Genomic DNA, 72089 nt, shown 5'->3' with positions numbered 1-72089 from the left:
TTCAAATTCGGCTCATTTATTAAATAAACAAACATGAATGAGTTTCAACTGAGTAGTTTATTGGTCGGCTCAATTCAGTTACACCCCTGACTACAAAGTGTTCCAATGGTAAAAAAATTAAAAAATTAAATTAGTTATAGCTTGTTTGCGCTATTCTCTTTTTCAATCAAGCATATAGCTTGTTTGCGTTATAGCACGCAGCTTGTAAGTTGCTCAATTATTTTTGTTCTCCGATGATAAGCATGTAGCTAGGCGTTTTATTTATAGTCCAAGTACGTGCTTACACATCATTGAAAATGCTACTCTTATTAGGCTGCAGGCCTCTAGCATATCATCTAGGGCAGTTTGCGTGGAATATTGACACAACAATTTAAAGGGAACAACATTCAAACCGGTTAAGTATTGGCGCATAGCTACTATTATTACATGGCATGCATGTAAATAGCAGCTATGAAGTATAAGACATATTAAAACGCGATGATATTTTTTTTCTTTCTAGTGGTACAAATATTGTAGAATTGTACCACTGTTACCTATTATAATGACAATGAATAGTACTATTAACACAACCTATACTCTAGTAGTATAAATTACATATATAATACTTCGTAGTATATAAAAAAATACCACTGTAAGTATAATGGTACATTAAAAGTACCACTGTAATGATAAAAATCAAAAAAATTATATGATGAATTTACCAATTAGCCCTCCTATATGCATTTCAAATAAATAGTAGCTATGCGCCTAGTTACACTCCATTCAAACCAATTTGATAGTTTCCATTATTATTGTATAACTTAATTAAATATTCATCGCATAAATAATGATAATTTCAAATTGCCGAAAAAACAATATATCAAACTAGTGTTACTCAACCTTAAACACATACTTTTTTCAATTCCTTTTGTATGCCCCCGGTTTACAATAAATTTATTGTAAATCAGGGGCGGCTCACGTGCGTGTTTTTTTTTCATAACAAAACACGCGAACTTTGATTCCTCAAAGTCACAAATCGCAGAACAACAATGGAGGAGAGAGAAAGTTAGAAAACGCAGATTGAAAACGCAGAGAGAATACCTTGAGGATTCGATCATCAATGGAGAATTCATTATCGAACTTCGATACCACAAATTGCAGCAATCTCATCCACGAATTGCTACAAAAACAGAGGCAAATTGAAACTCCATTGTTAGGTGATTTTGAGAACTCGAATTCTTATGTTGAAATGGATTTAAATCGATCGATTATAGAAGAAGAAGAAGAAAAAACTAAGAGTTTTGGAGATGAATTTGTACCAATTTTTGACGATAACAACAATACAGACAATGGAGAAAACGCAGAAGAAGCAATTGACAATGCAGAAGAAGCAATTGACAATGTAGAAAATCAGGTGGTTCATCGTAAATCAATTGATTCAAATTCAGATCGAACAAACAACCAAATCAAATACAACTGGAGGTGATTTCTATAAACTTTTGAAGAAATTTTGGAATTGTTATTTTTAATATGAACTATATGAATGCAACATTGATATGAATGTTACTTATATGAATGCAACATTGATATGAATGTAAATTATTCTAGAGAAAATTCAGATTGTATGCAGAAAATTCAGATTGTATGAAAAAAGTAACCCTTTAAGTGCATAAATGTTACCCTTTTCATGCATAAAAGTGATCCTATTTATGCACAAATGTTACCCTCAGATTGTATGCAGAAAATTCAGATTGTATGCAAAAAAGTAACCCTTTGAATGCATAAATGTTACCCTTTTCATGCATAAAAGTGACTCTATTTATGCACAAATAAAACATAGTATTACTCCCCTCCAATTTGAATGATATGTTGCCTCTAGTTATTATCTGATATGTCTGTATTAAATCACATATACAAATCCAATTGATGCTTCTGGTTTAGATCTTAGAGGATCATTTGTTGGTGTGGTAAGACAAACTTTTGGAGAAATCTTGGAATTGTATGAAAAGCATGCAGCTATACTCGGGTTTTCAATTAGAAAACATACAACTAGATACATCACAAAGACAAAGATAGTGAGTGAAAAATATTATGTGGATTCTGCTGAAGGAAAAAGAAATTCAGGTAACAAGAAAACAAAATTGGTTGAAATGATTGATGAAGAGAATGTAAATGTGAAAGTAAGAAAGCAAAGACAAGTAGCCATCACACGATCTGATTGTAAGGCTAGCATAAGAGCAAAACTTAATAAAGAAGGAGAGGTTGAGGTGGTGTCACATGTAATACAACATAGCCACGAACTAACAAGGTCACAGTGGCATTACTTGCATCGTTCTGAAAGAAAAATGACAAAAGAAAAAGCTGAAGCAATCAAAACAATGAAATCTTCAGGTTTGACTACAATGGACAGTTACAATTACATGGCTACTGAAGCTGGAGGAGAAAAAAATATAGGGCATAGTGTTGTGGATCACCTAAATTTTTGCTCAAGGTTAAGAATGGAGCAAATTGAAGTTGGAGATGCTCAAACTTTAGTGAACCTTTTAAATCAAGAACAATCAAAGGATCCAAACTTCTTTTCTAGAGTGAAGTTTGACAATGAAGGAAGAATTTCTTATATATTTTGGAGAGATTCGATGATGCTAGAAGACTATAGAATATATGGAGATGTTCTTGTCTTTGATACAACATACAGAACCAACCGGTATAATCTTATATGTGCTCCATTTGTTGGCATAAACAATCATTGGCATAATTGTATGTTTGCATGTGCTTTTATTGGAGATGAAAAAACAGAATCGTTTGTGTGGCTACTAGAAACCTTCTTGAAAGCTATGGAGGGTAAAACACCAACTTCCATATTCACTGACCAAGACCAAGCAATGGCAAATGCAATTGAGCAGGTAATAAGTTTATATTTACTGCATAAAGTGATAGTAATAAGTTACACATTTTAGTTTGAAAAGTGACCCTTTTTACTGCATAAAGTGACCCTTTTTAATGCATAAAGTAACCCTCTAATTTTGAATGCAGGTGCTTCCCAATACAAGTGCAGGTGCTTCCCAATATAAAGTATCTGGCATTTGGAACAAAATGCAATAACCAGATATTGGGCTCTAAAAAAGACAAAGAGTTCAAGTATGCATTCAACCAGTGCTTAAAGTGGTGTGTGACAGAACAGGAATTTGAAGAAAAGTGGCAGGCAACGATGCAGAAATATAACTTGACGGCACACTCTTGGTACAAAAGAGTGTACGAATTGAAAGAGAAATGGTGTCCTGCCCTTAGTAGAGATTTCTTTTCAGCAGGAATCTTGTCATCACAAAGGAGTGAAAGCACTAATCATGCTATAGGATTCAAAGCAAGTAAAGCAACTACCTTGACAAAATTTTATACCATATTCAAGAAGACAACCAATCGTTGGAGAAGCACAGAGAAATATGATGAGTTTACCTGTAGTAAGTCAATAGCATTCACTTCATTGCCACTGTCTGGAATGCTAAAGCATGCTGCACAGGTAAAAAGTTCACTCAAAAGTTCGTAAATAACACATAATATATGACAGATTAAATCTAGCTCATGATTTTGGTGGAAAGGTATTCACTTTGTCACTCTTCCGAGACTTTGAAGAGTAGTTTGGATACTCTATGGCAACAACTGTTCAAATGATAGGGACAACTGAAGAATTCTTAGTTTATCAAGTAACCCTAGAAGACAAGCCATGGTCTGCACATCAAGTAAACTATATACAAGAGAGCCAAAGTGTATGGTGTACTTGCAAAAATTTTGAAGCATCTGGATGGTTATGTTATCATTGCATCAGAATTCTACACCTACATTCAGTAACAAGAATACCAGACATGGAAAAGGTTGATGAGTCAGGATCCTACACAGCCATATATACCATGGAGGCAAACAATGATGAGGAAATACTACAATCTAATCTTAAAGAGTCAAGAAAATGAAGAGACAAGAGCATTTATAGAAGAAAGCTTCAGAAATAGTCTAAAAATGGTGGAAGACTTACTTGCTACTGCTGCTCAGAGAGAAGAAGGTACATAAGCTGCTTCTGACATTCCTGATGTGGCAGACAGCACTCCAAGCAATAATGATGTTTCTTCGGCATCGAGTACAAGCACAAGTGTACCAACAATACTTGATCCTAAAAGGGCTGTAACAAAAGGAAGAAGCAAGAGAGCAAAAGGAGGTCTTGAAAAAGCAAGAGAAAAAGAAAACCAGCACTGCCACCTCCACATTCAGAATTTGGATCAAAGACACCTAACTTACGACTCTTTTAGGAACATTTTTTTTTTTCAAAATTAATATAGGGTGTTATACTATTTTTTCTTTTTTTACTCTATGACTAGTTTAATTAAAATTTGATTGATACTATTATTAGCACATGTTTAATTAGTGGAATCATGAACTTATGTTACCCTTTTTATCAATAAAAGTTAACCTTTTTATGGACAAAAGTTACTCTTTCCATGCATAAAAGTTGCCTTTCTACCCACTAAATCTACTCTTTTCCTGCGTAAAAGTTACCCTTTTTATTAATAAAAATTACCCTTTTCATGCATAAAAGTTACCTTATCTACCCACAAAAGTTTCCCTTTTCATGTATAAACTTATTCTTTATACCCACAAAAGTAACCCTTTTTATGCTACAAAGTTCACCATTTTATGCACAAAAGTGACCCCATAAAAAGAACCTTTCAAATTACTTAATGTATGCACATACATAAGTATTCCAAAAAAAAACAACCAAAAACTATACAATAAGTTTAATTACATCATTGGACTTGATGTATATGCACATACATTAAGTTTTTTCATTGTTCAAAAAATACTCCTAGATCTAATCACCTAATAACAACAGTCATTTCACTCTTTAGAAGGAGTGTACTTTTGTGTCTTCCTTTTTGCCCTTTTTTCTTTGGGCTTTTCTTCTTCTGCCTTTGCCTTTGCTACTGCTTCTGCTGCCTTTCTTCTTTCTTCATTTTCTTTCTTCTTCTTCTCAGCAATTGCAGCCTTTCTTCTTAATTCAATTCCCTGGACATAAGCAGGATCTTTCTTCTTCTCGTTGAACTTGGCTAATTCTGACAACACATCATTCCTAGATTCATTCAAATCACAAAGTACAAGTGTGGTACAGATCTCTCCTCGCAGAAATTTTCTTCCAACAACCTCACAACAAAAAAAAATTATCAATATGTAATTAATAAAAACATTAGAAAGGAAAAAACTACAGACAAAATAGATGAATAATTACTGTTTTGAGTTCATTTAAACTGAACAATTCGCCAACAAAATGGAGCATGTGATACATGGCAAACACCCCATAGTCCAAGTTGTCAACTTTATCCTTTCTCCATTCCAACTCAACAATTTGAAACTCATAAGAAGGTAGCTGAGAACTCTTTGGATGATTTCTTTTGCCAAGAAAAGCACCCAAATGACCACACTGACATAAAATATAAAAGTTTAGAATACATTAAAAACAAAAAAAAAGTTTAAATTGAAACAATAAATCAACATAAACATACCATTTGTGAAGACAAATCTTTAAAATATTCAAGACTAGATTCACGCCAGATAATGTTGTCAAGATAATGTACAACCTCTTTTGAATGATCAACAACAAACAAAATTTAGTGATTCTCAACAAGAATAGGGATATAAATCTGAAACAGCAAAATTAAAAGCAATTTAGACAGAGCATATCACACACAAAACTCTTTTACAGGTATGATATTAATGTAGCATGAAATATACCATTTCAGCATCCAGTATATCACATTCAGGATTCTCATAGCTCACCCAACCTTCCCATAGATTGTGCAAATCCTTAACAGCACTAGAAGTGTCACCTTGGCCAGTGTTTTCATAAACATACAACAACGAAAACTATTAAACTATAAAATCTTGTTTAAATATAAATATAAAGTCAATGTGTTTAAATATAAAAAAATTAAGTAACTTACACTTTGCCTCACACCAAAAAAGAATCTTCGAGGACCAGAAGACTCAAAACATGCTTTCTCCTTCAAATACAGAGAATAGCAATCAATAATGCACCATCGAATCCTAAGTGGAGCAGCAAGGGACACCATATATTCTCTTGGAACTAGAAAATTCATTCCAAAAGTAACAAGGTTCTCACTGAAACAATTAAAAATAAGATCATAATTTAAAAAAATAAAGGAAAAAAACAGCTAAAAAAATAATTATTATTAAAAATGACACTTAACTTCCTATGCATTGAATCATCCTTCAGCAAACAATAATCGAGAACTTCCATATGTAACTGAGGCAAACTCCTGAAAATCCGAGCATTACCCCTCAAAAACAGAGTCACAAAAGGCACATCCTGACCTACTGGACCACAGTCCAATGAGCATAGAAATTTATTGGCTCTGATGATACGTCCAGGAACATTTTCTTCAGTAGGACCATGAATAATTGCAGAAGGTCCAGCACCATTAGCACCTTCATCCACAACACTTTTTTCATGACCATTGTCATCATCCTTAGGAATATCTTCATTGACACCTTGTCCAGGATCATCTTCTGGAACATCTTTATTACCTTGTTCAGGTTCATAAAAACCACGAAAGATCTCATGTACAAACTTCATCTTATTACACTCATCAACTAAACCATCTAAAAGCTTAAGATAATTAGGGTCAGAGAGTAGCTGTTGAGTTTGAGAAACTGCAACAACATCATCAGAAGATAATGAAACAGTTCTCCCAGAAGAAACCATCTCACTCAAGGTTTGAAAACCCTTTGACTGAACCAATAATAAAACATCCATATTTCTTTTAACCAAAAGAAATGTTTCATGAACAACCTACAAACATATGAACAAAAAAGAAACTAAACAAATGTGATAAATAAAAATAATAAAAAGTGAAAATTCAGGATATATGCAAAAGTGACCCTTTTAAATGCATAAAGTGACCCTTTTTAATAAATATAGTGACCCTTTTAAATGCATAAAGTAAACTTTTTAACTGAATATTTAGGGTAACTTTAGTGCACATAAGGGTAACTTTAGTGAACATATAGGCTAACTTTTGTGCACATAAAGGGAAAATAACTAAACATATAAAAAAAACAGAACACTTACATCAGTTGAAATTTCTTTAATTTCATCATCAGTCATCACACCTTCTGAAAGCTCAAATTGAACAATGCGGCCAGTTGTACCACTTGTAGAAGCACCCTGATCATATCCCAAAGTACGAGGTTGCTTAACAACAGTTTTCCTAATATCAGGCTGTGACACAGGATATGTAGAAGTATCCAATGGTACCTTTTCATAACCACCAGCTTTGACCTCTAAATTAATCTGCTTCTTAATCTTAGCATCTGTCCAATGTTGAATCAAAGGAAGGGTACTACTTTCCTTTTCTCCTTGAAAATTTAAACGATGAAAATACAGAATTTGCAAAGCCAGCAAACAACCAGTAACATTTTGAACAGTTTCATCATTCTTATACTTATCAACAGCCTTCTTTAACTTTTTCAAAACATATGAACACCAATCAAAAGTTTTGATTTCATCAACTTCTTCAACAGCCTTTAGCAACTTCAATGAAACAGTCATGTTAGTAGTAGGAGCTAAAAAGCTAGACATAGCATGAAGAACAAAGCACCTCTTAAATTCTTCCCCTCCATCAACCAAATCAACCATTCGAGACTCCAATTTTGACAAATGAAGAGCTTGCTTATCAGAAAGACCATAATCAAATCTCCATGCCTGAATGATACATTTATCTACACTTCCATCTTCAACATTTTTCATAAGTTCAGGAACAGGAATATCACTCATAGGCAAGCAAAACACATCGCATATATCATACCTAGTAACTACAAATTCTTTACCAGTAGCAATGGTAAACATGCAGCTACCACCATTGAAGTTTTCAACAAGCCAAGGTAGCATTTGACGATTAAGAGTTTTCAATTTCAAATATAACAAACCACCAAAACCAATTTCTTCAACAGCTTGTTTTTGGTTAGAACTAAACTTCTGCAACAAAAATTGCAACGTATGTGGTCTACACCTTGCAATCAAGGGTCTTTGGTCCCTAAATAATAATAAAAAAAATAAAAATTAACTTAAACAATATAACTACAAACAAAATATAATTTAAAAATGCAAATCAAAAAAACATGTATGCTTACACACAAGTCTCAGAATCAGAATCAGAAACCAATTCCAATTGAGAATCAGGCACTGTTTTGGCCTTCTTAGGAATTGTTTTGGCCTTCTTAGGAACTGTTTTCGCCTTCTCAGACTCTGGTTTGCCTTCTTAGGAACTATTATGGCCTTCTTAGGAACTGTCTTGGTCTTTTTAGGAACTGCTTTGCCCTTAGCAGGCTCTTTAGGCATTGCTTTTCCCTTTAAAGGCGATTTATAACGATATCCACCTATGGAACCACCTATATCAAATAAATACAGAGAAATAACCATAAATTACAAATTCACAAATTACTCATGGGAAAATTCATAATACATGCATAATGACCCTTTTAAATGCATAAATGACCCTTTCAAATGCATAAAGTGACCCTTTTAACTGCATAAGGTGACCCTTTTAACTGCATATAAAGTGACCCTTTTAACTGCAACAAGTAACCCTTTTAACTGAAAAAGTGACCCTTGTAACTACATAAAGTGACCCTTTTCACAGCAAAAAATATGCATAAACTGACCAAATATCTAAGCGTTGATAAATAAAAAAGAAGCAAATTCTGAAAATAACATGTACTAGTTAATGCACAAAAATCTCCGTTTAAAAATAAGCAAAAAATCAAAGAGCAAATTCACAAAAATAAAATGCAAAAGTTGTTTAACACATTACAACACATGAATAAACAATTTTTAGCCAATTAAATACAATAAACAAAAATTAAAACAAAAATAAACACATTAGCTTCAAAATTAAAATCCAATTATCATAATTTGCATACAAAATAAGCAAAATAGCAAGTGCAAACTCTGAAAATAAAATGCACTAGTAATTTGACATACAAGAACAGATTTAAAGTGAAAATTCAGTTGAAAATTTTGAAAAAATTATAAAAAAATTAAGAAAACACACCTTCAGCATCATCTGACGACTTCTTCGTAGTATTCTTCTTCACCATTGCAATAAAACACTACAAAAAAAACGAAATCAAAAACCTAAAATTGAAGAATCAAAACAACTTAAACTAACAAAAATCTGAAAAAATTAAGTAATCGAACCTTAAATAACAACTTCGCAACTGAAAAACAAGAAAATAATCGCCGTTTGAAGAGAGGTTGAACACAGCGAAGAACTCGAACGATTGAACAAAATCGCCACTTGAGGAAGAAAGAAGAGAGAGAAAGAAGAGAGAGAAGCTTCTGAAATAAATGAAGAGGAGAGAGAAAATAATTGGTTTTGTATTTTTAAAAAACTGCAAAGCACGTACAAACAAAAATAAGGAAACAAAAACAGTTTCCTTATGAGGTGCGATTTACACTAAATTAGTGTAAATCCGCCTTTAATGAATATTTGTGTACTTTTTTTTAGGTCACCTTAAACACATACTAATTTATTATATTATTTTTGAGAGAATATGTAAAATTATATTATTTCAACTTATATTAATTGAATTTATTTGTAGTGTATCTGTGTATGGAACATGTCAATTTTTTTTCAACTTATTATATCTCAATTAATATATATATTTCTCTAAAAATTTCTCATCAAAACCTTATATGTGACTTTACTTTTTTTATTTAAATTTTTTTTTACAAGAGTTTGTCATTGTCTAAATTTATTTGAATTGGTTTTGTTTGATAGATTTACCCTTTAAAAAGAGAAGTGATGTTATATATTGCAGACTTGCAGTTAATAATGAGTAGTGAAATGGCATTGTTAGTTTCTCACCCCTCTACTGATGGGTGAAATAATCTTAATTTACGATTTAGAATTTATCCAAATCCAATCAATTACAATTTGATATGAAATTATAATTTTTGAATATAAAATCCGATCAAATCCTTATATTCACCGAGTCCAATATGATCCAGTCCAGGACACTAATGATAAGTGAGATTGTCTAGGACACTAATGTATAAAATCCACTAGGACTCTAATAACATGGCGTTGGTATTTTTTGTCAAAAAAAAAAGAAAAAAAAACATAGTGTTGGTATTAAATTGTATTTAGATGATATCATCTAAATACCAGCAAGGAATTATATTGATACAAACATGATATTTTTGCATTCGTTGGTACTATTGAATAAGTGTTTTGGTATTTATATGATACCATTTAGACTCAATTTAATACCAACTGCGTGTTATTAGAGTCCAAGTGGACTCTATACATTAGTGGCATATACTTTCCCCTGGCCCATTCGAAGTAAGGACTAGCTAGTTAGTTTGGATTCAGACAAAAATCAAAATTATAAAGGAACTCCCTTTTTTTTTTTAGTATAATGGCCAATAATGAACCCTAGTTTCAATTCCTCTAAAAAAATTGAAGTATTAAAATAAACTTTACTCCATCACAAAAATAAAAAATAAAAATAAAAAAAAAACTTTTTGCCCTCTATTGCACCAAAAAAATAACCTTAGCAAACCCAAACATTGGCCCGCTAATCCTATTCCCTCCGTTTTTATTGCTCCATTTCTCCATGTGCGGAATTTAAGGAGAAATTGGAGAAAGTACTCCCTCCGTTTTTAAATACTTGCTCCACTTTCCTTTTTCGGCCGTATTTAAATACTTGCTCCATTTCCTTATTTGGAAAGTTTTTAAAATATTTAATTAATTTCTCTCACCTAGTGTACCCAACAATATTAATTCCATATTCTCTCTCCTTCAATGCTCTCCACTACTTTTGTTTATTTACACTTTTTTTATTCTTCCACTAACCTAGAGGTGTTCAAAAATCAAGTCGGACCGGGCCTTAACACAATTTCTTGTGCCCAAACCCGCAAAAAGTAGCGGGCCAAAACGAGATTTTGGGTTTTTCGGGCCGGATTCGGGCTTTTAAACTAAAAATGTGTTTTTATGCTTGCCCTAACCCGCCCTATTTTCGGGGCGGATTGGGCCGGGCGCTAGCAGGCCGGGCCAATGTTGATCACCTCTACACTAACCCCACTACCTCCATATTTTATTACTTTCTCCAATCTATACTATATATTAAAAGGCGTTCCTTTTAAAGGAACGGTGCCACGTGACACTCTTCAAAGTATGTGTGCCTATGTCACAATGTCATGTCATCATCCAACGTATATGCGCAACGTTAGCTAGCCACTTCATTTAACAAAATAAAATATGCTTACAACAAGATTCGAACCCATAACCTCCAATATATATAAGTAATACGTTTACCATCTCAACCAACTATTATTAATGTTTCAAGTTTTACATAATATTATAATATTTCTTTCATTAATTAAGTAAATTAGAGGTGATATAATTCATTTATTTTTCACAAGATTAAAATATAAATACATATGATGTTAAAAAAAAAAGTGACATCCAAGGCAATGCCTGAACCACTACACGCACTAACTACACAAATAGTCCAACATAATTGTTAAATTAAAGCAAGAAGTACACAAATTAGCAACCCGGAGGATCGCCCGAGATACACACTAGTTTCTCCTAAAACTCCGCGCATTGAGAAATGAAGCAAGGATTTAAAAACGGAGGGAGTAATAGAATATGGAATTAGTAGAGTGGGTTGAAGAATAAATAATTGTATAAAGTAAAAGTAGTAGAGAATTGGAGGAGAGAGAATATGAAATTAGTAAAATATGTTTTGTTGGGTCCACTAGGTGAGAGAAATTAATTAAATATTGTAAAAGATTTCTAAATAAAGAAATGGAGCAAGTATTTAAAAACGATCGAAAAAGGAAAAAAAATAATATGTGGATTGCAATAATTTTTTCCTAATTTAATTTTTGAGTTAATAAATCATAAATCATTTTACTTTGTATTACTAATTGCGTGTACGATACATCCCATCCTCCGACGATAAGTCTTATTATTGATTAACTAAATATGTTTGTGTAAAAAAAGAGATTATCTAAGGGTCTATTCATATTTACTGAACTAAGAAGAACTGAACTGATTGAAGCTGAATTGAACTAAATAGAGCTAAAATGAATATTTATGAGAGGAGGAAATTAGGAGCTGAACTGAACTGAACTGGGCTGATTGGAGCTGAACTGAACTGATTGAACCTGAACTGAGCTGAAATCAAGCTGAAGTGAACAGGCCCTAAGAGACCTGTCATTTGGAACAACATGTCTCATCGATTGAAAATACTAATATGTTGTTGGAAAATTTTAAAATATCACCTAAGAGGCTAAGACACCTGTTTTTTTAAGTAGGCGGTCTCTTTAAAGTTAACACAACAAGGTGGGCTGATTTGTCGCTTTGGCTAAGTACAAAACAGAACCTTAGAGAACACCTATTTGATACAGGCAGTCTCTTTTCTTACCAGATTTTTTTTTATTTTGCAGAATTGGGATACAACTGTACCTCTGTGTACCCCCTAGATCCGCCACTGCTCCATAATATCAACACTGACAGAGTACTCTAATATTTTTTACTCGGTAGTTGATAGGATTTGACTTTTAACACCAGTCACCAATTATACTTTAGCTATCATTCTTTATTTATAATTATGATAAAACATATGTATGCAAAATCTTATTAAAATGGTCTTATTTAAAATATTTTGTGTTTGGTGTTCCACCCGTTTTTTGGGCTATTTCGGATTCGAAGATCAGTTCTGGGTGGTTAGGTTCTAATCCCCTCCAAATTGTTGTTGCGGGGGATCGAACACGGCTTCTCCCTACTAAGTGTAGTCTCAATCACCACTACACTAACAACCAGTTGGTTCTTATTTAATACTTCGTATTTACATACTATTAAATTATCTGGTTTTTACTCATTGTCACCATAATATCATTTTGTGTTTAGAATATATCTTTAAAAACTACCAATTGGTTGTTAGTGTAGTGGTGATTGAGACTACTCTTGGTAGGGAGGTTCCGTGTTCGATCCCCCACAACAACAATTGGGAGGGGATTGGAACCTAACCACCCAAAACTGACCCCCGAATCCGAATTAGCCCAAAGGGTGAACCGGGTAAAAACACCAAAAAAAAATTAACTTTAAAAACTCATAAACCAATTCATAAACCATGTTTGGTATGGATGATAACTTCCAACCTTCACTCTAAAAATGTTTGACCCTTAAATATCAAATCAAAAAAATCGTAAAAGTTGAGATACGATCGAGGTCTCTCTTGTTAAATAAAATTGAATCATAAATCCGATATTTGATGGACTATACGTCTATACGTGGTATAATATTTGAGTCAAAGCCAATCCGAATAACTTTCACCCCACGAGGCCACGACCTTCTTGGCTTCTTCTATAGCTCTATATCTACGTGCTTTCCCAGTTATGCCCTTGCAAATGGCAGCTGACCAGCTGTTTAGGAAGAGTGCCACTACTTCTTTTCTTTTTCTCCACTGTTAATTTTGTCAACCATAGCAGTTGATTCCTCGCGGCAAACCCAATATGAGCAGGAACACCATGTTTGTGTTTAATTCATGAGGAAAATGGGTCGGATTATCGGGTTTGGTAGTGGTATCGGGTAAGCCCATTCATCTTCCATCTATTGTAACTTTACAATTGATTCTAAATTTATAGCTTTTCTTGCAATTTTTGATGCGCTTGTTCTGAGTTTGATTAATTCATTCTACTATTTTGGGCTTTTCGATTACTATTTCCTTATCTATTTGAAAATCTCATAGTATTTTGAAGTTGTTAGGGTAAAATTGAATCACTCGAATATAATTGAGTGCAAACATTTAATATCGTAATGATGCGTGGTTTTGTCATAAATTCTCTGAAATTATGCCATTTTGAGATATGAATTTGTTTTGCAATTGTCCTGATTAATTTATTTTTGTGGGAATGACCAGCTATATTATGTTTTATGATTTTATTGTTTGGTGGGAAAATTAACATGGTTGCTCATTGCTCCTTTATTTTGAATCAAATTCTAGCAATGTTTTAATTGCAAATAGATGTTTTAATTACAAATTGTTTAATAAGATGTTGGATGCTATAAGGCTTAAGGTTTTGTTGGTCTTATATAATTCAATAGCTTGAAGAGAGTTCGCTTGTAATTTAATGTCACCAAATTTGTATACTGTATATGTTTAGGTGAATATAATATTATTGTGTCAGCATGTGGATTTGGGAGGTTATCTATAAAAACCCTAGTGATTTGTCATCTGAATGATGATTACAATTCCCATGCTCCAATGTTCTGAAAATTAGATGGATTTTAGTTTTCCCGCATGTTATATTGATGATAAGAAATTAAATAAGTTTTACAGTTTCTTTTGTGATTGGATATCAAATTATTTAAGTGTAGGATTTAGGTTTATTGATTGTAAACTTAATGGTCAGTTGTTATGTTTAGGTCTTTTGTGGTAAATAGTTATCGAATAATATCTTTGTTAAGGAGAGTATGAAGGTTTTAAGTTGAAAATACTACAGGTACAGGGAGACTTGGTAGTTAGGGACTTAGGGATTATACTATTATAGTCTAGCTAGGGAAATTTATTGCTGAATTGTTCAAAGATGAAACTATCTGGGCTGAGGTCTTACAGTTAGTAGACTAGTCGTCCAGGTTAGCTGCTTTTCATGCTAGATGGTGGTGACTGCATATATATCGGTTAAATTAATGCATCTTCCTACAAAATTGACTCATATTCTGCAAGTCTTGATTACTTTGCATTTTAGAAAATTTATCATACCTATATTCTTCTAATGCCATGCATGGATAGGAAGCAAAGAGTGGGAGATTATGTACAACATGCTTATGTAGTTCTATTTCAAGCTGCTGATGGATTGTCTATAGTTTAAAAGGCTTGTATTGTTGTTCCTAATCAAGGATCAAGGATCAAGGCTTGTATTGTTGTTCCTAATCAAGAATCAACACTATCACCAGTGTTATCAAGATTTTCTGTGGCTTACTCTATCAAACATATAAAGAGATGCAACATCGGTCCATGTTATTAAGTATTAGGGTTTGAAAGGGACAAATCAATCAATCAATCAAAGCCTTAATCCTGTAAGCCTTGAAAGGGACAAAGATAGTTGATTATTATGGAATATATAAAGAAAATTATCTATCAATACTTTTTTTCCAAACTTTAGGCCACTAGAAATTGGTACGAAAGTATGGTGCACACTATCGTTAAGGATTTGAAGTAACGTTATCACTTTCGTTTCGTACTTCTTAAATTCGTTGATCCCTTTGGAAAACAAAGTGGTTTTGGTTTGAGAGAGAGAGAGACTGATAGCTAAAAATTGCACTTTGGTTCTCATATATTATTCTATTAGCAAGGATAAGCTTTTTCATGTATGGAGTTTATATTATTGATAACAGGATCAGATTTGCAAATTGCAGCTCTTTAAAGCTAGTATTTTGCAAATTGCAGCCATTAAAAAAAATTGCAAATTGCAGCATAAAAGTTCTTATAAATTGTAAATTGCAGTCCGGTTTATCTTTTTTCATCGGTTTACATGTCGAAAAATATTCGGTTAAGGTTTTAGGCTTTTAGGAGCTAATTTAGCCTTTAAGGTCTCGAATTGTGCTCGAAATTAGCAAAAAAATAAACATAAAAGAAGTTTACATTCAGTTTTTTTAATCGCATTACATTGGATTGCAATATTTTTGAAAGGAAAATTTGCGAGGAAGGTCCTTTTATGAGGTCGACCTTGTGTGGAAGGTCCTTTATGAAAAAGGTGGCACGAAAGGTCTTTATATGAACATTGGGTTGCGAGGAGGGTCCAAAATGTTCATATAAGGACATTTCGTGCCACCTTTTTCATAAAAGAACCTTCCACACAATGTCAACCTCATAAAAGGACCTTCCTCGTAAATTTTCCTTTTTGAAATATCAAAATTTAGATTGGATAAAAGGAGTTTGGATCCAAAATAAATGGTAACACACTAAAAAATTTCTATATGTTTTGGTTGAAGTAGCTTTTTCCGATTTGTTTCCGGCCAAATTCCGTGTACTTGAAAATTGACCAATGAACCCATGAAATTTTTATTCACTTTTACATCTTCTTTGGTCAAACAATTCACTAGAATAATAAGCAACCATCGATTTAAGTAATCATAATATTTCATCCAAATTCCACAACAAATATATTGTTATTCATTTGAGTTTGATTGCTTAAAATAATTTTTTTTTTTTTTTTTGAAACCGCATAAAATCATTTCTTATATATTCCCTATATAGAATTAAAACTTCTCTATAATGAACACTAATTTAATTTTATATAATTGATTTTTACATGCTCATTGCATACATTATCAAAAATATTAGTGTGAAAATTATGTAACTTACTTAAATTCCATTTACATTAGTTTTTTTGTTTGAAATAATTTACATGAGATTAATTAGTGATTATAAGTATGGCTAGAAAAATTACAAATAGATTTTAAGCTTGTGCATTTGGGCATCACTTGCTTGGGCTTGAGGTGAATGCTGGTCAACATCCTGTTAACAAGTATTCTTGATGACGACGATGATCTTGAAACTCGAGCGAACGAGTGATGATCATCTTCAACGAGTAATTGCGCCAAATTCTTGAAAATGTACAGGTGAAAATTAGAGAAAAGCTTCTCTTAGCGATATTAGAGGAAAAACAGAGATAGACAATCAGGAGAAATTGATATTATGGCAATCAATTGAGTGTGCTGTGCTTACCAGTAGAATTCTTGTTGACGACGATGATCTTGAAACTCGAGCAAACGAGTAATGAGCAGCTTCAGCGAATAATTGCGCCAAATTCTTGAAAATGTGCAGGTGAAAATTAGAGAGAAGTTTCTCTTAGCGGTATTAAAAAGAGAAAAAACAGAGAGACAATTACAGAGAATTTGATAATGGTAATGGCAAGCAATTGAGATCATGAGATGTACTGTGCTTACCGGTAAAATTCGTGATGACGACGATGATCCTGAAACTCGAGCGAACGAGTGACGTTTAGCTTAATTTGGTGGCAATGATGCTAATTAATGTTTATTATTGCATGTACAAAGGGTTTCTTTCGCGGTTGTAGTTTGTATATCGAAGACACTCATGTTGTTTATCCTATGTGTTCAGGTATATATATGTACATGTATGTGACGTGTGTTTAGTCCACATGTCCTTTTTCGACCGTGCACGTATATGATGAAATCTAAGACCAAGTATAGGCTAGCTACATAGTCGTGTACTCATCAGTTAGTTCTTAGTCTATCGGGATTCGACCCTTACTTGCTCAGCTACATAGTAGAGTTATTTTGGTTATTTTTGTTAGGTACGCGACACGCCTACCACAATTCATCTAAAAAAAATTAAGTAATAAAAAAACTTTATTCCATCACAAAATAGAAAAAAATGATTTTGCCCTTAATTGCACCAAAAAAATAACCTTTGCAAACCCAAACATTGGCCCGCTATTCTAACATAAGTACTACGGACTTTGTACGGAGTAATATAAAATATACTAGTAATATAAACACTTACGGAGTACTCTAACATTTGCTACCAGCGAAAACACCCCGTGTCACATTTGCTACGCGTTTAAAAAAAATTATTTTGCTATTGGTGTGGCTGGTGGTCAGGGCAGGGGAGGGGAGGTGTTTGAGAATTTTTTTTTTTTAAAGTTTTTTTTTTATATAATTTAAATTATTATTTAATGATATATGGGGCCCACTTAACGAAACCTTAACGGATTCTGTTAAGTGGCAGCAATATATACAGTTAGGGAATTTGTGTGGTAGTAATTTAAATTTTTTTTAAACAAGTAGTAAATGTGACACGGGGTGTTTTCGCTGGTAGCAAATGTCAATTTTTCCTATTTTTTACTCAGTAGTTAATAGGATTTGACTTTTAAGTTTTAACACTACGTATCAGTTATACTTTAGCTATCATTTTTTATTTATAATTATGATAAAACATACATAATAATTATGCAGAATCTTATTAAAATTGTCTTATTTAATAGGAAAATTTGCAAATTGCAACAATTTAAAGTTAGCATTTTGCAAATTGCAGCCATTTAAGAACAAAATTGCAAATTGCAGTCAAAAGTTGTTATAAATGTAAAATTGGCAAAAAATTAGTTTTTTTATCGGTTTGCGTGTCGAAAAATGTTTAGTTAAGGTTTTAGCGGCCAGTTTAGCCCTTTAGGGTCCAAATTGAGCTCGAAATTGGCAAAAAATTAACGTAACTACCGCTTTTTACAAGGAAAAAATAGTTCTATACATTTTTATTACGCAAAACAAGGCACTTATTTTATTTTTTGGTCAATTCCGAGCTCAATTCGGTTCCTTTAGAACTAAAATGGTCCCTAAAACCTTAAACGAACATTTTTCGACACGTAAACCGATGAAAAAATTGATTTGGGCTGCAATTTACAATAACTTATAGGCTGCAATTTGCAATTTTTTTTAAATGACTGCAATATACAAAATACTAACTTTAAATGGCTGTAATTTGCAATTTTTTCTAAATAAAATCCAATCCATAAATCCGATATTTAGTCAAATCCGATCCGAATAACTTTCACCCCACGACTTCTTCTATATCTACGTGCTTTTCCAGTTATGCCCTTGCAAATGGCAGCTGTTTAGGAAGAGTGCCACTACTGCTTTCATTCTCCTTTCTCCATGCTTTTCTTTTTCTCCACTGCTTTCTTCAGTTAATTTTGTCAACAATAGCAGTTGATTCCTCGCGGCAAACCCAATATGAGCAGGAGCACCTTGTTTGTGTTTAATTCATGAGGAAAATGGGTCGGATTATCGGGTTTATCTTCTCTCTTTTGCAATTTTATAATTGATTCTAAATTTAAGTTCATCTTTAGCTTTTCTTGCAATTTTTGATGCATTTGTTCTGAGTTTGATTCATTCATTCTGGTAATTTGTGCTTTACGATCTATCAATTTGAAAATCTCATAGTATTTTGAAGTTGTTGGGGTAAAATTGAATCACTCGGATATAATTGAGTGAAAAAACGCGGATATATTGAACATTTAATATGGTAATAAATGATACGTGGTTTTGTCATGAATTCCCGACATCATGCCATTTTGAGGATAAGAATTTGTTTAGCAATTGTCCTGATTAATTTATATTTGTGGGAATAATCAACTCTATTATGTGGATTCATGTTTTATGATTTTGTTTGGTGGGAAAATTAACATGGCTGTTCATTGCTCCTTTATTTTGAATCAAATGCTAGCAGTGTTTTAATTGCAAATAGATTTTATTTTCATTAACTCGGATTACAAATTGTTTGATTAAGTTTATGTTCGGATACTTTTTAGGGATGTATAACTAGATAGAATGACCTTGTTTGTTGAATTGTATGTCCTTGCTCATCAATTTTGGTTAGGTTTGGGTAAAAGTGGTTTAGTCATACCGGTGGGAGTCAAAAGGTTGGGTCTCATAGGCAGCAAGGGATGGCTAGGCTACGGTGGCCGGTGGGTACTCCCTTAACTTGATTTGAAACTAAAATTGAGCAATAGAATTCCCGGGAATGTTTTTGGTGATATTTCTCTCTTATAATTCCTATTTCTCCTTATGTGAAAATGACCATTCTATTAATAGTACAATTTGAATGCATGAGGCTGGTGTTGAGGATAGAGCTGTCAATTCAGGTAAATGGGTCGGGTTTGGGTCGGATAAGAGTGGCTCGGATCAACTCGGATCTGGTATATTTAGGTTAATGTCGTATTTTATGCGGGTCGGGTTCGGGTTGGGTCATGCTTGAGTCGGGTCATACATCTTATCAGGTTTGGGTCGGGTTTAAGCTGGGTTTATAACAGGTCGGGTTACATTTGGGTCGGGTGAACAATAGGTCGGGTTTAATTCGGGTTTTCACGGGTTAAAACGGGTTAGGGTAACTCTCGGATTCGAGTTGGGTTCGGTTCAAGTCAATAATTTGCGGTTAGAATCAGGTCGGGTCATTCTCGGGTTTGAATCGGGTTCGGTTCAAGTCAATAATTTGCGGGTTATAATAAGGTCGGATCATTTTCAAGTCGGGTCATTCTCGGGTTCAAGTCGGGTTCGGTTCAAATCAATAATTAATTTGCGTGTTATAATCAGGTTAATTGGGTCATTTCCAAGTCGGGTCATTCTAAGATTCAAGTCGGGTTATGTTCAAGTCAATAATTTGCGGGTTACAATCAGGTCGGGTCATTTCCAAGTCGGGTCATATTCGGGTTCAACTAGCTATAAATAGATAATTATCATTTTTATCAAGATAATTATTTCCTTTGACTATAATATACTTCGTATATGGCAACATACTAGGGAACTATAGTCTATAACTTAGGAAGATAATTATCTCCTTAGACCATACAACAAATATATACTATATTTAACTCTTAAATTTGGGGATGATACTTTTTTGTTTTGCTGGCCTGGACCGACTTGGTCTCCCTAGACAAAATGCTTTGATCAACAATAATAAAGTGGTCTTAATTGAATTTAAGGTGATTTGAAATCGGGTCAGGAACAATTTGGGTTGAATTGAGGTCGAGTCAATAACAAGTCACCTTGATTTCGGGTCGGGTTAGTAACAGATCGGATTGAATTTTTGGGTCGGGTTAGTAATAGGTCGGGTAAAATTCGGCGGGTAAATAACAAGTCGGGTTGAATTTGGGTCGGGTTAATAACAAGTCGGTTTGATTTCGGGTCGGGTTAGGAACGGGTCGGGTTAGTAACAAGTCGGGTTAAATTCGGGTTAAAACAGGTTTGGGTCAATTTCGGTTTAAGTCGGGTTCGGTTCAGGTCAATAATTTACGGGTTACATTCGGGTCGGGTCACCTCCAGGTCGGTTCATGTTCGGGGTCGGGTCTCAAATACTCGGGTCAACTCGGGTTTAGTTGGTTTTAGGTCGGGTCAGGTCGGGTTTAGGTCACCATTTTTTCGGGTTCAGATGGGTCGATTAATAATCGGGTTCGGGTCGGTATTTCGGGTCGGGTCAGTATTTCGGGTCGGGTCAGCTTTTAACAGCTTTAGTTGAGGATATCCAGCAATTTTACTGATACAACAGTGCTGATTAATGACTCCTGTTTTTATAATGTGATAAAAAATTGACTTGAAAAGCAATGAGAAACTTGTGACTTTTGTAATTTGGTTTCATGCTCTAAAATTCGTCTGTGTAATTTGAGTATGGGATCGAAGATGTTAAGGCCAAATAGATAGGTATTGTTGTATGATATTTGATTAAAATTTGTTTGTTGTATGTGGTTAATTTTAATCAGAATTCATAATGTTAACATAGCAACTTATCGTTATAATTTCTTAGAGATGTGCAACAATAAGATATACGAAGTATCATTTAAATTCTAAATTTGTTACACTCCCCAAGTTGCTTGCCACTTTATCGAATATAATTTGGGTAGTTTTTTTTTTTTGGTGTTTAGAGAGCCACAAGAGCAGGTGATAAGAATCGATCCCAAGATATCTTGGAACCGGGAGGGGAGCTCTAACCACTTGAGCTATCCCTCACTCTCTTATAATTTGGGTAGTTCATTGTTATGTTTTAATCTCAGCAAATTACTTTATCTTTTTCTGGCTTTTGATTAGCTTATATAGATTTAATATTTATAGCTCCCTATATTATCACTAACCACAATTTGGATTATATGAAGAATTCAATATTGTAAAACAAACATTGGTATTTTAGTTTAGAATTTCAAATCTACATGGGCTTTTATTTAGATTTGTATATACAACTCCAACCACTCTCCGAGCAGTTGTATCTCAACCGCAATCCTATGTTTTCATACAATGGCGTTCATTTTTTCCTTAACCATCTTTTCTTGAACTTAGGTTTCAGCAATTTGAGGGAGCTTTTTAAGAATAGGGGTTTTCTTCAAATTAGATAATGTAAGGCTGTTGATTGGGGTTCATTATAGCTGAATATTGGAGTTATGGGAGAAAATTGTATATTATAGCTTAATGTAGCAAATTAAGCACAAGTTCTTGGCTCTATTTTGTTGTTTTATTCATAAATTGATGATTTTATGAAATGAAAACTTTATTGAAGCTCAATTTCCTCTTTTGATATTTTGCAAGTTCTTAGGTACTCACTCTTTCTAACTTGCATAGTTCAATTTTATTGATTATGTTAAAAGATTTATTTAAGTACCATAATTCAAATTTAAGTGTTATTTTCGTAATAGTTGCAGTTTTCCATTTTATGTGATGGACTCAAGTCAACCGTGGATGGTGTATTCGAGGCGTAAGAAAGGGCAGCAGCAACCAGAGCACAGGGAAGGCATTTCTTTGCAAAGGGCCAAAAACAATTAAGAAGAATGAAGGAAAGAAGGGCAACCATCATTAGCTATGTTCATTTATGGTTTTTCCTTATTAGTTAAGTAGTCACATGTACTCTCCCTGAGGTCAGCCTTGACCATTAGTTTAAGTATGTTAGTTCAATCTTGTAGGAGTTTTATCCAAAAATTTGTAAGGTAAACACAAGAGAGTGGCTACCTAAAGTGGCTTAGAGACTTGTAGCCTCAAGCTACTAAACTATCCCTTGTTATCCTTGATTATTCAAAAATCTGCCCTTCTTCCATTAATTGAATTCATTTAGTACAACAATATTACAGTCAAATCTAGTCTATTACAACTTGGTATCAGAGCGGTCGATCATGGCGGAGGGTCCCTCACTGACTCAGCGTGCCGACGCGGTGAACGAGAAGCTGGAAGAGGTCGACTCACAGTTGAAATCGATAGAAGAGAAAATCACGAATCAGGATACCTCCATAGGGCGTGCCGTGGCAGAGGCTGTGAGCAAGGCCATGGCAGAAACCCAGAAGGCCATCACCGATAACTTTGCAGCCCTGTTCGAGACAGAGAAGAAACGACGGGAAGATGATAGGGTGCTTCTCGAGGGAAGGATTGATCGATTCCGGAGAGACCAAGAGATGCAGTCAACTCTAGCGGCGAGGGAGCAAGACAAACTTCGAGAGGAGATGCGCGTTGCCATAGCCGCAACCACACAACCCAAACCACCGCCACCACCACCACTCCAACCTCGAATTCCAGTAGCTGAGGCCAATAGCGAAAATCATGGTGAAAACGAAGTGCGAACCCCTAGAGAAGGACCTTTTGGAATGCCGGAGTGGTGAAGGAGGGAACCAAGAGGGTGGAACGGCGGAATATTCGACGGTGGCGGAGATAATCGATGGAGGCATAAAAAACTTGACATGCCTATTTTTGAAGGGAAAGACCCCGATAATTGGGTTATGAGGGCGAAAATGTACTTCAACTTCTATAAGTTGTCGGAAGAGGATCAAGTGACGGCGACCGTGGTGGCCATGGACGGCGCCGCACTCCAGTGGTACCACTAAGAGCACCGGAGGAGGCCGTTCGCCAGTTGGGCAGATCTGAGGCAGCGCAACCTTAAGGAGTTTCGGCCGACTAACTTCGGCACCTTGCACGAGCAATGGTTGGCAGTCATGCATACTACCACCTTCAAAGAGTATCGAAGGAGGTTTATATAACTCGCGTTTCCCTTAGAAGACGTGCCGGAGAGCCTCATGAAGGGGCAATTTGTGAACGGACTCAAGGAGGAGGTGAAGGCGGAACTCCGAATGCAAAATCGGGCAACTCTCGAAGAGGCTATGGAGTTAGATGGGAGAATAGAGGAACGAAACAGAGTAAATGGGGGAAAAAGGAGCAACGTGGGACCATAGCGGGTCGGGTCCAGTGGGTCAGGGCCCGCCCCATTACCGTCCACCAGTAGAAGTGGGGGAGGCTTGATTCAATCCTATGGGCTACCTACAGCTCCAACTAATTCAATGTGGGCAAGGGCCCCAGAATCTCAAGGCTCCATCAACATGGACCGGCCCACGACTTCTCAAAACTCTCAGAGAGTGTGAAATGGACCTCGAAGGCTTACATAAAGTGAATTGCAGGAGAAAAGAGCTAAGGGGCTCTGTTTTCGATGCGACGAACGCTGGGGAATTGGACATCGTTATAAGAGGAAGGAGATGAGTGTGTTGATTGCCGAAATTGGGGGTGAAGAAGAAGAAATGAACTCAAGATACTTGGAAGAAAAGGAGGAGTGGGAGAACCCGACACCAACGTGGAAGTCTCACTTTGTTCGGTGGTGGGAATTTCGAACCCAAAAACCATGAGGTTGAAGAGGTTTATCAAGGGAAGACAAGTGGTAGTTATAATCGGCCCCGGGGGCGACTCATAATTTCATATCGACATCGGTAGTTGAAGAAGTCAAAATACCACTCACGGAGGGTGGGGAGTTCGGAGTGTCCTTAGGGAATGGTGACACCGTGCGTGGTAAGGGTGTATGCCAAGGGGTGCGAGTCAAGTTGAATGGTGGTGTCATGGTGGTGGAGGATTTCCTTGCCCTCGGATTAGGCAACACCGATCTTATCCTTGGGGTTAAATGGTTCGAAAAATTAAGGGCGGTTACCACTAATTGGAAGACGCACGAGATGAGGTTTACGGTGCCCGGAGTGCCGGTGACACTCACCAGAATCCGTCATTAGAAGCAACACTAATCTCACTCAAGGCTATGTTTAGAACTATAAGCAAGCAAGGAAGTGGGCTATGGGTTGAGATTAATCAAGTTGAGCAGACCCAAAATAAGAGGAGTGAAGGTATTGGGCCTCAAGGAGCAACTGGGCCGCCAGACTTCTTAAAAGGGCTTCTGGAACAATTTGAAGGGGTGTTCCACTTACCAAGTGGACTGCCACCATCTAGAGGCAGAGAGCACGCGATCACATTGAAGGAAGGACGAGACCCGGTTAGCGTGAGACCGTATCGGTACCCCCAAGTGCAAAAAGATGAAATTGAGAAGATGATACGAGAGATGCTCGAAGCCGGAATCATTAAGCCTTCAACAAGCCCATTTTCGAGTCCAGTTTTGCTAGTCAAGAAAAAAGGCGGGTCATGGAGATTTTTTGTGGATTCTCGGGCTCTTAATCGAGAGACCGTACCGGATAAGTATCCAATTGCGGTGATTGATGAGTAATTGGATGAACTACATGGAGCGGCGATTTTCTCATAATTGAACTTGAAGTCCGGTTATCATCAAATACGAGTCAAGGCCGAAGACACTCACAAAACGGCCTTTAGGACTCACGAGGGGCATTATGAGTTCCTTGTCATGCCATTTGGCTTGAATACTGCCCCGACCACTTTTCAATCACTCATGAATGATATTTTCCGACCATTCTTGAGGAAGTTTGTATTGGTTTTCTTTGATGATATTCTTGTATATAGCAAGGATGAAAGGGAACATATGGATCACTTGCAACAAGTTCTCACCAAGTTGGCCCACCATGAGTTGTATGCCAACTACAAGAAATGTGAATTTGGAAGTCAACGGGTGGCATATTTGGGTCATATCATATCCAAACAAGGAGTTGCAATGGATAATGACAAAATCAAGGCCATCCTTGATTGGGGCAGCCACGCAACCTTAAGGAGCTAAGGGGATTTCTCGGCCTAACGGGCTACTATCGCAAACTCATAGCCCATTACGCCCAAATCGTCGGTCCATTAACCGCACAACTAAAGAAGGATGCGTACGGGTGGTCGGAGGAAGCTACTCGAGCTTTTGAGAAACTTAAGAAGGCCATGACTACCGCTCCGGTATTAGCCATGCCCGATTTTATGAAAGAGTTTGTGCTTGAAACCGATGCCTCCGGTTATGGGTTAGGAGCGGTGTTGATGCAAGAGGGACGACCCATCGCTTAATATAGCAAGTTGTTAGAAGTAAGGGCTCAAGCTAAATCCGTGTATAAAAAGGAGATGATGGCTATTTGCTTGGCAATAGTTAAGTGGAGACATTATTTGTTGGGTTGACATTTCATAGTTCGGACCGACCAACAAAGTCTTTGCTATATAACCCAAAAACATGAGATTGATAATGAGTATCAACAATGGATGCGGAAGATAGTTGGGTTTGATTTCGAGGTTCAATACAAGCCTGGAGCCTCCAATCGAGTGGCGGATACACTTTCAAGGAAGCAGTATGAGTTGAGTGCCTTAGTCTGTACTCAAAATATTAATTGGGAGGAGTTGGAAAAAGAATTAGAGGCTGATAAGTGGATCGCTGAAATGAAGGAGAACCTCAGGCCCAATGAGACTGGGCCCAATGGTTTCACTTTGAGAAATGGACGGGTCCAGTACAAGGGGAGAATTGTGCTCCCTAAGTCTGCAAAGATAATTCCCAAACTCTTACATGAGTACCACGACTCCCCCACGGGTGGCCATGATGGTGAGGTGAAAACCTACCTCCGGGTGGCAGCGGAGTGGTTCTGGCCGGGAATGCGGAAGGTGGTGGCGGATTACGTGGGGTCTTGTGAAGTCTGTCAGCGCAACAAAGTGTCTCAGAGAAGTCCGGCGGGACTCCTACAGCCCTTGCCGGTGCCTACCGCCGTATGGGAAGGTATATTGATGGATTTCATCGAAGGACTTCCTTTATCTAATGGGGTGGATGTGATTCTGGTGGTCGTTGACCGGTTCTCCAAGTATGGGCACTTCTTGGGGCTCAAACACTCGTTCACCGCCTTGAAGGTGGCGAAACTGTTCGTGAGGAAATTGTAAGGTTACATGGGTTTCCTTCATCTATCTTCTCCGATCGTGACAGAGTATTTGTCAGTCGGTTTTGGGGTGAACTATTCAGGTTGCAGGGTACCCAATTGAATTGAAGTACGGCGTATCACCCGCAATCCGACAGTCAAACGGAAATTGTAAACAAGAGTTTGGAAGGGTATCTGAGATGTTTTGCTTCGGAACAACCCAAGGGATGGGCCCAGTGGTTGCCTTGGGCGGAGTTCACATACAACACCTCTCCGCACACTTCTACCAAAATGACACCATTCAAGGTGGTGTACGGAAGGGATCCGCCGAAACTGATGAGGGTCGGGTCGGGTCAAACTCTAGTGGGATCCTTGGAGGAGCAACTCAGGGAGCGTGACTTTATGCTGGATGAATTACGAGTGAATTTATTTCGGGCACAACAAGTAATGAAGTCATATGCGGATCAAAACCGCCGAGAGGAGCAATTTGAATTCATATTCGCCCTTATCGGCTGCGTTCCTTGGCTAATCGGCCGTTTGAGAAATTTGCGGCGCGTTTCTACGGTCCCTTTAAGATCCTCCAACACGTGGGTAAGGTGGCTTACAAATTGAATCTGCCCAGTTCGTGTAAACTCCACCCCACCTTCCACGTGTCACAATTGAAGCGTGCTAAGGGCAGCAACATCACCAGTCAAACAATTCCGGCTCAACTGTCAGCAGAGATGGAACTCATAGTCGAACCCGAGAAGCTACTGGACATTCGTAAGCGCAAGGGAGGTAACAAGGTAATCCTAGAAGTCCTCATTCAATGGTCCAGGTTGCCCCAGTTCGAAGCTACGTGGGAAGAGTACCAAGCCATGATCGATCGCTTCCCGTCATTCCACCTTGAGGACAAGGTGAAGCTTTGGGGGGGAAGTATACAATATATTTTTATTTCCTTCTCACTTTTTCTCTACTCCTCACTCTTCTTCACAAAATCATATCAGCCAAAACTTTAAAGATATTAGCCAACTACCACAAAATGGAAAAATCATATCAGCCAAGATATTAAAGATTCTCATTCTCATTAATTATTCTCCCCATTTTCCTCATTCATCAATGGCTTCTCTTGCCATCTCCTTCTCATCTCTCTCTCCTCCACCACACCCTCCACACCACCAACCACAGAACACTAGCCTCCGTTTACCGAACCATCGAACCCACCAAAGCAGCCCCAACCACCCTCACCCAGCCACCAGCAACGAAACACAACATCTTACTCCCCGAAAACAACCACAACTCCCACCAAGCCACCTCAATTCAGTCACCACCATCAAACCACCACCACTGATCCTTAACTGTCGCCTAACCCAAGACTATCAGCGTTCATAAAGGGCCTTTCACTTCAGCTTAATTTCAATTCAGTTCAGTTCAATTCAATTCAGTTCAACTCCTAATTTCCTTTATTTCATAAATTATTCATTTCAACTTAGTTTAGTTCAGTTCAGTTCAGCTCTAATCAGTTCAATTCAGTTCAGCTCGATTCAGTAAATGTGAACATGCCTAAAATCACACCACCTCTAGGTGTCAGTGGTCGTCGCGGCGATGACCGTAAGAAGGTCGTCCGTCAAAGTCGACCTTCAATTTCCCGTTAGTCGAATCAATCGTTTCCTCAAAAAAGGTCGACCTTCAATAGAATTTATTTGGTTTTTATTTTTTTTTTTTTTTTGGGGTTGTTGAATGAGAAATGGAGGTTGAAATTTTTAGTTTCAAGTGTTGGAGTTAGCAGGGAATGGAGGTAAAAGGTTGAATTTGAAATGGAGGATCAATTCCTCTATTCCGCTACCTTTTGGCCGCACAAACACTTGGAGGCGAGTGCCCGCACCTAATAGTTTGTACGTACAAGTATTACTAATTTACTACTAGTATTTTGTTTGATTTAGATTATCTAAATTTTTTTTAATATTGAAACTATAAGCACCATTGAATAAAATTAGATGATTAGTATAAACGTTTAACATGTTTCAGTTTAATTTTATAACGTCAATTTCTATATACTTAGCACTTTAATATTATTAGCATTTCACTTAGGGGTGTAAATGAGCCGATACATTCGTGAACTATTCGCGAACAAGCTCGGTCAAATCTTGGTCAAAACTCGTGTGTTAAGCTAATAAACAAGCTTGAACAAAAATCTTAAGCTCGTCAAATAAATGAACAAAGCTCAAACAACATCATGTTCGACTCGGTAATGTCCATGAACAGCTCGTATAAGTTAATTTATAAGTTTTTTCACGCTCAATTAAAGTTCAAAAAATTTATATATCTTTTATTAATACATATTATTTGTAAAAAGTACTAATTATTTCATCATGTAAAAGCATGAAAACTCCATCATTACCTTTTTCTATTGAAAGAATTGAAACATATTATATAAATTAAATCGATGTGTTAAAATTTGAAAGAAACCATTTTTTTAATGATAAATTAAGACTCATTTATTTAATCAAGCCCAATTTAGACCCGTTCAAGCTCGAACTTAAATTCCAAATGCAAAACAGTATGTTCGTGAACAAAGCTCGGACAAGCCAAATTCTTAACGAGCCCAGCTCGTACAAGATTTTTAAAAGCTCGTTCAAGCTCGAGATAGTCGAACACGAATAGTTCTTATCAAGCTTAGCTCGAATAGACTAAAACTAGGCTCGGTCTGAATCGTTTGCAACCCTAATTTCACTATAATGCTAATCTAGTTGTTTTTTTACGCAAAAATTAATCAAACCATAATCGGCTAACATACATAAACATATATAAACATTCCATAAAATTGAATGCAATCAGCCAATTAATTGTATAATTAATCATCTAAATGTTCACAAGATACGGAGTAATGCTAAACATTCTTTAACATCAAGCAATCAAACACTCAAATTAACATCCTAAATAAATAAATTAAATAAATAAATACTGAGAAGAGATTAGAGCTACGGTACGAGTAACAGGACGAAGGGGACCAAAATTATTTCGATTTCGACCGATAGCAGGTTGAGTGGCGACTAGAGCTAACTCATCAAGCTCTAACTAAAAATTCTACAATGTCATTTTTTAAAAATGATACCATAATTTGGTGAATGGCGAAATTTGATTGGCCCATATTTAGTATTTTTTATTTTTATTTTGAATTATTTTAAATGTTCATAATGTATTAAAAATTTATTTTTTTATGTATTCTTTTTAATACATGTATTTTAAAAAAAAAAAAAGAAATACATAATTATAAATTAATATTCAAAATTATAATTATAATTAAAAACACCAAAATTTAAATTGTTCATCTTGTTCATCAATGTTCTTCATTCATGTCATACATTAGTCACCCATTCCCAAAATCATTGTTAATTTTGTTGATAAATTCTCAAATTCGGCCTTAATTCGAGATTTAAATTCATATATCAATAGGGTTTTTGCGATTCGTTTTTTGCAGTTTTTGATTTTAGGTTTTTGTTCCTTAAAAAATCTCATTTACAATCTCATTTTTAAGCATTTGTTAAGGAAGAAACACATAGATGATTTAGGCTTAATGATGGACGTTCTTCCTACTATATAATTAGAGAAGACAACCTTTCAGTTTTTTTTTGTCGAGCCCCTTCTGTTTGATCCGTAAAAATGCAATGCTTTTTTCGCAAACTTGTTTGTGGCTTAGGTAATGACCTAAACTTTATTTGGTCATTACATAAGGAAAATAGTGTTTTATATAATCTAATTGAAATTAAAACTAAAAAATTTAGGCAATGATCTAACTAAATACATGTAATTACCTAACCATAAACAGATTACAAAAATCGCACATCTCGATTCTGGATCAAACAGGTTTGCGAAAAAAAATTCGAACTCTAAAGCGCAGAGCACACCCTCGTTATCCATTGATCGTTAAAAAATTGAAAGATCTATTTTTAGATCATCATAATTAGGGATGTCAATGGGGAAGGGCGAGCGGGACGGATGTTGGCTTTCCCATCCCCATCCCCCCCCTAACATTCTCATCCCCATCCTCAGCCCCATCCCCGCGACGAGTCCAAAATGTAGGAGTTTATAGGTACTAATTGCGGAATAAACATGAATCATTTTCATAAAGCACCTAATCCCAAGGAACATTGCATAACACATAAAGAACATATAATTGTACCTTTGAAGTGTGATTCCACGTGCGATCGAGAAAGAACAATGGGAGATAAAGAACCTCAAGCGTGATTCCTCTACTTGGTCCACGGGCACAAATTAAACCTCCACTAATGCTAGTTAGTCGTGATTGAACCTTTCAATCAACCATCTACGGAGAGGAGAGGAGACAAACAAGCCACGAACCACCACCACCACCGTGCGTCCCCCGTGCGCCGGTGTCCGTACCGTACGGACAAAGGGGAGGAAGAGAGAGGCGTGTGAGAGAGAAAGTTGGGGTGTTTGGTTGCTTGCTTCTTAATTTACTGTATGGTTGAATTGTGACTTAATGCAACCCTAGGCATGGCCTCTATTTATATATCACATATATAATTAGAGTTCATGTGAAGCCCAAACACTTAGCCCACTTCTAACTACACTAGCTCTACTCCTTACATGGCTAGTCATATCCTCATGAGGCCCAATAATGTGCCTCTAACTTGTTTAACCCAATACCCTTGTTGTGTGACCTCATAGGATCCATTCTAGCGGGCTTTGGACTATTAGACTAGTCCAAAGATCATTGCTCATAGTCTAGCAACAGATAATGACGACCCAAAAGAACTCCATAATATTGATCCTTAATATATTTAGTAATTGCACTTATCGAAGACACAATTCCTTCAATCTCCCACTTGTCTGAGACAAGTTCGCAATATTCAAATTCCTTAAGTCAATGTGTGTCGATTTGATAATATGATTGCATTTCATGTCGTGATCATATTAATCTACAAATCTTTTCTTGAAATCTGAGTTAGAATTACAAAACAAATGATTACTACGTTATCCATTTGAGCACGGCCATGCATTTTCTGAATTCTCCCTCTTCAAGGGGCCAAGACACATTCCTAATTAAATAGGTAGACTCAATCCAGTCTTGTGGCAACCAAGGCTCCCACTCAACTTCTGAAATAACCAGGAAACACCCTTTATAATCTCCAGTTATGAGTAGACGTTTGAGTGCACCACAGCCATAACATCCATTGAATGAAATCAATGTTCCACTCATGTCAAAGGAATCCACTAATATATCCGGAAGCTCTATACTTGAACTTCAAAGTAGGTCTATAGTTCGATCATGCATCATTCATGCATATCCATGTGATTTACCGAGCATCACTACGCTCCTAAATCAATCTTAACATGCTAGTCCATTAATTGTAATCATTTATGTCCAGTTTATTGATTCCGAACTAGGAACTTAAATAATGTATGAATTTAGTTCACCTGTGGGGTTTCATTCATCAGGTCATCAACCTGATGAGCCCATCAATTCATAATTATTTTGGACATTTTATTTAATTTCAAAAACCATAATTAATAAGATTGAAACTTTGTTTCAATTGATAAACATAATTCTGCAAGTTAATGTATTACTTATGTGACATGTTTTCTCAAAACATATACAACTTAAATTACATAAGTTGCTTCAATCCAAGAATTTTAGTATGACTCTCATACCTTGGTCATGGAAGGGGTTTAGTAAGTAGAGTTCATGAGACATTCTCATAAACATGAATTTTGCTATTTCTAAATTTTATAATAATATTCACCTGCATACACTAAGAATTTTCCTTCGCCCTTTTCGCAAGGAACTTAGGAATGTCTAATTTGTATTCCAACATCATATTGGATTTCGATTGAAATCTATCATCACTTGTCCTTAAAACATGTGAATCAAATAGACGAGTATAGTCCATGACATGCATGATGCATCCTTTGCAAAATGCATAAGGAGCATCACTCAAAACCTTAATTTCATCAACCTTTCTTAAAGCATTGAATCATTAAGCAATGTGCCATGTTACATGGGATTGAAACTCCTTTCAATATAATGTTGAACCTTATAAGAATCTTATCAATATAAGTTTCTTAACCAAACTCAAACATCCTTCGAGACCTATCTATATAGATCTTTAATCCCAAATGTATTCATCATCCTCTTCAAGGTTTTTCATACAAAATGAATTAACCATCACTTGACCCTTCAAGCAATGAATAATTTTCTCTTTATAATAGACCAAGAAGACTTTATAGCTCCCACTAAACATCTTGTACACACAAGACCTTTTCTTCATTTTACGAGAACATCAAACGATTTGATTAACTCACAAAATTAAGAACATTAACTCCGTGATGCTAACTTCAATCCATTAAGGATCTTTTATGCATCCATAGGATTATTGTTTATCAAAACCATTCTGATTGTATCGCATACTAATCTTCTTTCATGAACAATTTCAATAAAGTGTTTTGAAATCCATCTACCAAATCTCATAAGGTAGTAATCACTAAAATATCTTTAATAGATCTTTGCAACATGACTAATGTAAAGGTATCATCGTAATCATAGTCATACTATGAATTAGTTGAATCCTTTAACAAGTCTTTGCTTTAGTTAGAAAACATTTTTCTTTCTTGCCTGTTTTGCTCATAATGGGTCTCACCCAATTAGTCAAATTATTCAAGTGTCATACACTTGCTTACAGCCTTAGAATCTATTTCAGATTTCTTGGTTTTAAACCACTTGGAGTCATAACTTGTCAAATCATCTTTATTACTTGCATAGTCATCCTGTTCCAAAATAAATATTTTAGAACTCTTAGTCAAAATGAAATCATATTTATTTGGCTAAGTTTTACATATGCTAGTCATCATTGTGGGTTTGATACAACAATTGAAACTCATACAACAACTTTGTTTAGTTTTCAATGAGAAACGACAATAGAGGATGTGCACTTGGAATGTACTACCTTCGACACATGGTTATTATTCCCATTACGCTAAATGAGATCACGCGTTGTCATTTGTAACATGAGGTGAATCATGCTCATATTGTTGCTTTTATTCGATTACTTATCGAATTTCTTCAAGATTTTCGAATTAACTTTTCTTGAACTCTTTCAAGGCTCTCGAACTTTTTGAGATTCTTATACTCCCACTTGCCTTTTGAAGAGGCGCATTTAGCATAGGGTGAACCAACCATGGTTTGAACCATGTTTGTTTGTTGCTTTTCTCGAACTCTTTCGAGATTTATACTACTCCCACTTGACCTTTTGGAACAATTTCCATAAGGGCACATACTTGAGCAACAAACATTCTGTGCTAAGTGTGACTTGTGTAGTAGTACCCCGTGCTCTATATAGGAATTGAATGTGCATTAAACGATTTAATACATCTTTTATTCCTTGTTTTGTAGAAAGACTTTATAAGAACTTTTCTTATCCATATCACATATGAAACCTTTGCTACATATTGATTTGACCTATGTATCTTTGTTTAGTTTTGTAGCTTATCTTAAAAGTATATCCCTTGAACAATGGTTGGAAGATAGGTATTTTCATCCATTATCAAAATATATCCCATATAGATTGATAGCTCCTTCCATAGAAACTTCATAAGGTTTTCTTTCGGAGTTTGTTGTAAAACGATTTCACAACTCTTGGATGTTTATTAAGGTCTTGGCTTAAATTCTCATTATTACGATCATATCGCAAATTTTGAATGTGTTGCCAAGTACATGTCTTGTCTTAAATTTTCGCAATTACAATCATATTGTAATGGATGTAATCATTAACTTGTCAAGTTGATACTGAACTTCATACTGAACATTTTGAACTTTTCAAAATTTTCACATTTTAGCTTCAACTAAGCACAAGTGATCACATCACAAATGAAGTTTCATTGTCCGTCTCTAGCTTTTGAACCTTTGGTTTTCTTACATCTATATGTATTCGACCTTAAGTTCACATCATCATTTCTCTAAATGGTGAGTATGTCAATACTTTCAAATTAGAATGATATTTACATATGTCAATGGATTCATAATCTAATGATATTGAAAGTTCATCCCTTTGGATCTTCCGCATGCAATGTTTATTTTTCATTCGAAATGATTGACATATTAGAGACAATTTATATATATAGAAATGGTTTATTATTTCTATCATATAGAATTTTAAACCTATTTAGAAATTCAAAACACATTATGACTCAATATATGTACATGCAAGAGGCTAACTGATACCACTGTAGGAGTTTATAGGTACTAATTGCGGAATAAACATGAATCATATTCATAAAGCACCTAATCCCAAGGAACAATTCTTAATACATAAAGAACATATAATTGTACCTTTGAAGCGTGATTCCACGTGCGATCGAGCAAGAACAATGGGAGATAAAGAACCTCAAGCGTGATTCCTCTACTTGGTCCACGGACACAAATTAAACCTCCACTAATGCTAGTTAGTCGTGATTGAACCTTTCAATCAACCTTCTACGGAGAGGAGAGGAGACAAACGAGCCACGAACCACCACCACCACCGTGCGTCCCCCGTGCGCCGGTGTCCGTACCGTACGGACAAAGGGGAGGAAGAGAGAGGCGTGTGAGAGAGAGAGGTTGGGGTGTTTGGTTGCTTGCTTCTCAATTTACTGTATGGTTGAATTGTGACTTAATTCAACCCTAGGCATGACCTCTATTTATATATCACATATATAATTAGAGTCCATGTGAAGCCCAAACACTTAGCCCACTTCTAACTACACTAGCTCTACTCCTTACATGGCTTGTCATATCCTCATGAGGCCTAATAATGTGCCTCTAACTTGTTTAACGCAATACCCTTGTTGTGTGACCTCATAGGATCCATTCTAGCGGGCTTTGGACTATTTGACTAGTCCAAAGATCATTGCTCATAGTCTAGCAACAGATAGTGACGACCCAAAAGAACGAACTTATTATCTACATAATAGTGATCCTTGATATATCTAGTAATTGCACTTATCGAAGACACAATTCCTTCACAAAATTCATCCCAATCCCCGCCCGGCGGGTACAATCCCAAAACCATTCTCGCCTCAACCCCCACTTGGATATCCTCATCCACCTAATTCCCACCTAATACCTGCTTAATCCCCACCTTCCAAATACCACTATATAACATCATAATGATTAAAAAAATCATTGTTAAAGTAATACACATTTTTTTTATAATTTAAGTCTATTACAAAGTATTATACTTTTACTATAATATTTTATTTAATTTATATTTAAAATAGTACAAAAAATAGTATATATTTATATGTAATAATATATATGGATATGGGTATGGGACGGGTATAAAGTTGGGTGAGGTGGATATGAAGTAAGGATGGGATGGGTACGAAGTGGAGTGGATCGGGTGGGGTGGGGCGGGTATGAAGTGGGGATGGGGCGGGTACAACCTAAAATCCACCCCCGCCCCATCACCCATGGGGGGTATGTTTTTTTATCCCCATCCCCGCCCCACCACCCACCAAACCAGGACCATCCCCGCCCCACTGGGGCGGGGATGCTTGACCTGCCCCACTGACATCCCTAATCATAATACTCACTCCAAAGGCTATTTTCATCCTCAAAACTATCAAACAACTTTGTTTTTACATAAATCAAAATTGTCAATTGAATCCTATAACGAAATTAGTATACGAATCATGGAAACATATTCAAAACCCCTAAAAAACCAATCTTTGGACGGAATTTTGGTCTAAGTCCCGAATAGATTATAAAAGATTTTGGGAGTGGTCAATTAAGATCGTGAATAAAGAATAATGATGAATTTTTTATTTTCTAAATTATAACTATAATTTAATTTTCGAAAATGATTTTAAAAATAAAAATAGACTTTAAAATACTATAATTATGTATTCTTTAAAAAATACATCTATACCATTATACACACATGTATAGTATAATTAGGCTTTTAAAAATAAATCAAAAATTGACCAATTATAACATGACACATCATCATGTTATAGTGCCTTTTATTCTGAAAAATGTCACAATAGACCTCCCAAGATGTATTACCCTCTCAGTATCTACTAAAGTTCTTCCCATTTATGCATTTAACTTATAAGGAGTCCAGATTATCTTTTACGGTGAGTTTAGAAAACTATTTATAATGTGCAAAACATGTACCATTTTATCAGCTTCATTCAAATGACATTTGTTGGTATGACACCAATAAAAAATTATTCGACCAAGTGCATTTTGAATCTATATTATTGAAAAAATGTTGGAGCAAGAAGGTATGAGTAAACTCTCAAGGGGCGTTTTCCACTATTTGAAAAAAAAAAACAAATTAAATTCAATCCAACCCATTCCAATTGAAATCCTAACCGAATAGTGATTTGCATTCAGTTTTTTTTTTTTTTTTTTTTTTTTTTTTTTTTTTTTTTTTTTGTATATTTTTTTATTTGGATCACATTGGACTGCAATTTTTTGAAAAATTAAACTTTAGATTGGATAAAGGAGTTTCTAAAATTACTTTTAACAAACTTGGGTTTAGTAACATAGAAGCCCAAAAAGCTAATCACAAACTAGGCCTGGTTGTACCTATCTATTGTGGATTTGTGGCCCATCTGTTATGACTAAGGTTATTAGTCAAGTAAAATCAATATTGAATTTGCTAATTAATTAGATTCTGAAGAATTCCAATGTTCTGGAACCAAGGGTTGATTTGGTAAAATAAATTCAAGTCAAATCAATAATTTCAACCATAATGAAACATAAGCTCTTTTTCACTAATGTAATTAGGCAAGATATTTAGCTTAATCTTTGTGTTAGGCAACCATTACTCTACATAAACTAATGTGATCACTCCACTAATATTACCACTTTGTTTACAAATATCTTTCTTAATCTCTCATAAAATTTAAAAAATAAAATGACTCAAAAGGGTCAGAAACGTCCAAAAAACGACATTGAAATGATCATAAGAGTGGCATGTGACATGAGTTTGCTAGCATTATTTTTCTAGTTATAATTACTCAAAAGAATATAAAGTCACTTCATTAGAGTGAAAAGTCAAATATTTGATCTAAGAAAAGGACCTTGTTTCGAGTTAGCCTAACTATAGTATACTTAGTACATAATCTAATAAAATAAATGTAATTATAGAATATGATTATCAAGTTGGCAAGAACCTTTTAGTTTATTTAACAAAAATAGTGGGGTAATTAATATATTAATATAAGTTGTATAGACCGTCAAAAATGTAGCATATGATTGGAAGATGATAGATGGAGTAGTATGATATCTAGTGACCACTTTGACAAATTAGATTAAAGTAATTGGTTGGGATTTATGGGGTCATCATCCACTTGGGTATGTCTGTCATGGATTATAGTGAGTGGTGAATCGTCCATATGCTGTCTGTCAAAATATTTGATTCTACCTAAGTACTCTCCTTAAACAATTCCGTATAAACTAATACTACTCCATCTAGGTGGAATTATGAATAAAGATTAAAGATGTCATTAGATCAGGCTAGTTTGAGGTACGATATGACCCATCATGAAAAAAGCACGACACGATCCGGAAAAAGCATAACATAATACGGGTATATAGTAGGCACATTAAGATATGTTATTGCATGTGTTGGACCGTAGACTAGGCTAAATTGTAAAAAGAAAAATAAGGCACGACACTACAAAGCACGATAAATTCAGCGAAATTTGACTTAGACTGTAAGTCCAACATAACCTAACACGGTGGCATGTAGACTTGGGCCAGTCTTTTGAAATTTGGGCACAACATGTAGCTCATGGGTCAAGGTATGCACTGAGCCCAGCTAACCCAAAGCATGTGTGTTCTGCACAACCCATTGTCATGTTTTAAGTTGATTAAGTTAGATTCGAGTTTTTTTTTTTTTTTTTTTTTTTTTACACAAATTACACTAAAGTAAGTTATTTCGTTAGTTAATAATAGGTTTACATTCTTAAGTTAGGTTTTATTTAATCTTATTGTGATCAAATTAATTGCATTATAATTTCGAGGGCATTTTGTATCCATATTTATATCTTAGTAGTTTGCTTAATTTGAGAAAGATCCAAATTAAAGGAGGAGATGAATATTAGTGTAACTTGTGCATGATACAACATCAAATTAAGTTAGAATCAACCGATCAAGTAACATTATTCCAGTGGAGCTCAAGTCTGAGTCAAGTAATTCAAATCGTACAACAAGATAAGAATACTGATTAACTTACTGTCTTAGAAAATTGTGGGAATATAGTGTACAATAGAAGTTTCAATTCCTAAGAACGTTGAAATATGTGTTGGCAAAACATATATCCTTATTGTAGTTGTTGTTGGTTTCAAAATTCTTTTTAAATACTTGAAGCCAATGGAATCCAATTCGGTTCAAAAGTGGCCACCTTATACATGATATTGTGGTACAAGAATGTGCGAATGGAACTAGGTGTCGCAGGATCAATAACATTATTTTAAGTTGTACAACAACATGATTAATATTTAATTAAGGTATTGAATTATAAATTATGATAAGAAATTGTTGGAGATTGTTTACTAAAGAAAATCACAGCCGATAAGGATTACAAATCTCTTTTTGTTTGTTTTATTTTTGGGAGGATTACGTATCTTTATCAAGTGAAATAATTGTGCAATCCATAAATATAAAATTAGAGAACCATTTAAAATTTGACAATGAAATATGAATTGCACACTTTGAAAGGGAAGGGATCATATTCTTGATTAAGGCGGATTTTCATTAACTATTGTAAAACAGGTTAAAGTTACCCTTATATATACTACAAAAGTTATCATTTTTCTAACATTAAATTAACCAATAAAATACACTTATAATGTATTAGATTAATCCTATTCAAAAAAAAATATCATATTACTGTTCATAGCATGTATCCGTTAGAAATAATTACACATTAAAATATAATCAAACTCATCACAAATTAAAAGTTACCTTTAAAGGGTTAAAATTACCATAAAATTGTTAAAGCTTCCTTATAATAGTATAATTGACCGTCTTTCAATAATATTAACGTAAATCCAAAACCTTATTACACAAGACTTATTGTGTTCCTTATTAGCGGAAATAAAAACACAGTTAATTTTCTGTTTATAGTAAATTAAAATCTAAATGGGTTATATCACTCATGCTAAGTGTCTAATTAGAGATTTATTGATGAATTAACAATGATGTGTATGTATTTAAATAATATGGAGTAAAATCCAAGGGTTCTAATGTAATAAAAACTTTCTCCGGTTTTTAGTTGAAACATCTTGTTTCATGTTTGCCAATTCCAAATTTTGACAAATAACATTTTTAATTATAAGGAAATATTGTTTCTAATAATCCCACACACCTTCGGCCGTTTCGCTGTTAATAATCCCATCTTTACCGGGCATTTTCTTTTATTGGTGGGATTAAACCGTAAATCAGCTAAAGGTAGGATTAATAGGAGTAGTTTTATTAATTATAAATAGGTAAAAATTGTACAAAACATAACAACATTACCCTTTCAAAATTTGTTGCAAGATCCCTCAAATTTGCCATGTCTGAAAGTTCATATTTTTATTATCTATTACTTAAACAAAGAAATCACGACTGTACGTACGGATAAATGTACTAACTGCTGAAACGAAATTCAAGTAAGGCCCCGTTCAGTTAACCTTATTTTTGCTCGACTGACATTAATTTTACTGAACTGAAATGATTTTTGTTGAACTTAAATTATTTTTACTGAACCGAAATTACTTTTACTGAACTGATATTAGTTTTGCTAAACTGAAATTACTTTTACTGATTCTCTATTATATTTCTTCTTTAGAGTTACTGATTTTTACTGAACTAAAATTATATTTACTGAACTGAAATTATTTTTACTACACTGAAATTAATTTTACTAGATTGAAATTATCTTTACTGAACTGAATCTATTTTTACTGAATTAAAATTATTATTACGGAATATTATTTTTTTAAGGTGAACTGAACAGGACCTAACTATAAGATCCAATATATATAGTGGAATATGTTTTTTTTCCCGATTAAAATGAGACCATATTAGATGGACTCATGGACCACATCTAGATATCTTATTTTCATATTAATATACATCTTTAAATTGATTTTGGTAAACAATATGAAAATTATCTTAGGTGTTTGAAATATATAGAAGTACATATGATCTAATAAAAATCTAACTTGATAATATATTTTATTTTCTTTTATATTAGAGCATACTTGTAGTCAAAACTCAAAAGTCTCGGAACTTAGGCCATGTTCTCATCAGATTATTTTCAGTTCAGTTCAGCTCCTAATTTCCTTCTCTCATAAAATATTCATTTAAGCTCAGTTCAGTTCAGCTTTAATAAGTTCAATTCAGTTCTATTGAGTTCAGCTCAGCTCAATTCAGTTAATGAGAACAGTCCCTTAGTCAAATCAAGATACTATATCAAACTAATGATGTGTTCTATTCATCTAAATTTTTGGTTAATATGAACTTATATGAACCTATCTAGTTTTATATGAACTTATTAAAAAAATTGAATTTGAGTAATTTTTATTAATTCTTATCAAAACAAATTTTTTCTACTAAATTTATCTTAGGTAAAAAAAAATGGCCTTAGATATACTATGCCTAAATATATAGTTCAAAGCTTGAAAAATCTAAGCTATGTAAATTTCAAACTAGAAACACCGAATATTAATTGAAGAAAACACATTCATAGTGAAATTAATTCATCAACATAGAAAACAATGTGTCTTTTTTCCTTAAAACTCGCTAATCTGTTTGGGAATGAAGACCAGAATTGGGGGCATGTGTTCTTCGTTAAGTTAATCGTGTCATGATTCACGAGTCTTCTTTATTGATGGACCCCATTTATTGTTTTACTACCAAACAGGGCACACAGTTTATTTGCTGTCCAATAGACCTGTCAAACAGATTTAGAGAATTTGGAGAAAATCATGTATTGGGGAGTAAGAAAAATTAATTTTCAGTTGAAAGGATCATGCTTAACATAACCTGTATTGTAAACAAGATTTCTTAAGAGTATCTGTAAGAGACTCAAAAGTAAATTAATAACTGATTTTGAGACATTTCTATAATTTGTCTTCTTCTATCTTACAACTGGCATATGAGTGTTTTAAATTCAAACTAATCTTTGTGAACTGTCACCACTCTGTCCTGAAGAGTTTTATGTGATCACGAAAACCTCACTTCAAAGAAAACACGAGTTAAGTGCTTATCAACAGAAAACTATAATGAATTGTTTAAAACTGATAAAAAAATAAAACTAATTACAATAAATCAAGTTCTTACCGTATTAGAATTAAATTGATAAGTTAAAGTTAAAACCTCAGTATGACTTGATGAAGCATATGGTTTTAATAACCCTAACACATAGTGAACATATATCCTGGTGAGTTCAATTGTTTTACAACAAATTACATAAATTTATAATTTACACAATATCTACAAGTAATTAATGCAAGAAAATCAAATTATACTCCAAAATTTAATTATCAGAAAGTGGTGTAAAGGTAAAACTCGTGTAACCTTTATACAAAATTCTCGTGATATCTAACATGAAAACGAGGCTTTACATAAAACCGAGCATCATGTGACATATAAACTTATTTACATTTTCTATAAAACCTTACCATATTCCAAGGTGAAAACAACAATTGCAAAGACATTTTGGAGATTTTTTTTTTTTTGGAATAACAACATAACAAGGGAAGAGAGTTCATAGTATAAATGGACCCACAAATGGGATCTTCGTCTATGACAGAGACGTTAGTCTCCTTTTCCCTCTAATTCTCTCTTTCTCTCTCTAGACTCAACGTCTTTGTTTCTCTCTCTTCTTTGATCTAATTTGCCAAATTATTTTTCATTTTATTTTTTATTAAAAGAGACACTTTGTTTGCTTTTGCGCAATTGCACTTACTTAACCCTATTTCAGACACAAAAAATTAGTGCTTTGTCACAGTTGGAAGACAAAGGCTTCAGTTTCACATCTCACTTCTAAATTGGGTTGATTCTCTTCTCTTCTTCTTTTACCCATTTTTTTCTCCTCATTTTTTTCTAAATTAAAGGGTTTTTTTTTTGGATTTTATGGTATTAAAGCTGGTTTTATTTCTCTTAAATTTTGAAAATTTCAGCTGAAATTCATCTGGGTTTTTTATTTTCTGAAATGGGTTGTCATTTTTTTTGCCACCTTTTAAAACCATGATGTTTATTCATCTGGGTTTTCAATTTTAGTCCTTTCTTTATCAAAAAAAAAAAGATTGTTTTTTTTAGGGAAATTTAAGCTGAATTTGGTTGAAAATGGAGATAGAATTAGCCAACAAAGTTGCAGTAGAAAGTGGGCATAGAGTTTTAGCTCTTCTTAGTGAAAAACAAGAAATTGAAGGAAAAGTTTTAATGGCACAAACTAGTGATGCAGTTAGCAAATTCAATAGAGTAGTTTCTCTTGTTGGGCAAAAGGGTTTTGGTCATGCTAAAATCAGAAGATTCAAGAATTTACCTTCATCTTTACCAGAAAACATTTTCTTAGAAACCCCACATTTACTTCCTGAATCTTCTGTAAAACCCATTAATTTACTCCCTGCTTCAGGAAATTTCAAAAACCCTGTTTCAGAATTTGACCAAAAAGTTCAGAATTTACCCCCAATTGCTCAGAAATTGTTTGCTGAAAAGCCTTCAATTGATTTTACTCTATCAGTGAAACCTCCTGGCCAAAATTCTACCCCTCAAAATTTATCCCAAAATCTGCAGTTTTTACAGCAGCAGCAGTTACAGCAGCAGCAGCAGAAGTTTCAGCAGCAGATGTTGCAGAGAGTGCAAATTCAACAGCATATGATGTACAAAAATGAAATGGCAAACAACAACAACAATTCATCTATTAGTGGTGGAAGTGGGATTAATTTGAAGTTTGATCGGTCGAATACTTGTACACAAACCATGTCATCTAATAGGTCCTTTGTATCTTCATTGAGTTTGGATGGGAGTGTACCTAGTATAGGCCGGAACTCGTTCCAATTGTTTGGATTGCCTCAATCGTCTGATCCGAATTCACAGCTTCTTAGGAGGAGGTGTCTTGTTAAGGGTGGTGAAGGTGGGAGTGCAAAATGTGGGAGTGGCTCCAAATGCCATTGCTCCAAGAAAAGGTTTGTAATATTTTTTTTTTTTTTGATGATCAAATTAAATCAATGTAGGTGGCTAGGTGGGTGTTTAATCGATTTCGAGTCGTGTAATCTGATGTTAATGGTGTTTTGTTATGCAGGAAATTGAGGGTTAAGAGGTCCATTAAGGTGCCTGCAATAAGTAACAAGAATGCTGATATTCCTCATGATGAGTACTCATGGAGAAAGTATGGGCAGAAGCCAATTAAGGGGTCACCACATCCAAGGTAGACTTGTTCAATTATTTAGTACTTTCCATTTATATCATGTTTGTTATAATTTGTTTTAATTAATAGTTAATTATATCATGTTTTTATAATGAGGAAGTCTAAGAAGTTGTCTTATTTGGAATATGTATCTTAATTCATGTTTTCATCCTTAATTGCTCCTTGAATTGCCAAAAGAAGAAGTAATAGTCTAATGCAAGTACAATAGGAGTAATTACCATGTTTATCAAATAGACGATTATAATCTGTCGAGCTTAATAAAGAAACTTTAGTTACATTCGATCCTTGGTTAATCAGAAATTTTGCAACTTGTCCTGTGTGACTGAAAACAGGACTATTACCAAACAATAGCCAATTGCCTAAATTATACTAGTATAGTATATGAAGTGATTGTCATTTGGTGTTGAGTTATGTCACTTGTTGAAGGGCGGTAATAATTCTATTGATTCTTCTTTTGTGTATAACATGCTCTAAGCAAATTTCGTGTCAACTGTCAAGTGGTTTGGGTTTAGATCGGTTAATCAATTAACCGAGTTTTAAGGTCTTCATTGGATCATTGTTTGGCACTTTGGCGTGCTTTCTAAATTTATACTCAGACCGAATAGGTCTTTTCTTAGCAAAGTTCTTTTTTAAATGCATGTTTATGTTAATTTCAACCAGTTGGGGCGGGTTTGATCTTTTTATCTGTTTTCAAGATTTCTATTTGCTTCTTGTTGTCAAGATTCGGGTTTAAGGCATCCTTGATTAGTGCTAGACAGAAATTTTACCTGTTTAATTCTTGTAATAATGTTTGCTCTTTGATCATGAACGGAAATTGGTTTTGATGATTGCAGGGGATACTATAAGTGCAGCAGTGTAAGAGGCTGCCCGGCAAGGAAACATGTAGAGAGGTGCTTAGAGGAACCTACAATGCTGATAGTCACATACGAGGGCGAGCATAACCATGCCAAGTTTATAGCCTCTCATTCTTCGCAGACTTGACAACGTCAGTTGAACTTGTGAAACATCATTTGGAAATCTCAGCCTAGATACAGCACAGCCATACCAATTTGTGGTCTGTGCTTTTGCTTTGCCATTGTATATATTAGTATTAATATCGTCAAAAACTTGAAAGCTCTATAGCCTGAAACTGTTTAATTACTAGATGTTTAGTTCGGCTTTTTAGTTCTGGTTTGTAAGGTTCGAGCCACAGACCACAGAGCTGAAACAGGAATTCCCATATAATTAAAAGGTTACAAATTGGATTTCCTGGAAATCTTTTTCTCTTCTTCATTCCTTTGATTATCCCCTGCAATTTCCATCCCAATGTTCATGCGATTTGCTTCGTAAATTCCTATTACCACTTCTGAGGTCATTTTGTGTGGTAATGAAACTTTCTGATAAAAACGTATTCTTCTGGTGCTTTGGAGGAGTTTAAGCATTGTCATGAACATTGACATGAGCTTTTCCTCGATGATTATGTGTAGTATAACTCATTATCATCACCTTTATTTATTGCCGCCTACCAAAACACTATGAATGTCAACTTTCTTGGTAGAGGGCCGCAATTGGGGGATGTTATGAAGGACCAAGCAAGCGACGGATGTGTCAAAATTTTCTTGTACTTTATTCTATTCTCGTAATCTCGAGGCTTCATATGACCACGTACCCATGTCCAGCTATTGGCATGGCGAATCAAAGAGACTATGAGACATTAGCAACTCTAGCAAGGTGGCCATTGCATAGTGAATGCATAGTATGAGAATCTCATTCTAGCATTCGGCTGCTTTTCTTGGGCTTATTGCTCGCTTACCAAATATTCTTACATTTATGCTTTTGTTGCATTTGAGAATTGACATCCTTTTCAGCTTTCACCATACACCAATTAAAAATAGTAACTCGTTCGCCTTGTTTGATTAGACCTAGGGAACTTGATCCGACTAATAAGACTTGGTTCATATGACTCAAGATTCGAATTTGGCCCGAAAATCTAATTTGACTCGATAACCAACTTAGCCTGAGTTGTCCTAAATGATACAAACTTGAAATCAGCTTGAAAATTAGATTTACCTAACCTGGTTTTATTCAAGCAAAAAAATACAAACTAGAATAATTAACCCAAACATTATAATTGAAATTTGCTCGACTTTATCTTTTAGCTAGAGAACAAAATTGTTGTAATGTAGGGTTGTCAATAAGATTTTGTACCGGTTAGGCTCATCACAAAGTCTTATATGTGGCTGGCCACACCGTGTGGCCAACCATTATAGGGATTACTTCGCTAGTGTAATAGGGGTTACTTGGTCAATGTTAAAGGAGTTATTTCGTCATTGTTATAGGGTTACTCGGTCGATATTACAGGGGTTAATTAATCAATGTTATAGGGGTTAGTTTAAGTGGTCACACGGTGTGGCCGACCACACACAAGACAGATTGTATTCTCATTCCTACCTCATTTTTCTATCCTCATAAAAGGTAAACACTAACCAACTACCAAAACGAAGAACCAAACAAATAAAGCACTAGGGAATGGGGATCAACAAGTAATCATGACAATTGTAGCAAATTAGGAACAACATGCAAATCAAAGGTTGCGAAGACTAATGGTAAGAGAAATCAAAAGAGCTCGACAAGCTATCTCCTAGAGGTCTAGCTAGCGTCAAATACGAGAGACTCTAACTAGGAACGTCACTAATCAAGCTCAATCGACAATTGCAATTCCTAAATCAATGGTCCGTATCATTAGAAACTACAATGCAATCTAGCATAATTCTCAAGGCCTAATCGAATTACACACATGCACAATTTCCATTAATCACTTCAACAATCAATAAACACAATCCCCAAATTAAGCACAATCAATCAATTATACAAGTTTCACCCTATCCCTAGCCAAGCAACTACTCTAACATCATCATCTAATCAACTAACAACTAAGGAAATCAAACATCAACAAAATATGAAGAACAACTACTCTAATCAAAGGTCAAATATCAAAATCAAATCAAACAAACATGAATTAACTAATCAAAGCAATAAATGAGATAGAGTTAGAAATGCTCATTGATAATAGAGAAGATCTTCAACACAATTGTTACCATTGAATCTTCAATCTCTCAATCACCACTAAAATTCCTCACTTTCTCTCTCTAAAATCTACTCCTAAACTAACCCTAAAACTAGAGAGAGAAAGTCTCAACTAACTAAGAATTATGATAAAAAAATATGAATTCATCTTTTTCCTAATTTCGGGTTACAAAGGTTTAAATATAAGGCGCGAAACAAAACCGACCAAAGTGGGAACCCGGGGAGGCGCGCCCGCGCGGGCTGGTGGCGCGCCCGCACGGGCTGGCTACGCGCCTGCACGACTGGGCTGCGCGCCCGCGCTCCCCAGGGTTTCTTCGGCTCTTCTAGCGGCTTTGTGCGTTTGCTAAGGGCTTCGAATGAGCACGCAATATGGTGATTATGAACACTAAGAGTGGCAGCTCCAAAAGCACTTGATAGTGGGTTCAACAACACTACTTCATGAGAGCACGACTTGAGAGCGCAAGAGCTAGAACTTGGAGAATCCACTTCCTTGCATCTTGAGCTTTCCTATTGCCATGAGCTTGCTCCATAAGCATCTTCCACCTTAGTAAACCACCAATATCAAGACTCGGACCTCGTACAATACCTACAATCACGAAAAGAGAGCAAATAAAGGAGAAAAGACTAGAAAAATCATCAAAATGCACAAAAGCCACAAAATAAGAGAGGAAAGGTAAAACAAAGTGCAAAAGCATAAAACTAACCAATTATTAAGAAGGAAAGCTATGAAAAGTGGGTTAAAACAACCTAAATGCTCATGAAATGGGTGCCATTTATGACACCCATAAATCACTAAAAGTACCGGCCATGTGCTGTGTTGGGTACTAAGAGTGCCAAATGGATTCATCCCATCCGTGCACAACCCAAGCCTTAAATTTCTGACTTCATCACCAAACTTCCCAAACTTCAAATCAATGTTCTTCCAATGTGGGGAGTCAGCTGGGTGCTTCAACATTATGTTTTTCTTTCTTCCCTCTACACGCCACCTTAAGTTTTAGCTTCTTTTGGTGTTGAGAATAGACACTTAAACCTTAGAATAATAGGAAGATACCACAACACCTTAGCAGGAGGTCCCTTTGTACCAAGATTGCAACTCATGCGTTTGTAGTGCGACTGCTTGCATCGTGGACACTTCTCCAATTGTTCATACTCATTTCGATAAAGAATACAATCATCAGGACATGCATTTATCTTCTTATACTCCAAACCAAATGGACACATGATCTTCTTTGCATAATAGTAAGACTTAGGAATTTCATTCCCATCAGGCAACATCTCACTTAATGCGGTCAACAAAGAAGTAAAACTAATGTCCGTCCACCCATCCTTCGACTTAATGTTAAAAAGTGTTAGCATGGCTGATAGTTTGGAGTATATTTTGCACCCATGATATAATGGCTTTTTGGAAGCCTCCGATAATAAGTCAAACACATCACCTTTAACACTATGCAACATCTCATCCACGTCTTCATCCTCAACCTCATCCACCTGATAATCCTCAGTTCCATCCTCACCATTATCAATAGAATATTCATCATTCTCGTATTCCTCGTCCACATGAATCTCATTGCTTCTATCATGCACATCATTCACAGCAAGATCCCCACTGTACTCTCCACATTCATTGTGCCAAATCCACACATGGTATTTAAGCCTAAACCCACAACAAAGTACATGATCTCTAATGATTGCAACACTATTGACCACCTTCACATTATTAAAATCAACATAAGAACAGTATAGGTCTTCGACACCCATTTTGCACTGATAAGAAAAATCTCTCTCGCAAAACTCTTGAACCCCATTCCAAAATTCCAATGCATCACGTCTACTATACATCCAACCACGATCCTTCTCCATTTAGTAAATTGTCTCTAAACATATATAGCAACATATTATGAATAATGTGTAATTGCTACATATTTTATGTAAATCAACTTCAAGTACTGTAGACACCCAAATGTGTCTCCCCAAAACCAAACCCAGTGATGAATACTTTTCACGTCGTATGATTATCGAACGAAGTGAAAGTGTGAAAAGTTTAGTGATGCGGTTGTTTTTATTAAAATACCTTCTTTCTGTTTTTAAAAATCTGCTTTATTTATGAAAATGTCCAGTCCAATTTAGTTTGATCCATGATAAGGGTCTAATAATGGTGTAATTGGATTGAGCTTAAAAAGAGCTTTCTAGAATAAAATAAGTGTTTTATGAAAATCCGATTTTAATTGATAAACACGGAATTTTCTGCTTAATCATATTAAGGAGAGGATTCCACGTGCAAAGCGCGTTTAAAACTCTCAATTAGCGCGAGACGACAAGGCTGTCGCCTGGTGCTGATGCTTGTCGCCTAGCCCTGGTGCTTGTCGTTTGGCGTTGGCTCTTGTTGTTTGGCGACATGAAGTCTTTTATTCCGAATGGAACTCGATTTCTTTTCTATCAGTTTCCGGACTGTTTTTCTATAAATAGGGTCCTTGACCTCCATTTTCAATCATCAACAATCACCCAGAATTCTCTAATTTTCTATCTTAAGCATTGGCTTATTCTTTCTCTCTCTTGATTTCTAGCTAGCCTTTTCAAAATACACCATACTGCACTCATTAGTTCTAGACACACCTAGCCAAGTTCGAAGTTGCCTTCGCCCTAGACGTGGAAGGTTGATACTTTATGAGGGTTTGGACCCCAAATCTAGTTTCTAAACTCTTTACTTCTTTAATTTAATTCTTTAATTTAATATTTTATTGAAGTTTACTAATGCGTGTATTTTGTTATTAGAAAGAGGTACGAGGCATCAAAGTATGTAATCTTATTGCTCTATTCTTGTAGAAAACATGCTTATATTTATTAATTCCTAGTATCATGTTAGGATGTTCTTATTGCTTTCTAGTATTATGTTTAGGGTGCTTCTTATTCTTTCTAATATCATGTTAGTATCATGTTAGGGCTAAACCTTTGATCTTTATTGTTTAGTGACATGTTAGGGATTGTTTTTAATCTTGTTAGTATCATGCCTAGGATCTTGCTATTATTATTAAGCTTTAATATGATGATTATGATGATTGTTATAATTATTGTTGATATCATGTTGCTAGTTCTATATTATTGTTATTTCTTGATCACGTCTTTTATGCAGGTTTAAAGGGAATTTGTACTTGAAATCATGCCTAATAAGATAATTGATAATTTTTTTTAGGCTAATATGATTTTAATTCAAGTGATCGCCGATAATAGTTTTGTTTGTGCATTAATAATCAACCAACATAGATTAAACAGGTTTAGGGTTAATCTAATGATTGCATGTTAGTCAGAAAGCGCACAAGAATATGAGAAGAATAAAGTAGAGGCCTATTTTATAGGGCAGGTTCTTTCTCTTTTAGATTGAATTCGTACCCTCATCCCCGAATATCCAGTCATGGTTCCAGACCAGTATGGAGTTAGCGATCTCATGGATCGTGAAGGGGTGTAACCTTCACCCTATGAACGGTTTACAAGTTCCTAAAACTTGTTGGCGACTTTTTTTTTCTCTTGTTTCTTTCCCTTGGACGCCACCATGCTTAAGTGTATGATCACAGTGGGGTTCAAGTTTGGGATGCTTGAAATATTCCCTATAGTTTTTTGGCGACTCCACTAGGGAAGATTTCTATTTTAATTCCTGAAATTTATTTCGGCAATGATTTAGAATGAGCGGATGAGACTCGAAAAGTTCTAAGTATTTCATGTGCGTAATTTTGATTGACATTATTGACATATGCATAAAAAAGGTTTGCATTGGAAAGACCATTCGTAATGCGTAAAAAACATAGGATTTTTATACGTAGGAAATTTGGGAAATATCTTTCACTACTAGAATCGAAATAACGCTGTGAAAAACTAGAAAATCCTAAGAATAGAAAGCTGCTGAGGCATGTAGGAACTGGCGCTGAGAAAACAGTGCCATTGCTAATGCGATGGCTCTGTCGCCTGGCGACAACAATGTCGTCTGGAGATAGTGTCATCGTCTGGCGACGGGCACTGTTGTCTCGCGCTAAGTTCTTCCAATACCGAGCCAGAAATCTACCTTCTTGTTTCGGCCAGTTCTAGTACTGTTTGCTCGATTTTACTTCCTTATTAAGTTTTTCCCTCTTTTCTGAACCCATATGTGTTCTACATATGGTTATAACCCTCTGGGATTCACGCTCCATCTACCTAATCGAACGCTACTGGCAACGACGGGTACATTAGAGTTTGTGAATCCACCAAACCGTAGAAGCAAGTTTAACTTCCGGGGTCCCATCCATACGCGCCAACCCTTTCAAAGGTAAGGCTTCCGTGCAATGCATTTGGAATCATAACCATGGACCCTCTTTGACTAACCCTTATCCTTGAACTTTAGAGAACTAGAGCTACGGTTAGGTTGCAAACTCATTGCATCATATTGTGCTTACTTGACTACTTGTGCATTCTTTGCTTGTGCATAACCTATATGTGTGTTTACACTAACCGTTTGTCTGACTTGTGAATGATTCTAAATAAACCAATTAATGACTAAAGAACTTTGCTTAATTAATTAATTAATTAATTAATATGAATAATTGAAGTCTAAATAAATTGATCAAACCTGACTTAGTACGACTTTAGGCTTATCCCTTTAGAGTAAAATACTGGAAACAGTCCCAGACTGATGTTCCATTAATGGCGCACAAGTTTAGACTGTGGCACCCCATGCTGGAGTACAGCGCGAGGCGACAACCTTGTCGTCTGGCGCTGTGCTTTAGCGCGCGGCGACAGTCCAGTTTTCTGCTCGAGTCTTCATGACGAGTCTAATTAATCAGTTTATTAATCGGTTTAACCAGTTTATTAATGGAAGTAGCCATGTTTATTCCTTAATTGAGTCTAAGCACATAGTCCCATGGTCTTACACAAGAGTCAAAGCATGTCACTTGCACTCACAATTAAAGCACACACATCATATGTATGTTACACCTTGACCATGTCTTGAGAGTCTTGTGTGCGCATGTTTTCCGTCATTTTTTAGGGGGGTAAGTTGGATATTAATCCTCCAATTAAACCATACTTGTTTGAACCCACATACTTGATTCCCAAAAATATGTACCCTATTTTTTGGTTTTTTTGCTTTTTAAAACTAATAAAGTCAAAGTCAATTTAAGTCAAGTCATTAAAACAAATAAAATGGTTTAATTTACAGCGCTTGGTCAAAAGGAAGGGCGATTAATCAAGGACAACACCTTCATTCAAGTACTACTTTTTGATAAACCGATTCGACAGAAGAGAAAAGCTAAAAAGATAATGGCGAGTTAAGAAGAAGTCAACGAACTTAGGAAGGACTTGGCTAACATGACTGAGATGATGAAGGCTATGTCACTTCAAATCAATGACCCTGTGAAACAACAACAAATGGAGCTCATGCAAGAAAGCTTGATCAAACTCTCCAATGACTATAGGTTCCAGGGCATTAGCTCGTAAGGGGTCTCAATGGATAAGGAGCTTCTTCCGCAGCAGTTCAATGCCAATGACATCCCTAGGTTCAAGGCAACTGACAATCCTTATTTCCACTTAAGGGCTTTTGAAACTATAATGAACATTAAGGGGATTGATAGGAAAGTCTTTCATTCATTGTTTTCTTTATCTCTTGAAACCGTTTGTCAACAATGGTTCTTTTCCCTTGACAAACCTCTACTTGGGATTCTATTGTAAACGCTTTCATTGATAGATACAAATGTAATATTCAAGTTGAAACTGATCATAGAGAGCTTGAAATACTAAAACAAAAAGAGAATGAAGGTTTTACTTCTTTCTTTAATAAATGGAGGGAAACTTCCGCTAAAACGATTGAGGTGCCTACTGAAAAAGAGTCTGTAAGAATGTTTATTAAGAATCTCCAAGAAAATTACTCCAAGTATCTCAAGTACCAAAGCAACTTGAACACTTTTAAGGCTATTTATGACATTGGAATCAATATTGAAGACAACCTTGCAAAGAAAAAAGCTACTAATAATAACTCCAACAGTGGCTAGAAAGGAAAGAAGAGCGATAATCCTTATTCTTCCAAAACCACCCACTCAAACGATGTTAGCACCTTTAATCTGAATGAAGTCCTCGCTTTGAATAATCAACGACAAACGAAACCATTTAGGAGAAACTTTTCTCCTATTGATATGAGTTATGACACCGCATTTGATCGCCTTCATGCAAAAGGTCTTATAACTCCTATTGGACCATTTTGAGATCCACCAGTCGAAAGGAGAACGGCTAGTTGAAACCCCAATGCACATTGCAAATACCATCAAGGCAGGGGCCATCCTACTGAGAATTGCTGGAAGCTAAAGGAAGCTATCCAAGACTTAATTGATAGCAATAAACTCCCATTGCCTCCTGCAAGTAAGAAGCCAAGTATCAATAATGCACCACTTTCTGATTCCTTGGCTATTTATGATGAAGAAAACCATGTTGACCCATCATCTCTTATTAAACCAATTGAAGAAATTCATGCTATTGAAGAAGAGGAGGAAACCTTTTTCGATGCCATGAGTGATTGGGCTCCAGGTCAACAACTTGCCACTAGAGAAGAGGTTTGGATCCTCATAAATACAATGAGGGAAGTAACAGACACGTGTCGCAAAGCTCTTAAACGCGCAAAGTTAGAGTAAAATAAGGATGTCAATAAAGAGGTGACACCCATAGAGACTACTAAGAGAAAGCCATTTTCTCTCCAAGTAGTTGAAACACCCCAAAAAAGAAACAAGCCCTATATTCAAATTGGGACCTCCTATGCAAACATGTTTAAAATGCTCTCCGAGAGTGGCAAGATCAAACCTCTCGAGCCAAGACTATTTGAATCATTGAAAAGACAAATAGGATCTATTGTTCATACAATCAATCTAGAGGACATACTATTGAACACTATTTTAAATTCAAGGATTTAATTCAAAAATAGATTGATAGTAAGAAGTTGGTCCAAATTCCACAAGAGAAAGATGCTAGCATCAATGGAGTTTGGGAAAGTGATGATGAGGACGTCTACCTCAAAGATGTGGAATAAACTCCAATCTCCACAATATATCCAGTAGATGATATATGGGATGAAGAAGATTCACCCATAGATGTTCTCACAAGATCTGCGAGAATGCAACCTCCCATCACCGCACAATCTATTCCTACTACTCAATAAGTTCCCATACCTATCATAGAAGACAACGATGTTGTCAAACAACTAAAAAAGACTAAGGTTAAAATAAATGTATGGAAACTTTTAGCTACATTCCATGAGCATAGAGCCGCAGTAATGGATGCTCTAGCTAAAGTAGGAATAGATTCTGAAACCACTCCTGAGGGGTTGGCTAACTTTCTTACGAGTGATCTTCCTAGTCCCATCAACTTGATCACTTTTTCTGACAAGGATCTACCTCTAGAAGGTGACAAACACAACAAGGCTTTAAATCTCACAGTAATCTGCAAGAGGATGAATGTCCCAATGACTCTTGTAGACAATGGATCGGCAATTAATGTTTGTCCACTTCGAACTGCGAGAATGTTAGGAATAAGGGATGAAGACTTGTCTCCATCTACACAAGGAATAAGGGCTTAAGACAATACTCGTTGCCAAGCTCTTGGAACAATCACTATGAATGTAACAACAGGAGTCATAGAACATGCTACAACTTTTTAAGTGGTAGACATTAAAGCATCTTTCAACTTATTGTTGGGACGCCCTTGGCTTCATGACCTTAAGGCCGTCCCTTCATCCCTTCATCAACAAGTGAAGGCTATAGTTGGAGGAATCCCAATTACAATTGATGCTTCTCCAATGAGAATTAAGGCCATCGAAAATCCAATCATAAATGTGGAGCACGATGAGAATGATGAAGATATGTAGGGCTTTGATGAAGAGGTCTCCTTAATTTGAATAGGATGAAAGGACCCCTCTTTGCTATGACCTCCACTCCAACTTGATAGTTATTGCTATCCTCAGAAAATAGGGACACTTTCCTGGAATGACCCTTGGAAAGAAGAAAGAGATAGCAAAACGAATGGGATTACCTGGCCTCCCTAAATTGGACACTTTTGGACTTGGTTTCGAACCGACTCTTGAAGACCTTAAGCGAGCTTGAGAAAAGACTAATGCACGTAGGAACGCTCGTACCCAAAAGAAAGCAATCCCAATGGATTACTATCCTCTTACTCTAAATGGACAATTTATAAGAGAAGGAGAGGATTATCCATGCCACGAATTTCCTGAACCCTTTGTCAAGAATGGAATAAGACAACCTAGGTTTGAAATATTTTTAGATTGCAACTTCTTAGATGACATCCCAACTCCTATCCATAAGGAGAAAGCACCTCCATGCTTTGACTTTAATGTCATGGGACTTCTCTTTGGGCACGAGAAGAATGAGCCGACATATGTTGAGAATAACTCCTCGCTCATTCAAACGGTACTACAAAGTGAGAGCTTTGATCCTTCAAAGCTTATCACTCCAGCAGAGGGATTAACTCAAGAATGGCGAAAGACCGTGAAAGTGACTACTCCAAGTGGAAGAAAGATCTCTTTAACAACAGGACAAGGACCAATGTTCGAAGAGTCGTCTGAGTCAGAATCCGAGTCAGAGTCTTCCCCTATTGAGTCCTCTAAGTCTCTAGCTATAGCACCTTCCCCCAATTCTTCTATTTTAGCACCTACTCCTAGAATAGTTAGTAGTCAAGTCCCAGCGGACTTATCTTTATTTGATGTAACGGTTTCCGAATTCAATAACATGTCCTCATTTGGTTACTCCTCGTGTCATTCTTTAACCCAAGATAATGAGCATTGCTTATAATTAAAGCAATGGAAACACTTGAGAATAAAACACTAGTAATTGAAGATACTGAAATGGTTGATATCTCAAAAGATCCAACCATTAAAAGAGAGGTTAAAATCAGACTAACACTTAATAAAGATGAAAGGACTGATTTAATTAATCTACTAAAAGAGTTCATCGATGTATTTGCTTGGTCATATGAAGATATGCCAAGAATAAATAGAGAAATAGCTCAACACACCATACCACTAATTCCAGGAATGAAACCTATAAAACAAAAGTTACGTCGAATGAAACTCGACGTAGCTCTTAAAATCAAAGAAGAAGTTAAAAAACAAATAACTGCAGGTTTTATCAGGGTATCCAAATACACCGAATGGGTCGCAAATGTGGTCCTAGTTCCCAAGAAGGATAGAAGGGTAAGAATGTGTGTCGAATGTCGAGATCTAAATAAGGCAAGTCCAAAGGACGACTTCCCTTTACCACACATCGACATTCTAGTAGATAATACAACAAATCACGCACTTCTCTCGTTTATGGATGGATACGCAGGGTACAACCAGATTCTTATGGCAGAAGAAGACATGGAGAAGACGACATTCATAACACCTTGGGGTACTTACTGTTACACGGTAATGCCATTCCGGTTGAAAAACGTGGGTGCCACTTACCAACGAGCATCGACTGCCCTACTCCATTACATGATGCACAAGGTAGTTGAAGTCTATGTGGATGACATGATTGTAAAATCAAAAGATCGTCCAGGACATCAAGTAGCCTTAAGGAAATTCTTCAAAAAGCTAAGAAAATATAATATGAGGTTGAATCCATCTAAGTGTGCTTTCGGAGTCACCTTAGGAAAACTCTTGGGATACATCATAAGCTCTAGAGGAATAGAGATAGACCCAACCATGACCAAGGCAATCATGTCAATGCCATTGCCCAAAACCGAGAAGCAAATTTGGGGATTTATTGGCCGATTGCAATACATAAGTAGGTTCATATCCAAGTTAACAACAATATGAGAACCAATATTTAAAAAGCTCAAGAAAAATGTGCTAGTAATATGGGACGACGAGTGTCAAAAAGCCTTTGAAAAGATCAAAGCCTATCTCTCTAATCCTCATGTATTAGCACCAACGCTCCCAAGAATTCCTCTTAGGTTATACCTAACAGTCAACAAAGAGACAATGGGGGCTATGCTCGCACAAGAAGTAGAAGGAAAAGAAAATGCCATCTACTACCTAAGTAAGAAGATGCTCGAGTATGAAATACGATACACACCACTTGAGAAATTGTGCCTTGCATTAGTCTGGGCCACGACCAAGTTAAGACATTACATGCTCGTTCATACGGTCTTTGTGGTATCTCGAATGGATGCACTTAAGTACCTCTTCGAGAAATCTACACTAAATGGGTGAATATAAAGATGGATAGTCAACTTACCCCAATTTGATGTAAGATTCATGCCCCAAAAGGCCATTAAAGGATCCGTGGTCTCGAACTACTTAGCGGATTTTCCAATAGAAGATTATACACCAATATATGAGAACGATTTTCCAGATGAAGACTTGATGGTCACAGAAGATGATACTTGGACTCTATACTTCCACGGAGCCTCAAACCAAAAGGGATGTGGTGTAGGAGTATTGTTTATATCACCTAAAGAAGAACATGTTCCAATCTCCATAAAATCAGATTTTGATGTTACCAACAACGCTGCGGAATACGAAGCATGTGTGGTAGGCCTTGAAACAGCCTTGGCATTGGGAGTAAAGAAACTTCGAATATTCGGAGATTCTTCCTTGATCATCAACCAAATCTCCAAAAGATGGAAAGCAAGGAGTGAAAGCTTGGCCCCTTACCAAACATATTTGGAAACTCTTACAAACCAACTGGAAAAAAGTAGAATACACATATCTACCTAGAGAGGAAAATCAATTTGCTGATGCCTTGGTAAGACTAGCCTCAATGGTTAGGATTCCTACGGAAATTGAGCAAATGCCTTTAACAATAGAAAAGAGGCATAAACCGACTTATATTCAAGCTATAGAGGATGATGATGTGGTCCAAGAAGAAGAAGAAGAACCTTGGTATACAGACATCCTCAATTATGTCACCAAAGGAGAATATCCACTCCACGTTGACAAAAGAGCAAAATGAGCTTTAAGACTTTTGCCTTCCCAATATGTGCTCATAGACAACGTGTTACACAAAAGGGTACCTAAAGGTCGAGCTCTTCTATGTGTAGGCAAAAAGGAAGCCCAACGGGCTATGGGAATAGTCCATGAAGGAGTATATGGAACACATGTAAATGGCAAAATGCTAGTCCAAAAGATAATGCGCGAGGGATATTATTGGACTACTATGAATAGGGACTGTCATCAATATGTAAAAAGATGCCCTAAATGGCAAATATACACCAACTTACGACATGTTCCTCCATCTCTCCTCTACACCAACACATCACCATGGCCATTCTATACATGGGGAATAGACATCATTGGAAAGATTACTCCTCCTGGGACAGGAGGTCATGAATACATTCTAGTGGCAATTGATTATTTCACTAAGTGGGTCGAAGAAGCATCATACACAAAACTCACTGCAAAACATGTAGCACTCTTTATCATAAGAAACATCATTTGTCGATATGGAGTCCCACATGAAATGATAAGCGACAATGGAACTCACTTTCAAGCAGAATGTGAAGAATTGCTACAAAAGTATGGTATTGATCAACATCGTCATTTCTCTCCATACAGACCTCAAGCAAATGGTGCAGTTGAGGCAGCCAACAAAAATTTAAAGACTATCATCGAAAAAATGATAGAAAATTACAAGGATTGGCCTGACACACTCCACTTTGCTCTTTGGGGTTATCGCACATCAATTCGCTCATCAACAGGAAATACGCCATTTTCATTAGTCTATGCAAAGTATTCCATACAACCTGTGGAACTAGAAATACCTTCCCTACGCATTGCGTTGGAAAGCAAACTCGATGAAGTCGAATGGACTAGAGCGAGATATGAGGAGCTAATTCTACTTGATGAAAAACGACTATAAGCTCTATATCATACTCAATACTATCAAGCTCGTATGGCTAGACACTTTAACAAGAAGGTCAAGACAAGAAACATCAAAGTAGGAGATTTGGTGTTAAAAGCATTAAGGAAAAATGTTTTGGATCCAAGAGGCAAATTTAGGCCTAATTGATCTGGACCATACATTGTCAAAACTATCCTATCAGGAGGTGCTACAAAACTAACTGATATGGACGACAATAAATTCTCAAACATGACAAATCTTGACCAACTTAAGAAGTACTACCCATAATTACTTGAGTAGGACACTCAAGAGAGCTACGTTTGGCCTGATGCCTTAGGAAAGGATACGTAGGCAACCCTTTACAGGGTGCAACCACTTTAATTTTTTACAAATCTCGCATCCCAGCATCGACGAGCTATCGGCGCACAGAATTCAAGTCCAGCGCAGTAAAGAAATCCTGTCGCACAACGACAGCACCTAGCGTCCGACGACAAATAGCAGCGTCTGGCGACAGAATCAAAAGCGCGACACTAGATTTTCTGCAATGATCAGGGTGGATTTTAGTGTATTTCAGAAATTTTTGACTTCCGTACACGAATAATTTTTCAGAAAATAATTCAAGTTGTTTTCATTGCTTTAATAAAGTTTATATGTAAAAGTTAATTTAATTTAAAAAGCTGAAATTGCATTAATAAAATAAAGTAAAATTACATTATTGATGGAATTTAAATAAAGCTTAAAAAAATAAAAATTGACTTAAAAATTGAATTTGTCTAATAAATTGAAAGTAAAGCGATGCTCTAATCTGTCTTTTCTTTCCTAGCTCTCTTCCAATTCTTGTCAGCATCTTCTTCATCATCCATCACCTTTGCTATTAAACATCCTTTAGAGGATCTACATTCAATTTTGGTATGGATAGTTTCCCCTTTAGCCATTACTCCAATTTTCTTCTCTACCCACACTTTCTTTTTTGTAGAGTAAGCTTTTTTTTTTCCCTTTTCCCTTAGTAGTATTTTTCTTCTTAGGCATAATAGGAGTCTTGAATTCAACTTTTTTGCCTAGGCGTTCCTTAGCAGGAATTTTCTTGTCTCCTAGACGATTCTTCACATTGGTCTTATTTTGAACTTTGTTCTTGTCCTTTTTAGATCTACCAAGTATTTAATGCTTCACATCCTTAGACAAAGAAGGTGGAACCTTTTGGGTAATGACTTCCCACAAAGGCCTAGCACACCAATAGTTGTCAATTCTCTCAATGTCTTGTGAAACAGGAAACTCATAAGGGCAACAAAGATCACTAGAGGGAATAGTCTGAACAAGGTGATAACTTGTTATTCGATATGATTTTAGGGTGATTTTGAACCTTGTTTACTTGATATTTTGGCATTGTGGTTCACTTTTACTCTATTTTTGTGCAATTTTTGTGTATCCCTTGCTTCACGGGTTGTTAGTGTTTTTGTTGAGTTTTTAAGTCCAAAGACGACCATTTGAAGCATATGGATGATAAACCGAGGTTAGAAGCCGAGACAAAGGAGCAAAACCAAAGAAAAGGTGAAGAAAAGGGCCTAAGAGACCTTGCAAGGCCGTGCCATGTCCTGCACGTCCGTGCAGGAGTGTTCCAACAAGCTGTATATTCTGCCAGAGCTTGCACAGTCATGCAAGACTTCAGCACGTCCGTGCAGGTCACCCAGCTTGGTCGTGCAGAAGGCTACACGTCCGTACAGAAGGCTGCACTTCCGTAGATAAGGCTGCACGTCCGTGCAGTATGCCCAGCCCAAAAGAGAATCAAAACTAATCTGTCTGTTTTGAGCTGCACGTCCGTGCAGATGGTGGCACGTCCGTGGAGAGCAGGTTGCACGTCCGTGCAGACCTGTAGCTTTGCCCGACTCTTGTTTTCTCCGTCTTTTTTTTATTTGAGGGTCTTATAAATAACCCCTGGAGCTCATTTGTACGGTATCCAAGTTTTTAGAGCTGTCTCTTAGTTTCTAATCTTAGAAACACAAATATTCTCAAATCATTAGTTAGAATTGAATTATTAGCTTGGAAATTTCAATCTCAATTATTGTAGAAGACAAGTTCCACCATTGTTATTCAAGGTTGAAGCTTCTAGTAACTTTTCTTACTCTTCTCTTCCATTTTAATTGCTTTGATGGTTAATTATTTTGCTTAATTCCTATATGCTTAGATTGTTAATTAGCTTAATATTTAGTTTGAATCTTATTCATGAGTAGCTTGAAATTTTTAATGGCTTTGATTTCCATGGATTGTGAGTAGTTTAATTTTCTAGGGTTTGGGTAAAACCCTCAATGTAGTCACTAATTACTTGTTGCATGTGCTAATTTGGTAATTGTTGGGTATTAATTAGTTGAGCTTAAGTGGTTTAATTGCTTAGTTCTTGTATGTGGCCATTGCTAGAACTTTTATCCAAGCTTTCTCAACGAAGGATCGAGAGATGAACTTGAGTTAGCTCCCTTATGCTTAATTGACTTGAAATGCCATGAGAATAGGAATTCCAGTCAAGGGAATGTTTATGTCATCGTGATTATGCTTTAACACTTGCTTTATGTTTTGTAACCACGAGAGTAGGTTGTATTCGTGATTAAAGTAATCCCTCTAGCTTGAGAGAGTAGTTGGGTGCTTTAGATAACTTCCCCTATTTTATCCCCTTATTTTACCTTGATTGTGCATGTTAATTGTGAGTTGTGATGAAGTTGAGTGGTATAAACCGAGCCCTAGAATCCTCTAAATATTGTTAGTTTCCCCTTAGCCTTAGTTGAATTGAACTAGTACATGTTACATAAAACTAAACCAATATCGACTTCATTTAGCTTATTTAAACGGTAGTATCTCGATGGTTGATTCAATGCCTCTCTTGGGTTCGATCCTTTCTTACCCTTGCTATTAGCTAGTGAGACGAAGATAGGATTTTATCTTTGGTAGGCTCGACGACGGCCTATTAAATTTTGGCGCCGTTGCCGGGGAGGCAAAGTCACATTGAATGTATTATTGTTGAATAAGACTAAATGTGTGTATACGTATCATAGTTCTCCTATCTATTTTTGTTTATTTGTTTTTTTAACTTGTGATAGTCATTGTTAACGTTTTTATTAGCTTTGTTTGACTTTGCATGACACGGAAGAGTAAGCAATCACCGCTTATTCCCGTTGATCTGGAGCTAAATAGGACTTTGAGAAACGTGAGGAGGCTTTTGCAAGGCACACCCGAGTTCTCTATTGTATATTCGGATTCCGATCCGGAAGAGGTTTTTGAAATCATCAAAGAAGATAACATGGGAGAAAACAATCCTCCTCCACCCTTGTTACGAGACTATGACCACCCCAACGCATTCCAACTTCGGAGTGGCATACGTCTCCCCACCACAAATGCAAACAATTTCGAGCTTTCACCTCAACTCATTCGTATGATTCAAGGCAATCAATTTGGGGTAGTCCTTATGAGTGTCCTTTTGCTCTCTTGGACAACTTTCTTGAATTGTGTACAATTATCAAGCAAAACAACATTTTGGAAGAGTTCATCCGTATGCACATGTTTCAATTCTCCCTCCGTGATAAAGCAAAGCATTGGTTAAGAACGGTTGAAGATGGATCGTTGAGTACTTGGGATGAGGTGACTAGAGCTTTTCTTGGAAAGGATTGTCCTCCTGAGAAAACCGTCAAATTAAGACGGAATATCACCAACTTAAACCAAGAGGTTGATGAAACTTTGTGTGAAGCATGGGAGCGGTCAAAGATTACACTAGAGCATGCCCTCACCACGGTTTCACCTCATGGATCATAGTGTAAAGCTTCTATGATGGTCTTACTCCTACCTCAAGGGCCAACCTTGATTTCGGGGCTGGTGGTAGCCTTAAAAAGCTATCGGTTGATGTAGGGAATATTTCAAGCATTACCCCAAACTTGAACCTCACTATGATCATACACTTAAGTATAGTGGCGTCCAAAGGGAAGGAAGCTAGAGCAAAAGAGTCGCCAACAAGTTTTAGGAACTTGTAAACCGTTCACAGGGTGAAGGTTACACCCCTTAACGATCCATGAGATCGTCAACTCCAATAGGTCTGGAATCATGACTGGTGTTAGGGGATGAAGGTACAAATCCAACCTAAAAGAGATTGAACCTACCCTAAATAGGCCTCTACTTTATTCTACTCGTATTCATGTGCGATTTCTGACTAACATGCAATCAACAGATTAACCCTAAACCTGTTTAATCTATGTTGGTTGAATTTAATGCACAAACAAAACTATTATTGGCGATCACTTGAATTATAATCTCATTAGCCTAAATAAGATTATTAATTATCTTATTTAGCGTGATTACAAGTACAAATTCCCTTTAAACATGCATAAAAGGCGTGATCAAGCAATAACAACAAATATAATATCAAGCAATATAATAACAATCAACATCAATCATAATAATAATATTCTCAATCTCAAAGCATAATAATATTAGCAAGATCCTAGGCATGATACTAACAAGATTATTAACAAACCCTAGCATGTCACTAAGCAATAAAAATCAAAGCTTTAGCCCTAACATGATACATGATATTAGGAAAGAAAATAGGAAGCATTCTTTTAATCATACTTGATATTAGAAATTACCCTAAACATGATACTAGGAAGCAAAATAACAATCTAAGCATGATTTCTATATCAAAAGATCAATAAAAGCAATTAAAGTACTTACTTCGATGCCTCGTACCTCTTTCTAATAACAAAATACACACGTTAGTAACTTCAAGGAAAATAATAAAACAATTAAATTAAATAAAATAGGGATTTGGGACCAAACCCTCAAAAATGTCAAACCTTTCACGTCTAGGGCGAAGGCAACTTCGAACTTGGCTAGGTGTGTCTAGAACCAATGTATGAGGAATTTTGTGAGAGGGAAGGTTTAGAAAAAGAATAGAGAGAGAAGGCTTCTAGCTTTAGAGAGAGAAAGATAGAGATGATGATTGATTGTAGAGTTGAAAAAAGGGGAGATATGACCTCTATTTATAGGAAAAAAGAGAGTCGAAGAATAAGAAAAGAATCCGAATTCGAATCGAAATAAAACTCGTCGGTCAGCAGTTTTTGCAGATTTTGTTTTTATCATAACTTTTGATCCAGAAGTCCAAATAAGTCATATAATATGTCGTTGAAAAGCTCTTGAAGTCTATTTTGCAACCCAATTAAAATCAGATTAAAATATTTTGTATATAAAAAGTTATGGCCGAAATGTGGGAAGGTGTCAGTTTTGGATAGAGTTTCGTATTCCTTTCATATCTTTTTCGTTATAGCTCGGGATTAATATTATAATATATCATTGGAAAGATAATTTCAAGATCTATCCAACCTTATAACATTTAGATAATGATTATGAGGCAAGAAAAAAATATCTAACTGTCTTTGAACATCTTTAAATTCGAATAGAAATAGGACTTAAAAAAGGAAAGTTTCTAAAAGTTTTTATCATGGACCAAACTAAACTGGAATGCACGTTTTTCATAAATAGGGTAAGAAGAAATATTTTCAAAAACAGAAAGAAGAGATATTTTAATAAAAACATCCTCATCACTAGACTTTTCATACTTTCGCTTTGTTCGATAATCAAATGACATGAAAGGTATTCATCACTGGGTTTGGTTTTGGGGAGACACATTTGGGTGTCTACAGTTGACGAGGCCTACAAAATGATTGAAGAGGTTGCCAAACATTATGCTTATGGGGGTGACAAAAGACAAAGTCATCCCAAGAAGGGCAAGCATGATCTTGAGGCAATAGATCTTATTGCTTCAAAGGTTGATATGTTAGCTCGAAAGCTAGATCAAGTGAACAATGTTCCCAGTAGCTCCTCCTCGCAAGTCATGTCTTGGGAGACTTGTGGAGGAAACGATCACATGGCATCCTATTGCATCTCTAGAACAACGGAGCATGTGGCTTCTATTGGGAGAAATGATCCTTACTCTCAAACCTATAACCAAGGTTGGAAACAACATCCAAATTTTGGGTGGAAACAACCCAACCAAGCTCCTCCTTCTCAAAAAAATTATAACCAAGCTCCTCCTCCTCAAAACAATACCAATCAACCCTATTCACAACAACAAGCTCCCTTCGCCACCCCAACCAAAGAGACAATGTCCAACAAAGAACCCAATACAATCAAGCCCCTCCTCCTCAAAAATCCAACATTGAATTCGTTTTGGAAACCTTCATGATCCAACAAATCAAGATCAATGGGGAAGTTAGTAGCTCAATCCAACAACTCCAAGCACACAATAAGATGATTGAAAGTCAATTATCTTAAATTGCGAATCAAGTTGGATGCCCTTCTGACTCCGGTGGTCAACTTCCAAGAACAACGGTAATGAACCCAAAGGAGCATGCAAAATAAATCACCTTGATTTTGGAAGGAGGGTATGAAGATCCAATCATGAGAGAAGAGGTCGCTAAAAAGGGAGACGAGGGAGATGATTGGGTGGATGAAAGTGAGTTTGAAAACGAAGTGAGTGAGGAGGCAAGAGGAAGGTCAAAATTAAGTGATGAGGATGCCTGATGCGGTGTCGAAACGCACACAAATTAATAATAATTACCCTAAGACTACTAACTTTTAATTAGTGGAAGTAAGGGTCGATCCCACGAAGAATGTGCTTGCAAATAACTAAGAATAACAAAGACTCAAAACAGTAAAAGAATGATTGGGGGGTGTTTAAGGATAAAGATAAACTAACAACTAGGAACTTAAACTAATAAGAACAAGAACAGATAAGGAACTTGAGATACTCAGCAACTACATATAGAAATCCACCATGCAAATGTATAATCACGGACTTATTACTTAACCCTTTAGAATAGCTTGACTTATAGAACAAGTTCCTCTGTTTTCCCTTAGTAATGGTTAGATCCCGTACGACTTTCACTAACCCTAACCAACAGATAACCCCTATACTACGAGCAAGGAATTTAACCTGATGACAGCATTAAGAACTAGGAAAACATCAGGCCAAGACAACCACAACACTCCGGAACTTACGTGATTTGGCCTCGATCAAGAATTACTTTTCAATTAATAGAGTGGAACGTCCTCCTCTACAATTGTTTGCTACTCGATTAATGTTCCCAAGCAATTACGGACTTAGTAGTATTAATTAGCAAAAGAAATCAGACCCAAACAAATAGTTGTACACCTACTTATAAGAAATCATCATTCGTATGAACAAAACAATAATTCAAGAATACTCTAAAGCATTAATCATTAAAACCAACAATACTCGTCTCAAATACTTAATGCATGGCTTCAAACTAATAGTTACTGAGCATAACAAGCTAAGGACTCATAATACAAAGATAAGAAAAGAAAACAAAACAAGAACCCATCAAGTTTCTCAGATTTGGATCAGAGTTCCTCTCGGGCAACTCCGAATTCCTTCGCTGCAATGTATCACGAAGAGTGACCAACGACTCCTAACCCTAGAAGGGTTTTGGAGTGAAGCCTCCCTTCTCTCTCGTCTCTTCTTCAGTGTCTGGCTTGTTTTCTCTATGATTTCGTGGCTTTAAATAGGCTAAGAGATAATTGGGAATCTTTCAAAGATAAGGAAAGTAATTAGATAAAATTGTGAAAAATATATCTCTTCCATATCTTAACCAATTGATAAGATCTTCTTTTCATTCATATTTATCTTTTCCAACAGCTGTAGATCTTGTAAATTATTCCCCAAGACTTTCCCAAATTCGTGGATTCAGTGAACCTAGACGAACAAAACGTGCCCAGCAAGCTGTTTTCATCTCCGTCAGTTTCTCAAGTTCCTCGGCAGGAACTTCCAATTGTGCTCCGCATTGACTCCTTCATTTGGTTGATCTTTTTACCTTCTAAAACCACTCAATAACCTATCAAAACACACAAATTAGAAATAAGCCACAAAATATCAAAAACCTAAATAAAAACACTAAAATGCTAAAGGAACTTATCCAAAATCTAAGGAACATATATATAAAATAGTGTCAGAAATGACACTCATCAATGCCTCAAAGAGAGACGAGGGAGAAGTGCAAAGCCAAGCTCCATTGAAAGTATATGAGCCTCGTATTCCATTCCCTCATCGAATGATAGAGAAGAAGCTAAATAAGAAACTTTCAAAGTTCCTTGATGAAATGAAAGGACTTCAGTAAAACATTCCACTTCTTCATGCTTTATCACAAATGCCTACATATGCAAAGTTTTTGAAAGACTTTCTTTTTAAAAAGAGTAGGCTTGAGGAGAGTGATTCCATATCCCTTCCAACGGAGACAAGTGCTATTCCTAAAAATGAGCTTCCTGAGAAGTTTTGTGATCCCGGTAGTTTTGCTATACCGGTGAAGGTTGGGGATCTTGAATCAACAAATGCTTTGTGTGATCTTGGGGCTAGTGTTAGCCTTATGCCTCTCACTATGGCCACAAGGTTGAATCTTGGGGAGATAAGTCCCACCAAAATGTCAAACCAACTAGCCGACCGCTCGGTTAGAATCCCATTGGGAGTCTTAAAGGACATCCCGGTTCAAGTGGGGAAAGTTCTTGTACCATGCAATTTTGTAATCATGGAGATGGATGAAGATTCCAAAATTCCTCTCATATTGGGTAGGCCCTTTTTGAAAACCACGGGTGTTAACATTGACATGAAACAAGGGCGGCTTACGTATATACCTTACATGTTGGGGATGAAAGAATCTCCTTCTCGTTTCCGGAAACGTTGAATTACCCTATGGTTAAATAAGTTCATCGGATCGATGTTTTGGCTAATACTTTGAAGGAAGACATGGAGGAGGAGTCACAAGAATTGACTCATGCTTCGGAGGTGAAAAAGCAAAAGGGGGCCAAGAAGACAAAAAGAAACAAGATCAAGTTGATGGAGAAATTATTTGGTTACATTTCTAGTGATAATAGCAATATGACTATTTTGCCTAAGGAAAATGGCAAGTGTGTGGGAACAATGAAATGTAGGCCTGATCACGGATCGGATATCTGATCCGAAATGGGATTTCGGATCGGATATCCGTATTCGAAAATACGTATATTTGCTATTTGTATCCGATCCGAAAAGTTCAGATATCCGAAAATTCGGATATCCGAACTTTTCGGATCGGATATATCGGATATCCTATATCTGACTACTTTGATTACAAGTTGTTTTAAATGGCAAAATTGATTTTTTTTCCCATTTTCTCCTCATGTTACTCACAACCTGAACAAAGAGCGATAAAATAGATGTGTAATTATCCTATTAAAAATAATTATCCTATTAAAAAAATGGACTTGTAAATATTGTCCACAACTAATTTTCAGAAAAAAAAACAAAATAATAAAATTACAAAATACAAATAACCTGCCATGGCTGCCAATTTGCCAAAATGCAAACTAGTTGGGTAACTGCTACAAAAGTACAAATCACATAACAAAGAAAATTTAAAGTCCAAATACATTAATGTCCAAATAGTTAACAATACATGCATTTTATCTTATACTAAAAAATAAGTCATCAACGCCGGAAACCGATAGCGGATCAACAAAGTATGAGCATACGGCAAGTCAACAACTCTACAAAATATGAGATATCAAAATATTAGATAATCATAAGATAAATAAAAACAAAAAAGATGCAGAAATTAAACTAGTAGAACACTGAGTCCGTTGCTTAGAACATTGGTGTAAGAGGTAAAATAGTCACACAATTAACGTTTTCTCCAAATTTAATCAACAACAATAGATTAATAGAAGTATAGAACCTAAAAATCAAGAAGAAGCAAACGAACAGAACAATAGAATTTTGAAAACCCAATTACCTAATTAAAATTATAAATTATATCAAAAGAGGAAAAGGGTTAATTACCTTGGTGGAGGAGTGAGGGGCGCCGCTTTTGGTGAAGGAGTGAGGGGCGGGGCGCCGCTTCTGGTGGAGGAGTGAGGGAAGATTGTGGTGGTTTTGAGTCTTTGAAGGTGGTTGGAGATGGGGTGGTCTGAAGTTCTGAGAAAAGGAGTAGAGAGGAGAGATCGAGAGAGAACTCAGAGAAGACTAAGAGAGGAGTGAGAAACTGAGAAGACTAACTGAGAAGAGGGAGGCGGATTTGAAATTAGGGTAAGTTGAGTTTTTATTGGGCTTGGGCTGTTGGGCATATGGATAATATTTGAACTTTAAAATATAGGTAAAAAAAAAAAGTAATTTTCGGATATCCGATCTGATACCCGATATCCGACTTTATTTTCGGATATTCGGATAACCGAAATTCAAATTATTGATATCCGATATCCGATCCGAAAATATTTTCGGATCGGGTATCCTAAATTTTCGGATTGGGTGCGGATCGGATCTTCGGATTATCGGATAATCAGATAGTTTTGCTCAAGCCTAATGAAATGGGTCAAAAAGGTGTGCCTTGACCCACCATAATCATGGATCCCGCAATGTCGTCAAGCTAATGACGTTAAAAGAGCGCTTCCGGGAGGCAACCCGAGTTTCTCACACTCCCTCATAAACTATTATTTCCTTTCCATCATTTTTATTATTACTAACTTTTCTCTTAATATCTTTTGTAGTTATTGGTGAAAAGAGAAGTAAGAAAATTTTTTGTGGAAGTGAAGTAGTGGCCTTAATAATAATCATAATAATAATGGTGATAATAATAATTTTATTATTATTATTATTATTATGCCTTATTGTTATAAAAAAAAAATAGAGTTCCGTACAGCATCAGGTCTGCACGAATGTGCAGAACACAGCACGTCCGTGCAGAGGCAACCAGAAGCAATCAGAATCGCAGTCCAGAGTATGGCACGGACGTGCCAAATTAAGCACGTCCGTGCAAGAAGACTAGCACGCCCGTGTAACCCTCTGCACGTCCGTGCACATTCAAGCAGACTTGACCCCAATCTGTCTGAGGCTGCACGTCCGTGTCGAATGTTGCACGTCCGTGCAGCCCCAGATATTCGAGTAGCTTCACGGTTTAAGTCAAAAAAAAATTTCTCACTTCCCTTCTCATTCTCACTCTACGAAAATCACTCCTTCTCTCTCTAAAAATCCTTTCCTCTTCCTCCATACTCACTGAAATCTCCATACTCACCCAAATTCTCACCTAAATTCAACTCTTTACACCAAAATCTTCACTCCATTTCAACAAAATCACAAACTACTACTCCATTCTCCTTCTTTAAACCCAAAAAAAAAAATACCCTATTGCTCAAACCCTAACATTAAAAAATCAATTGGGGGTTTTCTTTGGGAGTGAACATTGAAGCAATTGGTTGAAGGAGGGCACTCAAGCAATCATAAGGAAGGTTATAAAGGTTTATTTGTGGGTTTCACACCCACGATACGCTCGGTATAATCATTCTTCCCCCTTCCACTTGCTAGCTTAAGTTTGTAGTTGTTTGTGTATGAATTTGCTTAAAAATTGTTCTAATTGCTCATAAGTGAATGATAGTTGATAATTGCCTAGTATTTGTGAATTTGAAGGTGTTTGGTGAATGTTTTGAGAATTGGATATTTGTAAGTTTGGAATTGAGGAGTAGATTTTTGTGAATGAAAAAACATGCTTGTTAAGTGAATTGTTGTGTTGGTTTGTTGATAATAGTGCATGAAATTAATGTTGATATTGTTGTGATTTGCATTGATGGAATAAGTCTTGGTTTTTTGGTGATTTGATTGCCTTGTTTAGGTTGTGGACTTAGAGCTTGAGATTGTTGTGAGTTGCATTGGTGCACTAGCTTGGCTTAATTGTGTTGTGTTTGTTGGCCTTGTTTGAGCTTTGATTTGTCGACTTTGTGGACCTAGTTTCTTTGTGTGGTTGTGTGGTGATTATCTTGTCTTGTTTTGTTTGATGGCATTGCATAAAGACCGACCATGTCTAGAAGAAACCGACCTAGAAACACCGATGCTAGGTACCGTAACCCTTCTCCTTCCCCCCGTTAATCCACCACAAGTGGATACTATGTGGATTGTGTTCAATGACAAAACCTTTTTGGCCAACTACCATATGATAAGTAGGAGGAGAATTAGGCCGACCAAGTTCTATGACGAGGATGTAGCGGAGTCCTTGGGGGTAGGGGAAGACGTTAGGATGCTATTTGAGGGATGTGGCCTAGGTCGTTGGCTAGACTTACGCACCCTAACCTACAAGAGGTTGACTCTTGAGTTCCTTTCTACCCTCCAAGTGCAACGAGACAACAATAGGGTCCCCCGCCGCATTACCTTCCAACTCATGAATACCCACCATAACATTAACATAAGAAGGGTAAACCAAGCCTTGGGAGGCCAACGACGGGAACCATAGGACCAAGGGATAGACACCCTCGTAACTATAATGCGGTTGAGTTTTGGAGAAAACTAATCGACCTATTCAACTATAACCCTAGGTCCGACAAGGACACGACCATCATCCACCCCGGCTTTAGGCTTTCCCAGCGTACCATAGCGAACACCACATTTGCTAGAGGTGATAGTTCGGGGTAGTGTCCACTAGGGAGCTTTACTTCCTATGGCATTTAAGCGAGGGTAGCACGGCCTTAGATGTAGGGTCATGGCTAGTCGAGCACCTAGAGGATGTTGCCGTGGGGTCCGGTAGCATCACCATAGGTGGCATGATCACTATTATTGCTTCTGCTCTGAATCTTAATTTAGCAGATGAGGAGGTTTGTCCAGGGCTGACGCGGCTTGACATGCAATCTTTGAGGACAATGAGATGGCTTGTGGACGCAAAAGGGCCACATCCTTACTTGTGGCATGTGAGTGGGCGGCCCTATGCCTTCCTTCCCGACCTAGAGAGGACCTACATCTACGACGAGAGCAATCAGGTCTTTGAGAGGGACCATCCTTGGATTCCCGGTGAAGATGAAAAAGAGCATGAGCAACCACAACAACTGTAACACCCCCAAATCTCCCTCTACGGAAATACTAGTATAATACGTATAATTATACCGTAGAGATAGACTTAGGCGTATTACCGCCGCGTGATTACGCAAGGCTGCTCATCTTACTAAAAACAACAATACTTTGCAGCGGAAACTTCAATACTCTTCTTTATTAATAATAACCCTAAATAGTAACCAAAGTTATGAGTACTTTAAATAGATACAAGACAAAATTCCTAATTTAGTGAAAACCAATCCCGGGAC

The 72089-nt window shown here is 36.1% G+C and overlaps 2 protein-coding genes and 1 non-coding gene across 3 annotated transcripts; 2 read left to right on the top strand and 1 right to left on the bottom strand.

Annotated features, from left to right (window-relative positions):
• The first annotated feature begins 42830 nt into the window (after window positions 1-42830).
• LOC145576348 (putative WRKY transcription factor 74) lies at window positions 42831-45312 on the top strand. Its single transcript, XM_081634118.1, has 3 exons — window positions 42831-43798; window positions 43915-44040; window positions 44874-45312. Exons 1-3 carry the CDS (start codon window positions 42957-42959, stop codon window positions 45019-45021), a joined length of 1116 nt encoding a protein of 371 aa, XP_081490244.1. The 5' UTR covers window positions 42831-42956; the 3' UTR covers window positions 45022-45312.
• Window positions 45313-62621: 17309 nt separating this feature from the next.
• LOC145577153 (small nucleolar RNA R71) lies at window positions 62622-62727 on the bottom strand. Its single transcript, XR_014098639.1, has one exon. It is a non-coding gene; the product is annotated as a small nucleolar RNA R71 (small nucleolar RNA).
• Window positions 62728-67147: 4420 nt separating this feature from the next.
• LOC145575239 (uncharacterized) lies at window positions 67148-67678 on the top strand. The gene has a single exon (XM_081633131.1). It carries the CDS (start codon window positions 67148-67150, stop codon window positions 67676-67678), a length of 531 nt encoding a protein of 176 aa, XP_081489257.1.
• The last annotated feature ends 4411 nt before the right edge of the window (window positions 67679-72089 follow it).

The sequence above is a fragment of the Chenopodium album genome, chromosome 13 (assembly GCF_948465745.1).
Source record: "Chenopodium album chromosome 13, dcCheAlbu1.1, whole genome shotgun sequence".
NCBI lineage: Eukaryota > Viridiplantae > Streptophyta > Magnoliopsida > Caryophyllales > Amaranthaceae > Chenopodium > Chenopodium album.
This window is presented reverse-complemented; position numbering and strand designations above follow the sequence as displayed.

What these genes read in the sequence shown, in the direction of transcription:
- LOC145576348 (XM_081634118.1), top strand. Translation starts at nt 42,957, where the DNA reads ATGGAGATAGAATTAGCCAACAAAGTTGCAGTAGAAAGTGGGCATAGA. An exon ending in TGCCATTGCTCCAAGAAAAG is followed by an intron (nt 43,799 to 43,914) that starts GTTTGTAATATT and finishes TTTGTTATGCAG; the next exon opens with GAAATTGAGGGTTAAGAGGT. An exon ending in AAGGGGTCACCACATCCAAG is followed by an intron (nt 44,041 to 44,873) that starts GTAGACTTGTTC and finishes TGATGATTGCAG; the next exon opens with GGGATACTATAAGTGCAGCA.
- LOC145575239 (XM_081633131.1), top strand. Translation starts at nt 67,148, where the DNA reads ATGCCTACATATGCAAAGTTTTTGAAAGACTTTCTTTTTAAAAAGAGT.